This window comes from Lytechinus variegatus, chromosome 1 (genome assembly GCF_018143015.1).
Source record: "Lytechinus variegatus isolate NC3 chromosome 1, Lvar_3.0, whole genome shotgun sequence".
Classification (NCBI taxonomy): domain Eukaryota; kingdom Metazoa; phylum Echinodermata; class Echinoidea; order Temnopleuroida; family Toxopneustidae; genus Lytechinus; species Lytechinus variegatus.
Genome location: NC_054740.1, coordinates 41,786,367 through 41,840,941, shown reverse-complemented (window position 1 = coordinate 41,840,941; position 54,575 = coordinate 41,786,367). Strand labels below are relative to the sequence as shown.

Sequence of the window (54,575 nt, the reverse complement as noted above, 5' to 3'; positions counted from 1 at the left end):
ATTCTATACCTTCATATCTCACTACAAAAATGTATTAGAATTGTGATTAGCGCCAGAATATATACACAGTGAGTTGTGCGACTTTTCAATTTCATTATTCCAAACACCTTGTGGTGAACATGGTGAAGTGAGTGGAAACTATTGCCAGCTGCATTGAGCCCGGTACAAAGGCCTGCAACGTTCGTTGTCATGACGACTCACAGATTTGGAATCAACAGTGTTAATCAAGTATGCACAGAATGAAAGCACGCCTCTATTCATTATGTTCCTGCTGTTACTCTACTAAGTCCCTTTTATTAAAGGGATGCTCTGGGTTGAAAAGATTTATATCTAGATATGTAGAGTAAAATTCACAAAGCAAAATTCCGAAAATTTCATCTAAATCTGATAACAAATAATGAAGTTATTGAATTTTAAAGGTTAGCAATATATTGTGAAAACAGTTACATGAACATCGTCATGAATATTCATTAGATGAGCTGATGATGTCGCATCTCCACATTTCTTATGCTATTACATGAAATCATAATTGTTTCATTATTTCATACAATTATGATTAATATGTCTCCCTTATAATGACATCAGTTGCAGCAATGAATATCTGATGCACTTATCAGTTATTTCAATATTTTTGGTTCTTGAAGGAAAAAAAATTGAATAAACCAAATTTCATATAATAACATACAAAAGTACAAGTGGGGATTATGACATCAGTTTGCTCATTAAATATTCTTGAAGACATGCCCAGAACTGTTTCACTGGAATAACGCAAATCTTTAATATGCCATAACTTTGTTATTCCTGGTCCGATTTTGATCAAATTTTTAGTGTTTTGTCTGCCTGATTTTTATTAATCTGTTTAAATTATATTATTTTCAGCCTGGAGTACCACTTTAACTGGGGACATATTGTTGATAAGTGTTTATTTCAAAGTTGCTTTTGAAAGCGAACTGAATACAACACAGCAATGACAATTTGATCGTAACGTGATTACAATCAATTATAAGAATATAGTACAACCAATTTGCACATTTTTTTTTACCAACGTGAAAATTATGAGCTATTGTAACGGATCATCCCAAATCCAACAATTTGTTTCTTTAGGGAAGGTTCTCTGTAAATAGCAAAAAATTGTAATTTGGTTTTCAAAAAAGCGAACTTGTCTGTCAGGCTCCTTTTGATCAACAAACCCCCCCCCCAAAAAAAAAAACATAGCTAAATCGCCGCCTACGGATATGGTAATTTAAGTCTAAAATGATTAAATTTGAGAATTGAAATAAAAACATAAATGTGTAATGATGTAAAGATTTTCTTCAACAATGCGATATTATCTCTTATCTTTCCCATTTCCTCTTCATGTTTAGGAATAGATGTGAGTTTTTTTTACATGTACCTGGAGCATTGACTTTAATGAAGAAAAAAGTAAAATCTTGTTTTCAGCTACAATTGCATGTTTTTTTATCAAAATAGTGAAGGTATTTTCTGTGATGAATTGGTTTTCCAGTCTCTTTATCAGATTGTTTCTGAAACTTTCCAGATAAAGTACTGACACAGTTAGTTTCACGAAATGTTTACGCCAACCAATCCCCTCTCCCCTACCCAATCCTTTAGGTGATGAAGCCAAAAAATTAACACTCATGTTGAAATATCCAAGTTGAAAGAAATAACGAAATAAGACCTATTTGAAAACCACCTTCTGTTGTGTCTGCAATCTTATTTACTTGCAAATACTTGCAGAGAACCCATACTAACAAGCCTTGCTTTCCAGTGGGTTCCCTTTTTTTCATTTCTGTATATGATATTTTTGTGTTATGCTTTACATTGTAACTTTTGTTAAATTTGGAATGAAAAAAGAATAAAATGCAATCAATAAAAAAAAAACACGCCTGAAGCACTATGTTTTGAACATTATCTTTTTGGCATCATTAAAAAAACACCGTATGGTAAGCACTGATTATTTTCAATCATGCCCTAATTCATTTCAATACGCTTTCTCATGGAATTCGCAGATCTGCAGATGGCACTACAGTTCGTACAAGACATTTCCTTTCTTTTGAAGAACGATATTTGTCGTGACAGGGTGTAACATATACAAGTATATTCTAACCAAATACAATTAAACAGAGAACCGGTCCAGACTCTTGACTAATTATCATTAAAGATTATTATCTGCCACAGAGGCAAGCGCGAAAATCGCGTCCTTCGGCGTTGACATTATTGGATTTTTGCAACCCTAGAAAAAAAAAAATCCAGTTTCATTCTCCTTTACTCAGACGTATTATATATGCAGGTCATTGGGTTACAACCCCTAAAGGCGCCAAGCACATAATTCCTAAAGATGTTGAAAAAAAAATGTCACAAATATAACTCTGTATTACAAATGTCGTGTTTTTTTATTTATTATTTTTGCAGACTCGCTTCTCTTGCTAGCGACCTATTTCACACCTCTGGCTCAAAACGCCACTACCCCCATCACGGCGTTGTCCCTTTTGCGTTCATGAGTATTTATCAATTACTAATGATGAGGATGAAACTCCGAAGCATTTGCTAGCCTAGATGTTCCCTTATAAAAAATAGTTTTGTCCTTCAGATCTGATATCGATACACACTTTACTTGTTCCAACATAATTGTGGCCGTATTTAGAATCGTCTCCGAAAAGATAACTTCTGTGTCCGCAGGTTTCTTCAAGGAAGAACATCATTTGCCTCCAGCCTCGTTCAGGTCCAGATTACCGAGTTCTTATTCGACGACTATACGCAAGTAGCCGAATGAGGGCGATACACCCGAAAGCCGGTAATCCCGAGAACAGTGCGTTCATAAGACGGCGAAAAAAAAATAAGCGAAAGAGGCTCAGGAGTAGCCTACGATTCGTGTCATTATACACCATGAAATGACACGAGGGAGACAACACCCACCCACCCCCCCCCACACACACACACACATACAAGCGAGATACAAGCGATCACGACTCAATTTAGAAGGTAAGAAAGCAGATTTGGATAGAATAATGTATGAAAATGAACATCGAAAAAATTAACTCAATCAACATGATCAATGCATCTTTTTTAAATCGCAGTAGTATATATTTTTTTCATTTGACAGGGTTTTATATTGACGAAAAAGTGGAATAATCTATTATTCTCATTCATTCTGTACCTTTCACGTGATTTGGGGACGTTGTGTCACTTCATAGATTCAGCGTCACAGCAATACCGTGACGATGAAAGTATACGCCTCCTCTCTTAGCTCAGTATCTCTTTCAACATCCAAGTTCTCCCAGCAAGAAAACAATTCGTTTAGCTGAAATTAAATGGACATCTCTTTTAAAGACGTCTGATTACATTCTCTTGTTTGTTTTTCAATTTTATTAAAAAGAAGCAGCTGAATATGGAGTAAAATAGAAACACTAAAACAGTTTAAAATCCTTTTCGACGATCGTGCATGAGCGGAACAACAATAATAGTTCCCCAGAGTATGGTGCCAAGTTTGGCGTACTGGGTATGCCCCTCTACATTACCGTACGCAGACTCGGTGTTAAACCCAAGGGTTTTTTTTTCATTAACGGTAAAATGTACGAAACATACAACATCAACACCGAGCATGCCGAGGGGAATTGGAAAACGAATCATGTATATATGTGTCGATATTTTGCAATTATTATTAATTTATATTCCGAATAATTATTTATTCATCCGATGTATATTTTATCATTGGAATCGCTGGGAGGGGCCCTAACAGTTCATGAAAAAAATTAAGGTTTTACATAAGCATGAAATTCAATATATTTGAATTTCTCTACAGTAAAAACACACTGTGTTTATTAAGTCGATGGTAAAATGTATTATAATAATTAAATTTGAAAAAAAAGATATGCAGAAACAGACAATACAAAATATATGGCTACTACTAACTGTATTTATCGTCTTGCGACCCTATATTGGCATGGATGGACCTGTGTATACTTGATTATATAACTTTATACTTTACAATGTTCTATACAAAGAAAATAAAAAAAATCATGCATATTTGCGAATACAAATCCTTACTCACTATCTATTTAAAAAAGTCACTGCGTATCAATGAACACATAATGGAACAGAAGTCTTACTTCGTTTAATTATAAAGTCAGCTGTCGGTAGTTGGCAATTTCCTAATCTTTCATGAGCTTTCAACCTTTTTTTCGAATGTTCATCTAGATGCGAATATTGCCCAAGGTTGTAGGGGCCTATACTGTGTATATGATCAGTAGATTCTTGCCATGCATCAGCCTTCTCTTCGTTATGCTCATCATGTTCACTACGTGCAGATCGGGTCTGGTCCGCTCCATTTTCCACATGGCAAGCACGCCCTCTGCGGTTGCCCTATGAGACTGTATCCGCCAGTGCACTGGAAGAATGTAGTGCTGCCCACCTCGAATCGTGTAGAGTTAGCCTTTGTGTGCTTGTCTGGCTCGCTGCAGCTCAGCGACCATCCATCTATTGAACATAAAAGGGCAGGAAATTATAAACAGAGTAATAAAGAAAACTGAGCACAGTCTCTCACTTCCGATGAAATCAAAGTAAATTTGACGATCATGCAGAACATGAACATGAAAATCTTAAACAGATAGCTACGAATACAATGGCTATGTAAATGAGTCAGCAAACACAAGGGGGGGGGGTACGATAAAGAAATTTACCCCCCCCCCCGAAATTGTCGTGATTTCTGTCTTAATATTTGGAGAGGTGTAAGACAAAATTTCGATGATAATAAACCTAACTAGCTTTTCAAGTTTAATAATCTAGTTTATCGAGAAACTATATCGGCCTTGCTGGGCCATTTTGTTGGTGATATACTTTTTCGGGGATAAATAGAATTTTTCGAAAACTCTATCTACGCTAAACTTATTTTTCCGGCGATAAGCGATTTTTTTTCCGAATAACTAAATGTTTATAATAAAAAAAAACTATCGGCACAAAAAATGCGTTTCCTTTTATCCGAATTAACAAAAAATGAATGATCTGATCAGTTGGTACCACCACGACCACCACAAGAACAAAATGTAGACAATCAGAAATGATATATTGACGCAGCCAACGAATTGTGTGAGGAATGGCGATGCAACTGATGGCGCTTTAAATATTATTGGGGAGTTTTTGCAATCGCGACGGGGACGGATTCTACAACACAGAAAGCCTATTGACAAAAGCCCTCCATGACAAAGAGGTCTTCGTCGAAAATCGGCGAGTCAAAACAGCAGTTTCGCGATTGCGAAAACGCACTATTGATCAGCACGACCACAGACTTCACCCTACCGGCATTGCCGGGATATCCAGTCTGGGGACCGTTGCAGAAAGAGTTGCGTTTAAACGCAAGTAAAAAAATCAATCGCAAGTCCCAAATGCGCGCTGTTGATTGGTTGAAAATCAAGTTGCGCGTGATTTTTAGAGTTGCGATTGATTGCAACTCTTTCTGCAACGGGCCCCTGGACATGCAGTTACCTTTGACCACGATGACCACCTGTTCACATTGACCCGTCTCGGTCTGGTCTTGATGTGGTCTCAGTACCTGAGTGTTTTCTGGACAGTACGTGGTACCTCCGAGCTCACCAGTCCTGAACTTGGGTTTCTTGGAGCAGGGTGATGACACCCTGACTTGGCCACCCATCTTAAAATGGGTGCAGGTTTGCCCCTCCTTGCTAGTCACGCTGGTTGAGACGAAGGAGAAATCGACACCATGAACCCTTGGAAAGAAGGTAAATCAATAATACTCTATCAATAATCATCATTGCTAGAAAGTGCAATGACCATTATTATCTTCATCGTAATCGCTTTCATCATCACCACCACTACAACCATCATCATAATCATCATGTCATCATCATTATAATCATCATAAATCATCATTATGATCACCAGCACCATCGTCATCGTCATAATAAACACCGTCATCACAAATTCACAAACACCACCACCCAATAAAAAAAAACATCATACATTCGATCATTCAGTGATAAATCATGAGTCATTTACAAGATAAATAAAGTTTGAAAATGTTACTATGAATTTTACTTATTAACTTACTCGACAGGGACGAAACTGGCGGCTCGTTTGCAGTTCTTTTCATAGCACGACTTGATGATAATACACGACGTTTCTGGCCAGGGCTGCATGGCACTCCACCATGTGAAATGACTGGCTTGAAAACTCCAGAACAACTCTCCCGCCTTGTTCCGTTTCACCTTGCCGATGCCATCTTCTTTCCACGTTCCTGCAAAATAAGCGAAATATTAAACAAATTAATCTGAATATTGCAACAGAGTCAGACACCACTTGATGTGCTTTGCTATTCGCACAAAGTATAAGTCTGTTATGATACAGTCAGACCAACGAAACCGACTCCAGACTGATCAAAGATAACCCAATGACAAACTATCGATCGGTTTGCAGACATAATCGTTAGTGTGACTGCCATTAAAAATGTGTTGAACAATGGAAGGAGTAATGCATCTGATTTTTCACATTGCTGACGAGACAAAGGAAATTGCGCAAGTTGCTAAGACATGCAAGAGATCGCGGTTTGGTTTCACTCATACGTGATTAATTTTGTTGATAAGATTGTTAGAGTTCTTGCAATTCTGAAATGCATTCATGTTTGTGAAATATAAAGGAAACCGTCTTTAAAGCCCCGCACCCTTTCCAGATTATTATTTTTTGTTTTTTTTGGGGGGAGTCTATTCTAAAGAAGATCACCAGTACATCCAAGGGGTGACGCAACGGGCCAGGAGCGTTGCTATGCCAGTGATTAGATTATTTTTTGTTAGGCATACTTGAAGCCCCCCCCCCCCCCCGTTCGTAATTACCATCAGAACAAACCCGATTGGTCTATATCTTACTTGTCACCATGATTACCTGTCGCTTTATCGAAATACCAAGCTGGAATACGAGAACCATGACGGACTCCACGAGGCTTCCGATCCAGAGGGAACTCGACTTCAAATGGCAGTACGATGTCGACGAGATCGTTGGTCTCCGAGTTTACCATTGTCACTTCGGCCATCGTAAGGGCCTCTAATCCAATCAGTTTAGTTCCTAAACAACGAGAAAAGTAGTACAATTATCTGAGGAAATATCAAATTCCACCCTAACCATGGTTGCAATGCCACGGGGTGTCCCAACAAAATAATACAATCATGGATCACAAAATCCTTTATTAACCTGCTACTGACTGTAATTTTCTATTAGATTATTGGTCTGTCTTAACAAACCAGACTAGTTTTTTTTCTCGTTATTACATTAATCCAAGTGCGGCATAGACCGATTCGAATTGGCTGCAATGGTTTTTATGGTAATTGACTTCAGGCATTAAGAAATGTAAAAAAAAATGAATAATAATAACTCATACATATGACTTAACAACAGGTATAAAAAGTGCTTGATACATTTTTGAGGTTTTTCTTCTTAGTTTGGACGTTTTTGTTTCAGTGTTTTGACCAATAAATACCTATTATTTTTTGACTTAGTGATTTCACCTTTAAAAAAAATATCCCCCCCCAAAAAAAAAAAATGAGAATAAAAAACAAGCGCACACAAAAATGCGTATAACATGCATAACATGCATAGGATTGAGAACGGGAAGAGGTGCCGTGGCTGGGGTCGAATCCCAGGCTTTCACGTATCTCGTCAGGCGCATTAGACCACTCTTTAAAAAGTGAAGTTATATATCTGATTAGTAATACTTCCCCTTTACAATGATGACCACAAAAAGTCATTATAAAATACTTTTGATTCTTCGGTTGTCTACTTTAAATACCTTGGTTACGGGAAGAAGTGCCGTGGCCAGGGGTCGAATCCCAGACTTTCACGTATCTCGTCAGGCGCCTTAGACCATTCGGCCACGGCACCTCCACCTTCGTCAGGTCAACCTCAGAGTCAAAGCACCGTACATAGTCACACCACCGAAACCGACTCCAAACCGACCGATGGAATATCATTGGTAATAACGTAATATATTTGATCGGTCTGGAGTCGGTTTGCCGGGTATGACTGTAGCATATTTACACTGCCCACCTTCGGATGATTCGACTGAGCCAATCAACTCGGGCACTTCTTTCAATTCAGCTGGAGTCGTGGTATGTACACCGAAGAATAGGACATCAATAGCGCTCCCATCCGTGATGTTGAGACTCCCTACAAAATTGATAAAGAATGGTCATTCCACTGATCTTTCATGATTACAACACAACAAGTAGACACGGTTATCGTCACTACTGTTTTTGTTGTTAATGATGATGATGGTGGTGATGGTAATTGGCTGGTGGTGGTGGAAGTGATGATGATGATGATGATGACGACGAGGACGACGACGACGATGGTGATGATGATGATGGTGTTGACGATGAAATAAATAATGATAATGATTAGTTGACTGTGACGATGACAAGATATTGAATAAATAATCTCCTTGAACCTTTAGCATATTATATTGATCAATCAGCAGTTAAATATAACTCACATCAATCAAACACATCGCACTGATATTAATTATTCTTACCAGCTGGAAATTCAAGCCCGTAAGGAATTTGGTGATCGGGAGTTGTAAATTCTACACGCTGATCTTCGTCAGCCATCCAGACAAACTGTTCCGTAAACGGGTGCTTTTGAATCGAGATTGGTAAGACGTTTTCTGAAAGAAAATACATTCAACATATATAATCTATTTTCAAAAGCATGATATTCTTGTAAGTTATTTGTTGTAATTTCTGCACTACCATACCATACCTTGGTCATGTTGGTATTGGTTCATATTACTATTTGTTATTAAAATTTCAATCTATTCGTAAAGTCATGTTAAATTTCAACGTTCCTTTTAAAGTAGTTATCGGTGTATGTCGTACATCCTTGCATTTTTACTCACCAATAATTGGCATTACCATCCCGTCAAATACTGGGAGAATTTCATGTAACACATTCACTATTCCTACAAGCTACCGGAATCATTTCATCTGAAAGGAAATTAGTCTTTGAAAATCGCTGATTTTTTTAACGAAAATACTTACCTTATTCTATTTTCTGGTTCTTGACCAAGGTGTTAAAATGATGCAAGAAAAGTTTTAAAGAGGAAACGAGAAAGAACTTTTACCGCCAAACATCCCAATCTTATTGCATTATACTTACTCACTCCTGGTTGGAAAGAGTAGGTGAATGATGTCGATAGATAACCCTCCTTGGTTGCAACGACGATTACAGGTTCGTCTTCGGGAACATCCAGCAATGCAATGCCATCTGCGGCGGTCGAAGCCGTGATTAACGAGTCATTCACAGTTGACGAGTTCGTCAATGAAGAATTCACCGTCGATAATGTTATCATCGATGAATTCGTCATCACGGAAGTTGTCATCGAGGAGTTCATCATGGAGGAAGTGGTCATCGGCGATATCGCAGTTGTTGTCGTTTGTGAACTCTTGATTGTTGGTCTGATAATCCGGATCTGGACATCGGAAAGCAGAGCTTGCTGGGCCGAACTGTCCATGGCAAGCACCTGAAGACCTCTAGGAGGGGGAGTCGGTGGCAGAGTCGTGGGGGTGGTCATCGGGATGGTTGTTGCCGGCTCTGTTGTAGTGGTAACCTCTGGCTCTTGAGTAGTCCATGGTTCTGTCCTTCGAGGTGGTTCTGTTGTTTCTGATGGATCTAAAGTTGTTGATGTTTTGTGATGGAATATATTTTCAATGGTGTAAATGTTTCCGATAATTTTGTTTTGGTTTTACCAATTTCACCATATCTATAATTTTCCTTAGAATAGCTTTAAGCACCGATAGTCCTTTCTAATACCAAAACTACGCCAGAAACTAAGCATGTTAAGCGAAATATAATTATTTGAGAAATTATTGTTTCGCCACTTTAAATGAAAATCGCGACAGAAAATTATCTTTATGGTGGCATCGTAGATTGCCATGGGATATGAGTTTTGTGTAAACATCTGATCATGTACGATAATCGCATGATTTAATGTTTTGGACATCGTAGAGAGCAAATACAAAGCCATATGGAGGTCATAATCGTATAAAAGTCTTTTGATATCCCAACGAGGATCATAGGATAATCGTACAATATGTAACGCCCTTGCACTGTTCGTACAATTATACAATGTACGATGACCCTACGCTAATTGTACGATACCTCTTCAATGTATTTGACATATTTGAGGGATGCGTTCATACGATTTAATTTTTCATAACTCTGTGCTAAAAAAACCCCGTAAACCCTACGATTATCATAATTCCTTTCGAAAACCTCACGATCGTCGTACATGTACGCTACCCTAAGGAGATCGTACGATTAGCAGGATACGATCACACTACATGCACCGTAGTGACCAAAAATGAGAATAGTTAGTCGTACTCTTTGATATTCTACATATTCAAGACTAAAACATGTAAATGAATGTACTATTGGTGTTTGAAAACAAGGTTTCATTGCACGATTTTTTATAACTTTTATTCCGATGTTCGTTAGTTTTACCTCTTACCACTACGACGACCTCTTCACATCGTCCCGTCTGGGCCTGACCCGGCGGACTGAGCACCAAGGTATCGTACTCGGGTGGGCACGAAGAACCACTTACGGGATTGCCTTCTACGAGCTTGGGATCACCTGAAAAGGGTGACGAAACCATGACGTTGCCTCCCATTTTGAACTGTGCGCATGCTCGCCCTTCCCCGCTTGACACGGCCGAGGAAGAATAGGAAAAGTCGACGCCATCAAATCTGTATGGAGATGAAAGGGGAATTGTTAGATTGCATCATGCCCTTCCTTGTCACATCGGGGTAGCAGTGACGAGGTCGAGACGAGATGTTTTCTTGATAGACAGCACAGATATATGAATGGTACTTTCCGTCACGGATGCTCATGGGATACAACAAAATTTGTTTAACAATGTTTAACGAAACATAACACGACTAGGACGTTTACATTACATGTTTTTACGCATTTGTTACCCAAATAAAACAACTAACAACAAATTCTTTCTTTTCCAAATACTTTTCTTTATCATTTTTCTGATTTCAAAAAAAGTTTTCTTAAAAGGACCAGCTAAAGTGGCTAAGGTGGTATCAACCGAGTTAGGCAACTTCGCGAAATGATATATCGGAGAACAATACGAAAATATCAACAAAGCATGTCAAAATCTGTTTAAACCTCTGATAATTACTTTGGCACCATACTTACAACATCATTTGTTAAGCATTGAAATAACATAGACGGGAGGGAAGCTACCATTAATAAATGGAAATTTCCTTTCCAATAATACATGCGTATGGCGAGACAGACTCATGAACACGCGGAAAGTTGGTATCACATTAGGGAAAAAAATACAAGAAAAGAATGAATTAAACAGCTTGATATTCTTCTAAATGTTTCAACAATCTAATGAAAAAGAGGTCATTAATGGAAACTTGTCCTACTCGACGGGGATGAAGCTGGCGACACGTTGGCACTTCTTGTCGAAGCAGGTCTTGACAATGACGCAGGAGGTCCCTGCCCAAGGTTGCATGGCACTCCACCAGGTGAAATGTCTTGCTTCAAAGCTCCACATCGGTTCTTGAAATCGATCAAGCCTCACTTTACCGACGCCTCCTTTCCTCCAGACACCTGTAAAATATGCAAATGATTCAGATCGGGATCCCTTCTCACAAACAGTTATGATTGATCCGATCGACCTCAACTTTATGGAAATCCATCCCTTCCTTATTTTCTACAAGACATTTACACAATGCCCCCTTTTAAACAGCACTGAAATTTGAAGAAAACGATGGTGAATGAATATACATCATATCTAGAAAACAATTTGATCAAACATGGATTTTAGATGTTGAGGTTGCTGGTTTTTCATAGTTGTGATTGATCGGATCAATCGCAATTGTCTGTAAGACGGGACCTCGAACTCCTCGATACACAGCTGAATTTATGGGTTGTGATTGGTTGAGTTTTTGCATCAGACGTAAACTTCGACGTCACAATCGTCATGATCGTAAAGACGCAACGAGTGCTCGAACCTCAAAACTCGGCATCAATTCGAAGCTTTGTCTGTGTATTTTACAGGCGCACGACACATCGCCCAGTTTCTTTTTAACCTGACCTCTTCTATAATTATTTTTTTTTGTTAGATTAAGAAGAGAAGAAATAATTTACAATTACAGTATTAGTCCGTAAGCTAGCTTCTCGTTTTTCTCATATTTAATGGGAAAAAATCGTCCTTCTCGATCATAGCCCAAGATAGATTCACATCCCATCGCCAGATTTCAGCACCGGCGTTCACCCTGTTCTCACCCTATAATGCTACAGTGATGAATCGGTTTCTAGAATGGGAAAGTGGTAGTTATAATCATGATGTGATCATCATTTATGGCAATTGGAAAGTGTAAAAAATAAATGTTTTTTTGTCACAAACGGTAAATTTTATGACTTGAATAGTAGGCCTATTCATGTCAGAATCATTCGGGTAATGATGATATATCTCATCCTTCCTCCACTGATTAGTACTGCTGTAGTGATAATAAATTCATCCTTACCTGTGGTTTTATCAAAGTACCAGGCCGATATGCGACTTCCCTGGCGAGTACCCCTAGGTTTCCGGCTGAGAGGGAACTCGGCCTCAACAGGCAACATGAGATCGACCGGCTCCTCGGTGTCCATATTGACAATTGTTAGGTCAGCCATGGCAAAGATTGCGAGGCTTATCAAGGTGGTTCCTGTAGGTTCGATTAAGGAGCAATTTCATCTGGTTACTACAAATATCAAATGTTGGTGCTGTGGTAAGACCAACAAAAGTATAAGATCAAATTAGCTTTAAATTAGTTTAGATTAAGCGCGTTATTAATCAATTAATTATTTTTTGGGGAGGGGGATTCCAGCGAACTAACGGAGAGAGTCCCTGGGGCCTGTTGCATAAAACTTTTTACCTGAGAAAACTCTGGTAAAAACTCAAAACTAAGATTAGTCTTATTTATGCCATTGACTTTAACACAGGGCAGAAACTCCGGTAAAAACAACCTGAGTTTTCTCAGGTAAAAAGTTTTATGCAACGGGCCCCTGATGAAATTGATTATTTTTATTTAGACAATTGATTTTAAAAAAATGATTTTAATGCGTGAAAACTAAGGTATATTTGCAAGATATTACAGTAAATTAGATAAACTTTATGACGGTGGAAATAAAATTCAATGGCTACAAAATTGAGAATGTTGAAAGTTCTCCCCCCCCCTGGATGATTACCAGTGGGTCAAAGGTATACCTTCCGGTGTGTCTACCGCTGCAATGAGCTCAGGGGCCTTTCTCATTTCAACCGGGTCATTCGTGTTGACATCATGGAACTTTAACTCAATATTGCTCTTCTCTGGCGCATCAAGACTGCCTAACAGTATACAAATGAAAAATGGCAACAAAAAACTGATTAATGAATCTGTTAACTAGAAATCTGTTGCTTTCTCATTTCCTTGCAGAGTAATACCGATTGCGCATATTTACTCGTCATCGCATCACTCAACAGTAAGGTAAGCACAATCTGCACGAAAATTCGCGATCTAAAATTTTTATTTTATACAAAAGATATTTAAATATTTTGACGAGTAAGATTAATTCATGACAAAGTATCATCTTTTATCAATGATACTCAGCTCTCGATGGTTATTCTAAAAATAAATAATATCATACTAACTATTCTTATTTAATCAGGGTAGCCAGCACAGCTCTTGTTAACTGTAATTTGTTATCATTACCTTTCTCCGTTCAAATGCATTGAACGTCTGAGAAAAAAAACACAGGCAAAATGATCAATTTTTAGTCTTCGTATGACTTGATCGAGAGCGAACCCATGTCCTCCTGTTCATGAAGCGGGTGCTCTACCACTTAGCCACCATGTCCGATGATATGTAATACCGTAACGTACGAAAAGTATGTAACCTGTAATGGTCTACAGAGCCACGATGGCGCAAATCACCTGCTGGGATCTCAAAACTGTATGGAACGCCTTTGAATCTTGGTCTGAACTCCACAAGACGATCAAGCCCTGACGTCCAAGTAAACTCCTTCCTCAGCGAATGCTTCTGCATCGAAATAGTATGGACATTCCCTGTAACACACCAAATATATATATACATAATAAAAATAAATTGTGATCAATCATATTTTATCTCTATTAAGTGGCTCAGCAGTTGGTCCCCGTTCACTGATGAGTAAACGGTTGAAATGTCTTGAAATTATTTTGTAGAAATGAACATGCTGATTGCTGATTCGTGAACAAAACTGAATGAAATGTAATTGAACCAATCAAATAGTTTCTTATTTCTCATATTGATAGGATCTTCATTCACTTGAAATTAAATCATAGCTAGTGATTTTAATAAATGCCTCAGTACATCTGTAAAGTAAGTTATTTCATTTACAGCGTTCAATAAACTTTTGATCATTTTTTTTCCAACGCATCAAGCACTTCGTAAACTGTTATGTTTTAAATAAGTTTGTACTCACTCTCTCCGTGTTTGTAACGATAGGTTGATGACGTATCCAAGTATCCTGTTTTAGATGCGACTATGATGAAATGCTCGGCTGTGTGAATGTCAAACCACAGGGTACCATTCGCGTCGGTCGACGAGTTGGCGATTGTCACGGACCCATCTCGTATGGTCAACCTTATCACTCGAATGTCGACGTCAGCCAACGGGATTTCGTATGCGTCACCATCCTTGGTCAAGACCGTCAGACCAGGCGGTGGGGTGGTAGAGATCGGTGCCATTGGAGCCTGAGCAGGCAACGAGTTCATCATCGTCAAGGGCCACTCTTGTGGAACTTGGCGGGCATTGCGTACCTTGACGTCAGGCGGTAGAGCCCCTTGGACCATATCACTTATGATCGCCAAATAAGACCATTTTGTTGGTGGTGTCTTTGAAAGACCTTCAGATGTTGCATAAGTACCTGGAGATGATGATGTTGAAGATAACGCTGCCGTGATTTCTCTTGTTGCTATTCCATTAGACGACCCAGATGGAGTTCTTGGGTATGAATTTGATCCAACGCCTGGAATTGTCTCAGTAGTCAGTTCATATTCGTTAGATGATTTCGTGGTCGACGTCGGAATCGTAGAATGCAGCGAAGTTGTTGTCGAAGCAGAGGCTGGTTTTTCTGATGTTGGATACGCTGTTTTGGAAATAAATAACGATGAATTAAAAGGGGACCCAATCCTGTCAACAAAATACTTTGAGTAAAAGGAGAAAAGTAAGAAACTATACGTGATGGTGAAAATTCAAAAGAAATCGGACCAGAAATAAGAAAAAGTGAAGATATGTCCATATATGAAAATGCCAAATAGGAAACTTGGTCACATGGCAAATGGTACGGACTTCTGATTCACTTCGACATTATTAGGAATTTTTACTTCTGAAACTACTTTCCCATTTGAATCGGATTCCCCTTTAAACCACTACGACTGGCTATTTAATCTTATGGAGGTAAACCATTCATAACATTTCTTTATACCTTATAATAGCCAACCCATTAATCATGTAATAACGAAGAGATGCATTTGGAATGTGTTTATTTCTGGATTTACGAAGTTTTGTTTTGAATGAAGAGATATCATGTATTAAATATAATTATTATTCATTTGATCGCATTTTTTTTACATGTATGTTAATGATTCAGAATCCATTTTAAACATTGTCCTGCAATCGCCTTAACTTTTAACTATCTGAACACTCTATCGCGGTGTGCTGAATTGATATATGCAGTACTAATAAAGCTTAGAATTTACTTTTTTTTTACTTATACTGTACTTCGCTTTTCAGATAAGGTCCAAAGCGCTGCGACCACCACCCCTAAAACAAATCTAGCGCTAGCTAGCCGCAGAGTTCACTGTTAATGTATGATGTGATTATCCAAGCTCGAAGGGCACCACTGTAAAAATTATTTTCCGAATAGAGCAAGTCTTCGATTAACATTCGAAGGTGTACTCCGCCTGAACGGAATATGATATGAAGTTGAATCAGACTATCAAAACACTGCAAGTTCCCTGCATGTCCTCTGAATATTAGATGAGCAAACCGATAATGTCATATCCCCACTTATTCTTTTGTACACCTGTTGCATATTCATGACGGCGTGCATATAACTTTGTATCACAAATTATTGGTAAGTTTTACAATTTATTAACTTCGTTTATTGTCACCAGGTTTTGATGATATTTCCAGGGTGTTACTTAGTGATTTTTTACATTATTTATTCAGATATAATTATTTCAACCCTGAGTACCCCTTTAATCCAAAGATGCAACCGTAATTACACACAAAACGTACATGCACAGAATCAAGTCTCCTTTTTCTTCTCTCTCTCTCTCTCTCTGTTTTAATCTTCTTGAAATAAACACACTTTTCATTGACCTTATTTATCTTCACGAAAATATTTATTCGAAAAAAAAAACAATTGAAAAGACATTTGCATAGATTAAAGATACGTTAAAATGACACCGTCATAAATCGTTTACAGTCCAATATAATTATGCCGATAATGATAAAACAGATGTACAGAAAAAAACACGTTACACTCTAAAAAAAATGGTAACCCAATGGTGGGTAAAATGGAACATGCGTGTTGGTTTGGTAAAAAGATACCAAATATTTTGTGAGTTTTAAGCAATGTTGCGTTCAAATTTACCCTTAAAAATAGCTCTATGCTTAAAACATGCATTTAGCCAAATACGGGGTAAAAAAAATACCCAGCAAACACCCATGTTCCCTTCCTACCCAATATTGGGTCAAACTTTACTCAGTGTTTTTAGAGTGCATGCAAAACCAAATAGAAAATGCAATCACATTCCAAAATGTGATGACAATAATATATTTCATAATAAAGTATAGAAATATATAGAGAGAGGCAAGTCCGGTGTATTCAATTATCTGCATTCAATAAAGTTAGAGATAAGATTGAATACTGAAAATCTTCTGATTTGCTTTCACTTTCAATTTTTCGACATTTGTGAGGTGAAATCCATATGGAAGTACAAAGTCAAAAAGCAAATACGAATTGATATACAGTTACAAAGGTTGTACTTCATTTTGACAGAGGACATTGTTATAGGAATTATATCACTTCACTGCTGTTTATTAATATTAACATTCTTAATTGAAAGAAAAAAATGCACGTGTTTGTCTAAGCAATAGAAAAAAATGCTACATCACATACATGAAAGAAAAAAAAACTGTAGCACCTATTTTCATCATAAAACACACATGTACATTTAACATGAACACATACATCCATTGATAAAAAAAATCGAAAATGTAAGATTGATTTATATTATGTTACGCGCTAAAATCAATTCCACGAAGTTTTATTTCATCTGATATTCAATGGTGACCAATCACAGACAAACTACTAATTCGATTGATCCCTACATCGGTAACTTGGGCTATCGTTTATAAAAATTTACCAACATCACATCGTGGCCAAGGGGTACAAATTTTGATAGTGCTACTAATTGAGGGGTAGAACCCCATAATTGAAAAACCCTGGCTATGGGCCATCAGAATCAGATTATTGCCATATCAAAGGTCAAGTCCACTCCAGAAAATTGTTGACTTGAATCGATAGAGAAAACCCAAACGAGCATAACGTTGAAAATTTAATCAAAATCGGATGTAAAATAAGAAAGTTATGATATTTTAAAGTCTGCTTATTTTTCACAAAACAGTTATATGCACAACTTATTGATGTGATAATGAGGAAGTCAATGATGCCCCACTCACTATTTCTTTTATTTTTAGTGCTTGAAATATACAATATATCAATTTTACAAATTTGACCATAAGGACCAACTTGAATTGATATAGCCTGTTAAGAAAATTGCAATTCCACTTGTTCAGGGAGCAATAAAATTTGTTTTTCACATGACATTGAGGAGAAAATTCAAATTTTTCATATTTCATATATTAAAATACAACAGAAATAGTATACAGTGGTTGACGTCATCATTCTGCTCATTTGCATACCGACCAAGATATGAATTTAAAATGTCGTAACTTTCATATTTCACATCCGATTTTGATGAAATTTTCATTGATATGCTTGTTTGATATTTCTCCTCTTATTCAAATCATTTATTTTGTAGTGGACTTGTCTTAAATATTCCAATAATTCAACTGAAATGTTATACTGTAGTAAAACAAAAATCGTAAAATGAAAGAATCCCAAATTTCTGATGTTTGTGTCACATTACCGAAATTGTAGCCAGATGCCACCTTCTAAATATGATTCAATAAAATGAAAAGAACTGACTACCACGTCTACAAATATATAATAAATCAGTTTTATTTTATAATGTCTAACTTATCTTCTTATACACTGTAAAATTCAAATTGCAAGATGAAATATTGACTACAATATAAAAAATTATCTTCAATGCAGCCACTCACACGATGTCTACATTTCAAGCAGGTAATACATTCTTATTATTTTATCGCATGCATATTACGAGTACTCTTATTCACAAGTGTCACACAATACACAACATAACATTCATTATAAACATCTTTTTATATAATATCAGACAATTTAATTTCATTCATCATTTTTATCACATTTTCCTTTAAAAGAAATCACGAATCAGAGCTTGATCTGGACAAACAGGCAAATATACATAAACAGTTAACACCTTGTTTGCCATTCAATATTTACAAATTCAAAAGTAATATTTTTAAATACCATATATTAATACCCCGAACATTAGGGAAATCCGCCGATTAAACTGATATGATTTATAAAAGACGTATATAGCTTCAGCCATGATAAAACTACATATGGGCAGCGTTGACAAGGTTTAGCATAAGTTCACTCATGACATTATATTAAAAATGATCGCATCAATAGATTTATTCGAGGGGAGTTAGTAAACTGATTTATGTTTACCATATATTAATACCCCAGGAAGAAAGACCAATCACGAAGAGAATTAAAGACAATTAAATATATTTTTCTCAAATTTATCCCAGAATCGATCATAAAATAATTATTTTCATCTGAAATTTGACAATCTTTTCGCTCACAACTTTATAGAGTTTTTTTTTTTTGGTCCCGAATGCTATGCCCCCTCAAAATATTTGCTTAATAAGTCACTGCGGGTTATCTCATACTTTAGTCATGTGTTCGTTTTATACCCCAATTAAGCCAAGGCTCCGTCCAGGTAGATCTCGCTGCGATAACCAGTGTAAACTTATAAAGCCTACAGAGAGTGTAGCGATAAGTCTGTGTGATCTCTGAAGACACATTTTCGCTACGTGACTTTGAAGCCGTCCAGGGAGAGCCATCTTAACGGTGTTAGCATGGCGCAGTAAGAACATTCTTAGGTTATACTAACAGCTCCATTAACGTAGCATAGACGTAGCGGACACGGAATGAACGCGGCTCGTGTCTAAAGCGCTGCCACTGCACGACTACCACGCATATTCCATTGCCGTTACTTCCAAATAGCATAGATACAACGAGTCGCAATCTGCTCGGACGTAGGGTGCGCTTAGCAGGAACCATTTTGACGTCACATGGACTGCCTCTGTGCGCACAATAAACTTAGTGAGAACATCGCCAACGTGAAGTAAACTTCGCAATGACGCGGTTGGGACGTAGCATGCACGTTATGTTTCCAAAGTTGCACCCCAAACTAAGTTGAAGCATCGTGCCATGGATTTTTTGTTTCAATCAACTCCAACGACGTAGCCAGAAACCACCACAGTAGCAAAGGGGGCGCCACCGTTGTGAAGGGGTCACAGGTGGGGGGGGTTAACTATATCAAACTTGTTTGTAATATGAATTGGCCTACAATTCGAACTACAAGCCTACATTACTTATTATGAACTTATACACAACTCTAATTAGAACTTGTATTCGTCCCACATCAGTTATAACCTTCACATGTTCTTCAAAGAACAAAAGGTGGCTGAAAACGGATTTGAATCAAGTTGCTCGAAAAAGGATCATAAAGAGACAGAACCATTTCATAAACAGCGAATCTTTTTTATGATTTTTTAGCTAAAAAAGGGAGTCCTTGATATATGTATATAGTTTCCTATATTCCTATAGTATGAGACACAAAGACATAACTTTCACGTTTATAATAGCATCACTAGCGTGTGATGATAATTATATCAAAATAATATATATGTTTGTCTTTTTAAATATTAATTCACATGTAACAATAGTAATACTTCGCATTGTAGTATAAAATGAGCACCATTTAAGTCATGCACAGAACGTCATCCAGCAAAAAACACAATACTTCAAAGACACATAAAGTGTGATAACGTTTTGTCAGAGGTAATATAGTAGATATGTCAAACTGAAAAACAAAAGTTGCAATAATATATTTTTAATGACAAGTGCGCATCATTTCGTTCGTGCTGTCCATTGTTGTATTTTTCAAACTAATGAGTCCAAGGCATTGGCTAGTTTTTCTTTTAATATGCCTTCCGTGGGGTAATCAGTCAGCTGGACACATTTCTTGTGAATCACTAGGTTCTTTGTTCAAATGCTGATGTTCACTGTATCACTTCAAGTAAAACGAAGCCCACCGTTGATATCTATGAAAAAAAAATGAATTGATGCGACACACGTTTTCAAAATGGTATACATCATGGGCAGCGAATCCTTTTAAGCTGGGCCACCCTCCTCGATTCCTGACGAGATTATTGGACTCGGCGCAAAATAGCCGCAAACTATGTTTTCATCACATTGTTGTCCCCAATATCTGAACATCCAGCTTCTCACTGAGTGAGCAGTCTTAAAGCTCTGTCATATTTTCTGTGGAAGTTTGATTCATCCCATAGTTGTTGATTCCGATGTATCTTGCGAAATAGATGTACTTTGAAATAAATAAGACAAGATAAACAATTAGTAAAATCGCTCAAGAGTCAGACATTTAGGAAACTCGGATCAAACCGACGGTCTTGAATAATAAATACTGCTACTGCTACTTCCTCTGTTCCGAATAAACACGCTACTTGCGACTCCCCGCGAAGGGTCATAGTTGGTGCTTAGGACTTCGTACGTGTACTCCGGACTGAACCGTCTGCACACTGGGTTTCTACCGCTCCATTTACCGCAAGGTAAGCACGCCCTCTGCGATTCACCAACAAGATTGTAGCCATTGGTGCACTCGAAGGATACGGTACCACCGATCCTGTAGTCTGAGGAATACGTCTTTGCATGGCGAGGGATCTCTGGCTCGTTGCAGTGTGTCAACCTTACATCTGTTTGGGAGGATAGAAGGAGTGAGAGTCAGAATTGATAATATCCCATCAAAAAGTCTAATGAGTATATTTTATAGCAATCAGATAACGGCAAAAACAATACGTAGCCTAAAGCGAAACCCATGTTTCATTCAAAATCATAGGCGCTTGCATAAGATGTTCAAAGATGTTCAACTTAAGTTTCCCATGATATAAATTACAGAAATTAAAAAAATCTTTAAAAGTGCGATACACGTTTAGAATGCAAGTTGGGTGTTTCATAAAGTTGCTTGTAAAGTTATAAGGATAATCATTTATCATAGGAAACTGTCACAAGTTGCGGTAAAGTCATCCATACATGTAGGTTACGAAAAGCTTGAAGAAACCTCTGGCTAGATTCAAGGAATTACTACGGACGTGAAATCATTAGAGAAATAACTCACTTCTGACTACAATGGTGACCTCTTCGCATTCCTGTGTGACTGTTCCGTCAGCTGGTCTGAGGACCTGAGTATCATACTCGGCTGGGCAGTAAGATGGCCCACCCGGTGTACCTGTCCTAAACTTTGGTTTCTTAGAACAGGGCGAGGATACCCTGACTTGGCCGCCCATCTTGAACTGGGCACACGTCCGTCCTTCTGCGCTGGTTACACTCGAGGACGAATAAGCAAAGTCAATACCGTTTACCCTGCCGGGGAAAAAAGTATGACCGATTCTTGAGATCTTGAAAGATATCTTCAAAGTGGATCACAAATTCTTTATTAAAAAAAAATCATCAAGAAGGCTTAAATTCTCAGTTGTTTGGCTAATCTGCAGGTTGTTGGTTTAGGGAGGTAAACGAAAACGTGATGAAATTAGAATTTGTTATTTTATTTTGACAACAGATTTTCAAAAGATTATGGGCGTCAAAGAAAGGGTTCACATTAGCAGACTTTCCAATCTACAAAGCCTTTCGTATTGCAAGCTTAAGTACAGAGCATGATCTTTGCCAATATTGAATGAAATGCTGTTAATTTGGCAACATAGGAACAACTCGGATCGCTCATTAGCGTTTTATATTGCTCATAAAGTCGTTGATATGTTGGGCAACAATTTTGCAAAACACTAATTCCAGCTAAGAAGCGAGTCAGGTTCCATCTACTAGACATAGTTACGCGCTGTTTATAATATTCATAATGATGGCAAATTCATTAGGATCAATATTAATAAAGGTGATAAAGTTATAATCAACGATGAGGGTAGCTGGTCAAGATGGTCACTATTCATAACAGGGAAATAATGGATCAAGTACTCTGTCAGAATAGTAGGTCCATAGAAGGTGGTCGTTATTCATAACGAGAGACAAGGGTCGCTGTATTTATAACACAGATGGTTGCTATTAATACGAGAAGAGGTTCGCTATTCATAACAGTACTGGAGAATTGACTTACTCGACAGGAACGTAACTTGCGACCCGTTTACATTTTTTGTCGTAACATGTACGGATGATAATACATGACGTTTCCGGCCAGGGTTCCATGGCGCTCCACCATGTAAAATGCCTTGCCTGGAAGCTCCAGACAAGCTCTCCGTGTTGATTTCGTTTCACTTTACCAACTCCGCTCCTTCTCCAAATACCTGGAGAGAGAGAGAAAAAAAAAATAGATTATGCAAATATACTCAATACTTTAATATGAGATGATTTTTAGTCCATAGTAATAGATATTTTTGGTGTTTTTTTTAGAGGATCATCATTTTGATTAAGTAAATTAAATCAACATTAAGATAATTTCATTCTATTAAATACAAAATAAGTAAAAATCGGGTTGGCAAACATTTTCTGTCTTTTTACACGTATTCAGTTAAACAGTAATATATTGTTTAAAATTTTATTTGCATTAAAATGGAAGATTAGGGGAATATGAAAATTGGGAATCAATTAATCTGAGCATTTCTATAAGATTATCTATCTTTGGTTCATGCGACACCCTATTTCTCCACTCTCACAAACTTCACGAACTGTTCGAGAAGTGACTTGGATTTGATTCTGTCCGCTTGCTTGCGGTTATGCGGGCCTATTTTATACCAATATTATTTTACAAGTTCTTACCTGTTGCCTTATCAAAGTACCATGCGGGGATTCTGGTTCCATGACGAGCACCACGCGGTTTTCTATTGAGAGGGAACTCGGCTTCGAATGGGAGCATGACGTCGACTAGATCATTAGTCTCCGTGTTAACCACGGTGACCTCAGCCATCGAAAAGGCCTCTAAACCGGTAAGTTTGACTCCTGTAATAATCGTGGAAAATCGGAGGTAAGACTTTAATTTTCCAGATATTCAGAAATATATTGTCGATTTATTAGCAGGAAGTACTAAACAGTGCGAAAGTTCAACCTCTTTCTCTCGAGATATTTTAGTCATATGACATCTTCTTCACTTCACATACAAGCAATAAGATGCATGTGGTATTGCAAATTGGTTTGCCTATATCGTCTTTGCAATACATATGTCTATGATTCAAACGTTTTAAAAATAATTTTGCCAGATATCAGGTAATGTACATGTAACTAACGTAACAATATGATGCCGAGGTAGCGGCGGATCTGGTGCTCCGCAGATACGGTTCTAGAAACACTATCTGCCGGCGGGTTCAGAACCAATTTCTCTTCGGCAGATATAGTTCTTGCTATCTTTTGTCCATGGGCACGCACACTGTACCCATTTTCTTGTTTATCTATTTTAATGGGAAAATAAATAAAAAGAAAATCAAACAGCGGCAACCCGGCAGGTATGGTTCCGAGTAAAGAACGATACCTGCCGGCGAATACCGTATCAACCGGTGGAACCAGATCTACCGCTACACCAGACAACAATGATAATCCAAAACATTCTGTGGTACAATTACGTCATATAGTATCACGTATTATCAATATTACAAATCGTAACGTTTGTTACAAATCGTCACATGTGCTACAAATCAATGTTTCAAATCATCAATGTTACAAACCGTCATGATTGTATCAAATTGCCACGTTTCCTCCCTCGTCATCAATGATACGAATCGTCACAATTGTAAACAAATCGTCACATATCAAGCGTATCTTCAATGTTACGAAGCGTCACCAATGTAACAAATCGTCACGTATAGCCTCTTATCAATGAAACGAATTGTCACAAATGTCACGTATCATAATTGTTACACAAATGTACACCTACCATCTGAAGATTCCACCGCCCCAATAAGTTCAGGTACCTCCTTCAATTCCAATGGATTGCTTGTGTTCACACCGGAAAATTTCACCTCAAAGATGCTTTCCTCCGGGATATCCAAACTACCTGAAATTTGGAATGAATGCGGCAGTGGGAAAGGGTCAGTGTAAATTTAGTGTTAATATTGAACATCAACATTTGTTAATCCAATTATTTTAAATGTTAGACAAATTAAATCATGGTCATTCAAGAGTACTTTATTACTGATTTCAATCTTGTAGCGAAATGAATTAAGAATATTTTCTATGGACTTGGAGGTGAAATTGATGAGAATTATTCGCAACTATGTAGGAATAATCATGATAGAAATGTAACTGTACACTCTAAAAAATGAAGTGCTAATTTAGCTCTTAAAGAGCGTGTATAGTGACTGCACTCGGAGTGCTGATTTGTCTAGTTCAAATTTGAACTAGACAAATCAGCACTCCGAAGTGCAGTCACTATACACGCTCTTTAAGAGCTAAATCAGCACTTCATTTTTTAGAGTGTATAAGGACATTTTAAGTAATTTATAAAGTAATTAATCAATTAAAAAGATAAGATCAAATAAAAAAATACAAAAATAGCCATCAACATCACAACATTCGACTCTTCTCTTATAAGTGAAAGTCAGTGAGATATGTTACTGGTCAGACTTTTGTTTCACAAAGTGAATTGCCAGTGTTTTTCACCAACAAATTTTCTCTAAGCCAATCACTCGCAATAATTTCAGTGGCTTATAACCGCTGTCGGTGAACGAAAATGTCTGAAAAGACGCTTATTGAAAGACACCCTCTTACCGGCCGGTATCTCCACACTGTACGGTATGCCATCATTGTTAGGTCTGAACTCTACCAGGCGGTCCATCCCCGACATCCACACAAACTCCTTCCTTAGTGGATGTTTGTGAACGTGCATCGGCAAAACATTTTCTGAAACAAAACAAAACCAGGCAGATAATAAAAGTAAAACTATAAAAACATAATGATATTGTTCATGGTGGTAGTTTGTAATTATGCACATGAGCTGCAGTATGATATTGTCAACTACTCAAATATTTTGCTTCATTATTTTCTTTGATTTTGATATTAAACCTTTCTTCTCGTGGGACGTCTCACTATTAGACCCGGTCCTTAGCAAAATGGAATTATGAATGTTGTTATCTAAAGAAAACGGAACAATGATTTCTTACAAACATTTAAACCTTTTAATCTTTATAAGTGTAACGTATTTGTTTTATATCATTTCATTCTTCCTGCCTCAAATTTTTGTATTGTTTCCAACATAGGAATAATATTAGTTGCTTATAACTTACTTTCTCCTGGCTGAAACCGGTATGTTGAAGACGTCTCCATATACCCTTTCTTGGAAGCGACCACGATGATGGGCTCCTCTTCGGGGATCTCCATCCAGACGAGACCGTCATCGGTGGTCGATGAGTTCGCTGTCGTCACGGGCCAGTCTTCGATGGTAGGTCTGATAATCCGAACCTGGACGTCAGGTAGCAGAGCCTGTTGTGCCGAACCGTCCATGGTTAGTACGGTAAGACCAGTAGGCACTGGAGTGGTAGGAGGTGTTGTAGGTATGGTTGTGGTGGGCTGCGGCGTTGTGGTAGGCTCCGGTGTTGTTGTTGGCTCCGGTGTTGTGGTTGGTTCTGGTGTTGTCGTAGGCTCTGGTGTGGTTGTAGGCTCTGGTGTGGTTGTAGGCTCTGGTGTGGTTGTAGGCTCCGGTGTGGTTGTAGGCTCCGGTGTTGTCGTAGGCTCCGGTGTGGTTGTAGGCTCTGGTGTTGTAGTTGGCTCCGGTGTTGTCGTAGGCTCTGGTGTTGTAGTTGGCTCCGGTGTTGAAGTTGGCTCTGGTTTTGTAGTTGGCTCCGGTGTTGTTGTTGGTTCCGGCGTAGTAGTTGGCTCAGGAGTAGTTGCAACTGTCGTTGTTGGGGGTTGAGTTGTTGTTGCTAATGTTGTGGTAGGTGGTGGTGATGTTGGATATGCTGTTGTGAAAATTATACAATGACAATTAACACCGCTTTCAGGAATTCCATTGACTAACATCATGATCAAATAATGAAAGGATCAATAGAGACAATAAAACATCATTATAAGGAGGAAGAAATAAAGAAAACACTGACTTCAACAGGAAATGGAACTGAACAAAAAAAATCGCATTTGAAGGTAGAGAATACATGCTTAAATTCCCACGAATGTGACATTTATTTCTTGTACTTCGTTTATTAAAGTATATGAGCATTCCCAATTACATAGTAACTCTTAACTACAAATTCCTCTGCTACATTAGCATTCATTAGCGCGACTATAACATTTAACGGCGGACTTACGTGTACATGACTTGCCATCGCCGAAATGAGTTGGTGGGCACCGGCCGCATTCATACTTGAAGATAACCCCACTCTCTGGGAAAACCATGAGTTGTGTGCTAGCAAGAATGTTCAGATCAGTACACTCCACCCCTTCAAAACAAGGTCTATTCTCACATGTGTGCGGATCTGCAAATATTGAAGAAAAGCATATACCGTAGTGTCTTGTTGAAAACAACAACAGTGACGGATGCGATGCATATACATGTTCAGGCATACACGTGTAGCAACACATTATTTTCTATATTGAAAAAAAAGATAAGGTTATCCGAAATATGTATTGCTATTAAAAAAATAACAGACCATTCGTTTCGTTCAAGGTTGTATCATCACGTATGTGTTTGCGCACAAGTATTACAAACACGGACATATCGTTAAAAGAACATTTGCGGTGTCGATATGAGTTGTGATTTGGAGTGACTTGAGATGTCCTAAATTCACTTCATAATAAAAAAATAATCTAAAAGCAGAAAGAGTTGAAACTCGGCACACATCTTTGTAAATACTTCTTTTCGTTGTATCAACAATATTGAGATATAACATCAAGGCAAACGTGATCTACAGATGGGGTGACGAAAAGACGTCACAATGAAAATTTCGTCACAGCCAAAAAAAAAGAGTACATGGGCGTATTCTCATTCAGAATCGTACCATCCCTCAGTACAAAGTTGGAACATAATTAATTCGACCTCACAACAAATACATTTTCTACGATTCTACTGTCGACTTCCATGAAAAGAAATGTAAAGTTGTAAATGCTTTTCCGACATAGCAACATGTACTGCATTAAGACAAAATTGTGATTGCACTCCTCTGCGCTCTCATGCTGAAAATGGACATTAATTTTGAAGACAATTCTCCCACACACAAGGGGGGGGGGCGCTAAGATAGGTAACCATGACGACATATCGGTGACGTCATGATTCTCGGAAACTTACGTAATCGGATGCAGTTCTTGCCGTCACCGATGAAACCTACGTTACAATTACATTTGTAGCCACCATCTTCCGAGTTGGTCAGGGAACAGGTAGCGTGCCGATGACACTCGTGATCCCCAGTATTACAAATATCTTCAGCTGTAAAAGAAACAAGTATACAAATAAACATGAAATCGGATAAACCAAGTACTTGTCTAACAATCGCAAAAATGAACTTCATATATCAATAACTCCATTCTCACAGGCGAAACTGAGTCCAGATGGATTAAAAACTATTGCATCGTTACTGATGATAGTTGGTCTGGAATGATTGATTGATAACGAATTTATTTCATTCCAAAATTTCAACAAGGTTACAAAGTAAAGCCAAATATAATATAATGTTATGAAATAAAGTAGAAACCTTCAAAGTTCAATATATATATATATATATATATATAAATATATATACATAATATACAAATCATATCTTTCTTGTTGAAGTTCAAAACTTATATAATACATAAATCATCATATCTTTCTTGAAGAAATTAAATGTAAATCCTTATTAAATATATTTTTAACATATTCTCCCAAGTAAAAGATAAACAAGGCTGGATTATATTACAAGATATGAAGAAAAAGTGAAAAGGGCACACAAAACAAAACGTTACAAAAACAGGACGTGCCAGAACGGTACAAGAACAATCGGTTTCGTTTTAGCCTTACATTCCAATTTTTAAAAGTGTGACCATTATTTACTGAGTACAATGAGGTGAATCGCTTTGTAAAGTCACATTTTAAGCCGTGCAACTGTACATTTTTAATCGAACGGAATGGGCACATCCAGCCGTCCGTTTGCTTGCGTACAACAAGCCAAGTAGGTGCTGTACATTAGATCCTGCTTCGTTTATTATTTATTGTAAAAATATAACGATTTTACCGCAGGGCGAACTAAATATTCTCTCATAGTAACTTTTAATAATGACCCCTTCGAACAAACATCCTATATTTTAGGTTTGGTTATTGAGATTTACTTCAATTTTGCACCCGGTAAGACATGTTTTCTTTACAATTTGCATACATTTGAATGAGACTTTGTTATGAATACATTATGTTACAATCACACCAGTGAAACTGACACCAGGGTACCGTAAAACAAAGGTTAGCGATTGATCGTACGCTTGATTTTTACGATTGGTTGTACATTGTAGTCAATGGAATCAATCGTAGAAAAATGTTCTTCGATCATTGCTAAGTTTTGTGTTACGGGCCCCAGGGCTCTGTAACACAAAGGTTTGCGATGGATTGCAAATATGAAAGAACCACACTGATTGGTCCCTGCTCAGTATTTCAAACCGAATGCACCTGTAACATTTATATTGATTGGTCAGTTCATTTAGCGATTGATCGCTAATCTTAGTGTTACGGAGCCCTGATCGACCAAAGCCATTCCATTATTCTCAATTGCATATCATCTGTCGGTTTGGAATCGGTTTCGTAAGTGTGGCTGTAGCATTGGGGTAAGTGTGATCCATAAAGATAATGATTATCCTGCGAATAATGCACATAATAAAACGTTTTTGTTAAAAACAGTAGCCAAATTAAAATTCGAACACAAGGTACAATTTTTTTTTCATTTTTTTTTGTTTATAAAAGGTATATGATTGAGGTTTTGTAGACCTGGATTTAAAAAAATTGATTTTTTTTTACTATCGATCGACGTCTAACATCACCATCAGAAAGACGTGGCCAAGGCTCGAACCTCGAACCTTTGCATCTATGTAGTGAAGATGTACTTACCGACACATGTTAACTTTCCATTGACATAGTTGAACCGGTAGCCATGGTGACATATACACATAAAATCCCCGTATGTGTTCTTACATCGTCTCTGTCTCCCGCAAGACACGAGGCCCTCTGCGCATTCGTTGATATCTGCAAGAAAATGAAAGCGGTTATTTCGTATGACCTGGGACCCGTTGCACAAAAGTTATCGATTAATCGTAAGTTTGACTTCAACGATTGATTGTACATTGTAGTCAATGAAATCAATCGTTAAAAATGTTCTACGATGATTTCTAAGCTTTGTGTTACGGGTCCCTGGTATTTCCTTTCTACGTGGTGCTATTCGCATCAACATTTTTCCCCTTCAATTTAGATGTAGACTATGTAGAAGTGTTGCAGCATCTGTGGTGCTATTATTATTGTTATTATTAATATTATTAGCAGTAGTAGTTGTAGAAGTAGACAGTGGCAATAGTAGTAATATTAGTAGTAGTAGCAGTAGTCGTAGTAGTAGTAGAAGTAGTAGTAGTAGTAGTAGTATTATAGTAGTAGTAGTAGTAGTAGTAGTAGTAGCAGTAGAAATTGTAGTAGTAGTAGTAGTAGTAGTAGTAGAAGAAATTGTAGTAGTAGTAGTAGTAGTAGTAGTAGTAGTAGTAGTAGTAGTAGTAGTAGTAGTAGTAGTAGTAGTAGTAGTAGTAGTAGTAGTAGTAGTAGTAGTAGTAATAGTAGTAGTAACAGTAGTAGTAGTAGTAGTAGTAGTAGTAGTAGTAGTAGTAGTAGTAGTAGTAGTAGCAGCAGTAGTAGTAGTAGTTGTTGTTGTTGTTGTTGTAATTGTAGTAGTTGTTGTTGTTGTAGTGATTATAGTCATGAACAAAATATTGTGAATTGCTTCATATAGATAAGAGATGCATTACTCTAGATCAATTCAGCTATAGAGTAGATCTTCATGATTACTTGGACTTCTCTTTCAAAATAATATTATAAGTCTGGAAATATACTAATGACCAAGAACGACAATAGTGAATAAATGTTAAATAATGGGACACTGAATATGAAAGTACCAGGAATATAATGACTCAAAAATAGAAATTTCAATCGAAGTTCGTCACATCGCCCCTATCCATGGATGATGACTTGAACGTACTAAACCGTTAGGAAATGACAATTGCATAATACCATATAATTTTCCTTTTGAAATTCATATTTCTTTATTCAAAATGGAATCTATATGAACCTGTGAACCTTACTCTTATTTCATATCAGAAAAATAATATTTCTTGATTTGAATTGAAATCTATATGAACCTGTGAACCTTACACTTATTTTATATCATAATTAATAAGGATTATTTTATCATCCTGGGCATTTTATGAAACAAAAAGTAAATTACATATATTTTCTCACCGACAAATGATCTAAACTACTGATATCCTTGCATCTGATTAGCTCAGATCAGAATGGTCAGCCTGAATCATTGACAAAATGTTCCATGAAACACTAACCCCGAATTCCTCCAAACTCTTACCTTCGCAGTTGTAACCATCGTCTGCAACTCGCATTCCAGCGGGGCAAAGACACCTGGTTTTGTAGTTATCATATCGCTGGCAGCCATAGACACATCTACTTGCACTGCATGAATGATCAGCTGTGACCAAAAATAAGAAGAAAATACATGATAAAAAAATAAAAAAAATAATAATAAAGACCTTAACACCGAGTCGGAACAATGAACACTCACCTACAGATGGGGAAGGGTTGGAGGGGGAACTTGATCCTCCCACAGCTACAACCCCCCCCCCCCCCGAAAAAAGGGGGAGGGGAATGAGAGAACGGAGTAAATCGTTCTTCGAACAATGTGTCAAAATCTATCACGGTATTAGATTTGATTTTAAACCGTTCCCTCTCATTATATTTGTCATTGTTTACTTTTTAAAATGGAAATATTGCCCCATAAGTTATGCCCAATCATTTTTTACTCATTAAGGGGTGTGTTGACTTTTAATAAAAGTCAATATTTATTATTTTATAGGGGGGGGTAACAATCTAGTACAGTCATGTGTTTCAGTTGCTGTGATTAAAAATTCAGAATTTATGGGGCATTCACCTATTTCTCATAAACAGTCAAACACTTTTACTTACCTATACAATACTGAAATATGATTAAATAAAAATTACAAATATAACTAAAAATTATTAAATATGAAGAGTGATAAGGCAAGAAACGGTATATGTCTTATTCATGACATCCTTAATACGACTGCACATCAAGAAATAATCAAATCGAACAATCATGTTATTGTTCATTAATCAATGTTCTGTCAACTTTTATTAAAAAAAATTATATTCTGATAACTATTCAGCTCTAGAGGTTATAAAGGAATTATACTAATCAGCATAACACTTTAATTTCCCTGCATAGGAAAATGGATGATAATTATTGTTTGAAAAAAAAAATCTGCCCCAGGCGAAACAATAACTCTGTTAATCTATATAATACGAATGTATTTGAGTCAAATCCGATTATAGCGTTTCACTAATTATCATTATTTTTTTGGGTGTTCGCTTGTTAAGATTAGAAATCTGATTGGATCAATGTAATTTCATTTTACACATCACAGCACAATATATCCTGTGAATATAATATGATCATTACTTATTAACGCTAAATATAAAACATACCTATACATGTTCTATTGTCAGCGAGTAAGGTATTGCCTGCCTCGCAGTAGCAGCGGTAACTCCCGGGGATATTCATACACCGATGCTGACAAGGTCGACGAGCACACTCGTTTATATCTGGAAGTGAACATGAAAATACAGATAGAAAAAAGGGGAAACGGTTCACATGGCGATAATCGAAATTTATCATCATCATTGATAAAAAATTACATTAATAAAAAAAAGAAAACAATGTAAAAAGCTTACCATATGCACACTTATCTGTGCGGAGCGATCTCGAAGCCGTCGACGCTATACGTCGGTAGAAAGCGGGGCCGTGACCTACCGTGCGTAATTAAACATTGCTAAACAGGAAGATAGATTTTCAACTCCAAATATAAAATTGTTAGATGTATTCATAATAAGTATAAACATATTTTGGTCAGTTTTGTATTCACACTTAATAAATGTGGGATCCTCCATTTTCACAAATGATAAATCACAATTTCTTTACAAATGATTATTTTATATGTAACTGTTTTATAACATGTCTTTCTCAAGTTGATTTTATGACATTGATATATTTTTTATGATGTTGACTCGTTATGATTGTATTTATTTGATTTATATTTTGTTGAAAATGAAATAAATGAAATGAAAATGTTCTATTTCGCCGCCACAACCACTGTTTTGGTTCACTGGATGCCCTATTATTCATCATCTGAATTGCCAATATTTCAGAGACATCAGGCAAGCCTATTGTCTTAATTTTTCCGTATTTAATGAGAATTTGATACGAAATTGTTATTTATTATATCGCTGATCTTCGTGCGATTAGTCTCTTTGTTTGGACAATAACATCTCTTGAACCGTTATTTTGGTAAAATAAACAAAATAATTGTTTTACGATCTCATACTTTTGTTTATTTGTTTGAAACCGTAGGCCTACTATACGACTGACAAATATTTACAAAGCATTTCTCGTGAAACATTGTCATATTTTCAACGGAGTTACGATGGCATTCTACTTTTATGAACATGAATTCATTCCTAGTAAAGTCAATGTAATAAACGAGGAATGTCACATTCTTACTCCATGACCGTACCGCGGAATACCCTTGAAAATGATCATTCGCCCACGTCAAACCTGTCAAAACTAGGAAAGGCATCGACAATAGATTGACGAGCGTTACATGTCAAAGGAACAAACAACAAAGCATAAAATAATCAAAATTACTTCTGGGCATGCAACGTTGCAAGTGCAAAAGAATACTCCGTTACAACTTTCTAAAACCATACATTGGGAGTTGCTGATTATTGTTAATCGTACAATTAATAGATGAAACTTGTAAGAATATACATGAGGCAAGTCAAATTGGACACGTTAAAAACAACTAAAAAAAAGAAAGCCCCGTGTTGGCAAAATATGAACGCTTTCACAAAATTGCTTTGTATGTTTAATGTTCTTTTATTCGCCGACACCTAGCGCAAATTCTCGTCGCACCCCTTACCCCTTCCTCCCCTGCACACAAATAAAAAACATACATCCTCACATACCCCCACCCCTCACTCTTTCTCTCTCTCTGGATCATTGATGATTTATAACGCCTCTTTATAACGCCTTACTATCCCATCACCCCCTTCCGTCTCAATTTATTCCTTTAAAATCACGATAAAGGGATGTTTGTCATTTTAGATGAGATATATACGTAGTTATCTACCGTCTACGTGAAATTATTTATCTGAGGACCTGTTTACAAATGTTGATTTGAGGTATATAGGAAGAATGGATTTCTTGCCAAACCTTCAATGTCAGGGTTGAGTTCGCCCACTGACATCGATAAACTCGTTTTATGATGGTAAACGTTATGTTTATCTATTTTTTCGTAACATACCGAACAAAAGATTGGTTATCTATTAATGGTTTCTTGAGATTTCCCTCATTCTTTTGTGTAATATGTCATTGTCAAGTGTTGGAGGAAATGACAGAAAGATGAAGCCTTTTCTTAACCCCCCCCCCCCATAAATCAATATATATTGTTTCGTTTTTGGAATAACATAGGTCTGTAGGTGGAAATGACGAACGATGGCAATTAATCTAATTTTTTTTATCCACCCCCCCCCCAATAAAAAAAGAAAGACATTGAGGAAAGAATTTCACTTGCTCTGTTTTTTTTTAGATATGTATTGATGGCCAGGTAAAAGATTTTTAATAACATCGAAATTCCGTAGGGGCACTCCTTAATCCCTTCCCCTTATTCTTGATAATCCAGGGAAAAATCTACCCGAACATTTTTTATTTCTAAACAGAAAAAAATAGATGAATACCCATATTAGAGACGGTTTGTTGAATTATTGATAAAAGAGCTTCAATGCTATAGTTTAGCTTGTGACGTCACATGCAAGCTGCTTCAATTTGAGGTGTGTTAATTTCACCTGTATGTTTCTCTCTAGTACGTGGCACATGCTCGAAAATTACAACCTTGTGAAAGAGCGCCAACTAGTGACATCCATTAGAAGAATGTGCAAGGATATTGTGACCAAATGGGTTGCAAGTAGTTGGAACGTTTTAGTATCAATATAATTTGTACATGCCCAAAAAATATTTATTTTTGTTTCAAACATATTTCTAAAAGATGAAAAATATGATTTTCTGACACTTCTTACAACCAACATTAATCAACTTGATCTAAAAACAAAACTTTTACACATCGGGGAGGTCTAGTAACATTTATCTAATTTAAAAAAAATCGATCGAAAAGGGCATTAGATGAACTTTCCGAAAATTTCAGACAAAATAAATGATGCTCTTGGTAACCTCATTTTCTGTTATTCTGATTGTCTCCTTCCCAGGGTATTATCAGACAAGATCTTCTTGTTAGTCCGAGACGTGTTGATAGTTGTTGGGAAGACTAGACAAGACTAAAATCTAATGAAAATGTCAGCCAGTGTCTTAGGCGGAAGATATTGTTACATTGTTACCTACTATATCGACCGAAAAGCACGAATGTTTGAACTCTTAAATGAGTCACGCCACACGACAGACGGGGAGATGGGACGTAAAAACTAAAGAAAGGTCAGCAACGGTAGTGGTGATGACAGAGGCATGTTCTAACTTTTTGGAATAATATGAATATAGATTAAAAATGGACCATTCATATAGCGCAGCTATATATTAATACACTCTACTGCGCTTAACATTTGGTATCATAATACTATTACCCCGGCTGTAGCCGAGCGGCCATAATAGGCGCTCCAGCATTCGAGAAATTTCTCCCAACCGGGTACCCATTCACCTCACCTGGGTTGAGGGCAGCAAAATATGGGCAAATTTCATGCTGAAGGAAAACACGCAATGGTTGGGAATCGATCCCACGTCCCTCAGATAGAAAGATGAGAGTCGTAACCATTAGACCAATGCCCCTTATTGAAAAAGCTTCGATCCCTAAAGTTTATATCATTCTGATGGAACGCTAACAAAATGTGAATGTTATCATGTTAATAAATGCGAAAGAACTGTCAAATCGGGATGCGGTGGTGCCCCCTCCTGTTCCATCTCATTCTCACTATTTTCACTATTTTAAAGATTAATCCTTCTTTTTAGGTCATTCATAGTAGAACCTGGATTGGAGATGCCATCCTTCCCATTATTTTAAATCCCTTGAATTAGAATCCATCAAGTTTTTTTATAGAGAGAGAGAGCGCAATACGTGATGGCTTAAGCTGTAACGTGATGGAAGTATAGGATAATGGAATGAGGAGTGACGAGATTACGGAATAAAAAAGGGGTATAAGGGAACACAATCCCTGGACAATTACCCTCTTTGAAAATTCCAGTTTAAAACAAAATCGAAACACCCCATAACGTCAAGCTTGTTTGGTATGTTATGACAGAAACCTTTATGCAATATGTTAATTGTTTATGTAGTGCACGACTAGTTTCTACTTTTGATCGCACACGGTTTCTTCAAATATTTTTTTAAGCAAATTAAATGTATTTTTTGTGATTTTTTTTTCTTACTGAAATGTCCCTAACTAAATAAGTGGCATTACTTTGTCCATAGAATATGTCTATACCAGTGGCGGATCCATGTTTTTCCAAAAGGGGGCAAATTTTTTGGAGGATATTTCGTCCGCGAAAAAATTGACAAGCCCCCCCCCCAAAAAAAGAAGGTATTCAACCACAAATAAAGGAGATTTCGCACCAGAAAAAAAACAGAAAAATTGACAAGCCAAAAAAAAGGTCTTCATGTTCAAATGAGGGGGCACACGTCTGTTACCATGGCATTTTTACATTATAAATTTTTAATTTTGCTTCTCAAGGGGGGGGGCACGTCCCCTGGATCAGTTTTTGTTTTCCTTTCTCTTAAACTCTTTTTTTTCCCCCCTTCCCTCTTTCCTTTTCCTCTCTTTCCTTTTTCCTCTTTTCTTTTTTCTTTCCTTTTTTTTGCTTGTGACTCGTGGGGGGGGGCAGTCTTCCCCCTGCCTCCCTTAGGTACGCTAGTGGTCTATACTCTGTGAATTTTTTTTTGTTTTTCTCTGACCTCTCACACATCTTACGCCTATTCCGTTTTCAGTGTGATAATCACTGCCTATATCTTGACGGCGGAAAGCCAGCATCATCAATATGACATCCAGACATCCTCGGAAGGCCTTCAAACTAGGATCAGATTTTGACTCAAATTCTTTCTCTTTTAAGAAAAAAAAAGAATGGACCCGCCCAAGAAATCATCATGATTGAAAAGGACGTCTCTGTACTAGATGAGAGTTAAAGGACAGTCACATCAACGAAACTGACTCCAAACCGACCGATCATATTTCAATGGAAATAACGTGCTAGCTTTGACTGGTCTGGAGTCGGCTATGTAGTTGTGACTGGATATCATGGTTGGAACGGTCTAGTCGCGATATCGTGAATATCTTCCTACGGTGATTGCGCTGCTCGGAGAGCGTAATCGTTTCGCATCTTTTGAATTCTGCGTGGACCATACAGAAAATATCATTTCGAATACACACTTTTTCATTATTCTTTTTTTATCTTTATTTTTGGTTGATCAAACCTTTTCGTATCGACGGAACAAGTTAAAAGGCATCTTTCATTGTTGGTCCTTTGTTTGTAAGTAAGAATCGCAGCATTATTGCGTCGGTAGAACAGGCATGTCGAAGGAATCGAATCTTTAAAAGATCACAAAATAATCAAACGGATTTTTTTTTCATTGCCCGTAGTATTATTTTGCAAGACCCTGTTCAAAGAAATGATTGAACAAACGATTAGTTAATGGCAAAATGTTGAAGACTACTAGTTTATTATGGAAATGAAATTTAAATGTTTTTTTATATATATATTCAAATACTATTTGCTGTACTTGATACCTCCTTCACCGTTTTATCCTTCTATATCTCCTTCTCCCTCTCATCCATCTTTCTCTTTATCTTTCTCTCTATCTCCCTTCCCTCTGCTTGTCTGTCTCTCCCCCTCTCTCTGTCTCTCCGTCTCTCTCTCTGCACGTCTCTTTTGTTGATTCTCTCCAACCCTTGAGAGGCATCACTTATGGAAAAGGATATGATAATCTACTCCCAGCTTGAATGGTCGCTCCTCATTTCCTCTTCCTTATGTACAAGAAGACAAAAAAAACTGAGAAAAAAGTCTCAGATTGGCCTAGATCCGAATCTTCGGTCAGATGGTGACGATCCCGAATGCTACTATGCTCATTATTATAGATATCTTCAAATTATCCATTGACGTAATGTTGCGTCAGAAGTTGACAGTGACTGTAAAAATATCGTAAGCCTTACGTGGCGGGCCTGTCGGTGAGGTTTTACCCGTAATTTGCTGCTATCCACCAGTTAGACGCAAGTATTTCAGTAGCTTTTAACATTTATTTGGGACGGTGACGACTCACGTCAATTATTAGCGCACCGACATCATTCCGGTTATCGGAAGTAAAGTATCTTGCTGAATCACTGGCGCATGAACTTGATAGCTTGGTACACTAGATTATCCATAGCAATATAGATTATGCAATCCTGGTATGATAACTTTTGTGCAATATATCACTTTCCCAAATGGTCACACTCAACACACAAGAACGAAATACAATATATCACCATGTCCTTGGCATGGTAAGAGTAACGAAATAGAAAAGCAAAGGATTTCGAGACGCATTGTGCATTTGAACTTATTTAGCTAGCATAATCTCTGAAATATATACCTATATTTTTATAGAAAAATATACCGTTAAACATTTTATTGGCATAATGAACCTGATGAATAAACTATGGATTCATAATACTCATTACATGTTGCTTTCTGGTAAAAAAACCCAAAATAATTGGGGTTCGTCATACGGAACAAAATTGCATGAAAACCGAATGGGGATTTCTTTTAAACCGAGAGTAAGGGTGATGATAATTAGTCTATTAATGAAGTTCGGATCGGAAAAAAATTAAAAATCCGATTTTCACAATCACGTGAGTGATTGGCACCAACAGTCGTGTGTTCATGGGATCACATCGAAAGCGGGATTTAGAAGAATATACTCTTTGAACTTGTCATGCCAGAAACAACTACAAAAATTGTTTACACATTGCAAGGACGAGTAATGAAGAAAAATATAGCTAGAAATTAAACTTAAGATAGGTAGAAAATACATAGAGAGAAGCAAAGACATGGACAGAGAGAGAGAGGGGGGGGGGGGGCTAGTGACAGAGAGGTGGGGAAGGGGGAGATAGGAGAGAGGAAGAGAGAGTACATACAGACAGAAGCAGATAGAAACAGAGATGAGGAAGAGGGACAGAGGTAGAAAATGAGACAAAGAAAGAAAAAAAGAAAGAAAGAAAGAAAGAAAGAAAGAAAGAAAAGGGAGAGATAACATAAAATTCCATCACGTATTGATCCAGATGGGAAGCTCTATTCACATCGTTTTGATAGGAGCACTTGATAATCTCTGAATCTTATCATCTATCCAATGATCACATGACTCTCATCTTTCACTGACTTAAAGAAGGGAAGTTTCCTATTGGCGTTTATGACATGTTCACACTATTTAAATTCAGAGACAGTCGGCATAATAGAAGCGCAAACGCTTGAAAAGAAGGTTCGGCACCTGTTCATCCGATTAAGAATCGGTTTCAATCGGCGTAAGAAGAGTGTAAACGCCTGCAAACGGTCTTGACGCTCATCTACCATTATAAACGCATTGGTACTCGACGTATGGCTGTCGGATTCCAAAGCAATGTCACCAATATTAAAGAAGTGATTTTTTTTCACTTTCAACACGGTTTTGATAGGTTTCGTATAAACACACGAACGAGAGAGAGGGTGTGGGGGGGGGGGGAGAGAAAAGCAACGTGATTTCCCAGAAGGAAAGAACAGTTTATTCACAACCTTGTAATTTGGTGTTCGATGATACCATCCTATGGATGTATATACATCATCTACATCCATCGTCATTTTGGTTAGACCTATTTTAAAACATTCTAGTCCGCCTTTTGTTTTTGTCGATCGTGCACTATGTGCTAGTAAAGTCTAATGGCCACTTGATCTAATGTGAGTTTGGTCCAATAGCGACTGCACATATGTTGGCAAAGTTGGTTTATATTAGACGAACTGGTCATAGGACCAAGTAGAAGTTAGACCAAATGGAAAATTGACGAACTGGTTGTCAACAGATTGGAGTAACACCACATGCAGTTCGACTAAGTATTAAATCCACCAGGATGGCTGACATTGTGTTGCAGTGGCGTACCTAGGATTTTCCACCGGGGCGGGGGCAAATTGCGTCCGCCCAAAAACGGTATTAAACCACAAATAAAGGATTTCGTACCAGAAACAAAAATTGACAAGCAAAAAAAAGGTCTTCAGGTAGAAAGGACCGGGGCCAGGGTACCGTTGTGACCCATCAGGGGGGGCTGTCTGCCCCCTCTGCCCCCCCCGTAGGTACGCTAGTGTTGTGTTGTGAACAATGACTATCAAAAATGTTTTTGACAACACATGTACCTCAGAATAAAGAAGAATTCTATTTATCGTCTCTCTGCATGTCTAACAGAAGGTTGAATCTCATTCGTCATTTTATGTCAACTTGGAAATAAAAATTGAACTTGAACTTGATTATGGATTGTAAATCGAGATAACATGAACATGATTTGGTTGTGCCTCGGGATGAGAACCCAACACCATGGTTCGATTGTCCCATTGCCAGCCATATTCAGGAATCCGTGACGAATTGAACCCATGCTTTATGAGACGTGACAAGCCTCGAGGGAAAATACATTCAAATTCGATGATAAATGCACGTTAGATCTACCGAATTCCCGACTTCCCACAATCATGACTATACTTGTACTTTGTGTATGAAATCAATGATTTTGTTCGTGGGGTTAAGATGATTTGTAAGATGCCTTTTTTCATCCCAAAGACCAAAATAAGAGAGAATGCATAAAGCAGATCAAATGGTAATTTCTCTTTTGACATGTTTGAATAGCCAACAATGAAGTAAGACAGACAGTACACAAATTTGATGCATAATTTGACAAATTGAATACCATTGACGGTTATATGTATACCAGTTTGTATGGCAAATTTGTAGTGACGTAGACGAGAATAGAATTAGACGCCAATGGGAAATTGCCACTATTTTCATCAATAGCAATAAATCGTGAAGTTACATACGCTTGATAAAGGATTTTTTCAGCAAAAACATTTAATTACTGAGTCCATTCAATATACATGTGTTTTACTATTCAAGTTATTCATCTTTCGCTTGGCATATGGGTTTCAATGATCTTTGGTACCCATTATTATTTCATTTCATTTATTTGTCCGTTAAAACGGATAATTGTATTACTTGACAATTCTCGCAACAAAAATAAACTTCACAGAATAACATAACAATGAACATACCGGTAACATAATAACATGAACATTATGGAATGCAACTTAGAAATAATACGTCTTGTTTGCGGTTTAAATACACCCACGATTTTCAAAGTATATCATTTTGATAGGGCGACCCATAGCATACATCGAAAAATTCGCAAGATGAGACAAGGAAGTTATACTATTAAATATAAGAATGTTTGGAATGAATTTGACCTGGTATTCTTGCTAACTAACAGGTCATCTTTGTCATTTCGCATTTGTCATATTACACGTTTACGACTCCCTAAGCAGACAGCGTTCCATATTTCTCGTCTGTCCTCTCTCAGTGATTTACGCTCCTCAATCTCCATTAGTATTGCCGCAGTCACACGCCCCCAAAATGACTCCAAACCGACCGATGGCATGTCATTGAATATTACATAATATATTTCATCGGTCTCACAGGTGACTTCGTTATTGTGACTGACGCATAATGCTAAAGAGAAAGTCATACCAACGAAACTGACAGACCGATCCAACGCCATAACGTTTGTTCTAATGGCGTACAATCGGTCGGCTTGTTGTCCAAGAGGATTAGTGTGACTAGAGCGTAAGTTTCGATGATGCTATCCAGAGAATCATTCTTATCCAAAAACAGTTTGACGTTTCTCGTCAGACTGGGTAAACATTTGTCGTTTCGTACGTGGTGGTATGGCGCTCTGACGACACATTGGCATAACGGACCTTTCTTTCTTTAAATACTATTCTTTTCTTCACTGAGACTCACGAAATAATCTTACTTTCTTTATCTTAAGTCTTATGGTTGTCAATCATGCGTGTTTTTTTTCTTGGATCGAATGTGACGGAAACAGCGTCAGTGTTATTGTTTTCTTCTTTCCCACCGATCTTAGCTGTTGAAAGATTGTTTTTGATAGTCGTAACATTGTCTGTCCGACTGAACTATTGTCATTATGTGCGAATGAACTATTGTCATTATGTGGGTTGCTCAAATAACATAAATTCGTATAACTTTATATATAATGTTTTCGTAAGATTTTCATTTAATAATATTATTTCTTATTAGTAACAATGCTGCTACTATACTGCAGCTTTTATCATCTGCTGCTGCTACTACTACTACTACTACTACTACTACTACTAATGATAATAATAATAATGATAAAGATGATACTACTACTATTAATGATGATAATAATAATAATATAATGATGATGATACTACTACTATTAAAAATAATAATGATATTGCTACTACTACTACTACTACTACTACTACTACTACTACTACGACTACTACGACTACTACTACTATTAACTACTACTTATACTACTACTATTACTTATATACTTCATCTTGTAATACCAAAACTTATTCGGACCAACGTCTGATCTATTCTCGTTGGATATTAAGAATAGCAATAGTCATAAATACATAAACCAATTCTTCTAGTCCTACTCCTTGTCAAGCATAATTCTAATCATTACAAGCTCCCCCTTTCCAGTTTGATTTTTTTGTCAATATCAAGATTTCATGATCTTACCTTTATCACAATGTTCGCCTCTGTATCCCGCGTCACATTGACACTTTCCGGGTGATACACACGTACCATGCTTACAAGTTTGCCTGCAGAGGGCTGCATAAAAAAATAAAAAAAGAATATGTGTTATTCAAATACATGTACATTACATTGATCGGATTGTGAATAGCTAAAACAGAATTCAAAATTGATTTGAATAATCAATTGAGATAATACTTGATACATTAAGTAAATGTGAGGGAATGTGAGGAAATTGTTAATTTTTTAACTGAATCGAAGTCATACAATCAAATAATTAAACTGAAGACAGACAAATATCACCACTGGCGGCGGAAGCCAAATGATTTAGGGGGGGGGGGGTTCCACCTGAAATTTTGGAATGGACACAGGTAAAAAATTGTCAAAAAAGAAGGTTATCAACCAAAATTTTAGTGGGACCACGAAAATTCTAAGGGGGGTCCACCTGAATTTAGGGGGGACGCAGGACACAGGAAACAAAATTGACAAGCAAAAGAAAAAAAAGGTAATCAACATAAATTTTAGGGGGGCCGTCCCCCACCTCACATTTAGGGGGGGGAAGCCCCCCCCCCCCCTTCCGCCGCCGAATTCACACAAATAAACCTACACTGATATTTCAACAAAAAACAATTCTGTTCTAACAATAACAAAAGTTTTTATTTTATTATGACATGCAACCAATTTAACAAATATGTATATCTTTATTCCAAGTGACAATTGGATTTCGAAATGAAATCTTTTTTAACATATGCACTTGGAACAATTCATTTCCAAAGCGACAGAAGCTTTTTGTCACACTACTTCATTTTTGAACGAAAAACATATTTTGTCATGGTTGTGGAATGGGTTGTAAACGATTATTTTTATAACCAATTCATGCAAATTATTATTCCCAGCTCCAAACAACGGAGGTGTAACTTTTTTTTTCTTCCACGATCAAGCTTTTAACATGTGGTAACTAATAATGGTATCACGACTAGTCGTTTTTTAATAAGCATGAATATTAGCAAAAAATACTTTTAGAGTCATCTGAACAATTCGAAAGGGTTTGAAATGTAATTCCAGGACATGATCTAATATTTGAAGGTCCAACATTTTTTGGGACAAGATGACAGTTTCTGCCTTTTTTATTAATTCTTTTAGTCCGTGTAAGTGGGCTAAATGAAATATATTCATATTCAAGATATTCAAGATTAATTTTAAGTGAAATTAGATTATTTATTCCGCGGTATTGTACTAGACCCTCTTAACCATGTTAAGGTTTGGTGGTCGTATGGACAGCGAAGGAAAACAGCTGGGAACGGAAATTAAACGGTTTGGAATCAGCTTTGATTCAAGTCACGGATCTAGGCCTTCTCGAAGGGAGAACTGATGCTTATAGAATCAAGTCACGAGTATTGTTATAAGCTACCGAAATCCTTGCATCTCATTGGCTCAGAGCTAATCTGTTAGTGAAAAGCAGTGACTATTTGCTTATTGAAATGCTCTCTAGAACATCACGTACATTGGCAACATCGCGACCAGCAAATATAGACGGCGGAAATCCTTAAAAAGGCGATACAAGATTCAAATAAAAGTTGGAAATTGGGTATCAGACGGAACAATAGTAGGGGTACGAGGTCCTCTTCACACTATGTAGGATGTCATCTTGTCAATTGTGAAATGGATAATGATGCTCTTCATCCTCCTAGGGGTTTCCTGGCTGACCTACAAACTCGTAACCCCTTCCTCTTCATTTTCCTTCATGCATCCAGGATGGTGGTGCGTTCACACTCGATCTTCCCAGACGAGATTTTTCCCCTATGACTTTTCGTTTTATTATTCTGTACCACGGATAAGCTATTTTTGAGTCTTTTTAACGAGACTTTGACTTGTAGTTTGTTCAAAATCTCGCCTCATTTTTACCACTTCTCGGACATTATGGGCCCCAGATGGAAAACCGAAAAAAACACTTTAACGGAGGAGCTTGATGAGTGAAAGGCCTCCTTAATTACTAGTATATCCAATAAGTTTTCACCACAAATTCTCAACCAAAATAACATTAAACACGTGCATAAGGTGGCAATGCCTATATCTTGTTGATTTATTGAATGATTATGATAAAAAAAGATAAGTGCATACAAATGCGTATTTCGTGGTGTTGGAAATGGCCGGAAATTGAACCCCGGACCTTTCATTGTAGACAGTGGCGTAACTACGGGGGGGGGGGGGCATGGGGGGCACGTGCCCCCCCCCCCCAATCGGCTGGCCAAAAAAAAAAACGGGAAAAGGAGAAAAAGAGGGAAAAAGGAAAAGAAACGTAGTGGGGGAAAGAAGAAATTGTTATTTATTATAGTGTTATATTATGTTATATAACACAAGAAGCATTTTTCATAACTTTATGAAACATTATTTGCTTAATTGTGTCTTCATTGTTCCTGGTGCTCGCATAGACTGTTTAAAGAGATATATAAACCTGCTGTACTAAAGCCTCCCGTTTTCAAATCAATATACAACAAAATAATATATTTCCTCGCAATTAGAGTTATTATTGTTTTAAGTAGTGATATATTCTTTTTCATGACTACTGAAAGTTGTTGCCCTATTTTAAGGTCTTAAAATAAAACATTTCCTGTCCGTGCTAACGTTCGCATTAGTGGATTGGTGAGATTTCTGCTCTTCATGAACTCCTAAAATCAGTCCTTAAAATGTCAATTTTTCTGATCTGAATATCAAAAAAATTTAGCTCGCGCTTCGCGCTCGCATCATTTGGTTAGTGAAATACGTGGGTTCTTAGTGAATTCCTACAAATAACCCTTAGAATGCTCCTCTTCATGTCTGAATTTCCTAGATTTTCAGCTCGCGCTTCGCGCTCGCAGTATTTCATTAGTGAGATGCGTATGATAATCATGATTACAATGACTTCAAAAAGTGCTCCATGTGTTTAGATGTAATTCTAACAAACTCAGCAAGCGCTTGGCACTCGCATTAGATGACTATGGTGAGATATATACTCTGACTTAATGAATTCCTAACTATAGTCCTTAAAATATCCATGTTTGGGGTCAATATATACAAAAATTTCAGCTCGCGCTTCGCGCTCGCATCATTTGGTTAGTCAAATACGTAGGGTCTTAGAGAATTCCTACAAACAACCCTTAGAATGCCCCTCTTCAGGTCTATATTTCCTAAATTTTCAGCTCGCGCTTTTGCGCTTGCAGTATTTGATTAGTAAGATGCGTATGATAATCATGATTACATGACTACAAAAGGTGCTTCATGACTGTATTTAGATGTAATTCTAACAAAATCAGCAAAGGATGGCACTAGCATTAGATGACTACGGTAAGATCTTTATACTCTTAATGGATTCTAAAATATAATCCTTAATATTTCCTTGTTCAGGGTCAGTATATACACAAATTTTAGCTCGCGCTTCGCGCTCGCATTGTTTGTTTAGCGAGACAGTTAAGTATCATGATTACAAAACAATTTGCTTATAATGTCCATTTTTAGCCCTCAATATACAAAAATTTCAGCTCGCGCTTCGCGCTCGCATTATTTAACAAGTGAGATACATATCCGTTTAATGGCACCGCATGTCCTTAAAATATCTTTATTAGGTAAGAATACCTGACAACTGACTAAGTGACCCGAAATTTTTGCTGGTGCCCCCAATGCCGTGACCCAAGGTACGCCACTGTCTGTAGTCAGGCACCTCAGATCGCTCTACAACGGCACCACCAAATTAATACTTTCAATAGATTCGTCATAAACGATCGACACCATTGCAACAATATAAAGTTCTGTGCCTTTGCAAGCCGGGACCATTATACCGCGGCCTCCATTCGAAGATGTATCTGGAGCAACAAGTGGTGGCCTCACAGTAACCTTTTTTGGAATCCTTAGAAGTATACCGGCATTTTCGGCATGCAATCAAGATCTAGATCTATAGTGATATAAAAGCGAGTTTAACTTCGATATCCCGAAATTAAACCCCCTAAAGTTCTGCTAAATATACATGGACATGGTTTGTCCCAAAACTTCTCTTCAGGGCTTGACCGAATTAATGTCATGTCCATGATATTTGACAGGGGAAGCCATCTTTAGGAAGTGATGATCCTGATAACGACCTTGATAAGAAAAGCAAGTGAAACTGATGTATGAAGACATACTGCAGACAAAATGAGAGGCACGTCCTATCCCGTGTATGGCAGGCGCACCGCACCATAATACCAGGGAGTTGGGATTTAGCGATGCGATGACGTCGTCAAAGAAATGCCTTGATACTCATATGTTGATCAGTCAGCAGATGATAACTTCGATATGAAAATATACAGAATTACAATTAATATAAAACAAAACAAACAAAATCATTATCAATTTGGCACCATCTTGTTCTAAAATTCACTTCTATTCCTCCAAGAAGATTGCTATTCACATTAACCGTGGTTTGGTTTTTATCTAAAAGCATTCCTTAAAAAGCGGCGATTTCGTTCTCTTAGGTTATATTGTTTAGTTTGTTTCGTTGTCTTTAGTGGATGGAGGTTCATGGCATCTTATGCCCGCCATATTATAGCTCCTCAGGAACGGTCATGGATCTTGGCCCGTTTTCCAAAGTGTGGGTGTTTGATGCCTCGAGATCGACCAAGATAAGAAATATTGAGTCACAGTATCAGAGGTTCCCCCCGTCTCCATCTCCATCGTTCAGTATCTTCTAAAATGATTGAGGAAATTTATTGTCCTTGATTGTGTTTTAGAAACATAGTACCATGGACCTAGTCCATGATAGTACGAACGCATATATACATTGTGTTCAACAGCTGCTGCACACTGCATTTGGCGCCAGGTCATTATGGCACATAAAGTTATTACTTTGACTCAACGCAAAGTGGCTATGGTCAAAGTATCGGATTCTGGGTGTGGAATTTGGATCGGTTTCAATAATAATAATAATGATAATGTCACACTTTACCCAGGGTAGCCACATCGGTTCCGAAAACGGTTCTCCAAGCGGATCCTGTATAATGTTATTATTAACCCGTCTTTACACTGTTAAAATAATTCAATTTAACAATAGTTGTTTAAAAATATTCAAAAAGTGTCTAAAAACTTAAACAACATACATTGTAGTTCAAATTCAAATATTTAATCATCAATGCTTTGAGCATGGTTGTTTAATATTTTAAACACTTGTTAATACTTTTGTGCGATTCATATAGTATTTTATAGAGTGTAGCACGGCTAATCCTGATCGAGCGCTCAAACATTCGATAAATTTCTTCCTACCAATTTATTGCACCTGAGTGAAGAGTGGAAAATGTAGATAAACGCCTTGCTAAAGGACACGATTGGTGTGGTGGGATTCGAACCCCAGTTATTGTGGTTCATAGTCCAGACACTTATTGACTGGTCCACAACACACTCTTAAAATGTTGGGCAACATATTGTCCACATTACAATTGTTAAAAAATTCATCAATCTCTGTGTGGTTTTCAACCAAAACTGTGTGTAGTTTTAACCCAAATCACACATTATTGGTTTAAAAATACCCAGACTTTGATAAATTTTTAGCCAATTGTTGTGTGGACAGTATGTTGCCCAACATTTATAAGAGTGCACATCTACATGTTTTTACATGGTAGGCCAATGGTTTGAATAACTCATGGATGAGGTTGTTTGATATCCAAGGCCATGAGCCATACAAAGAACTTTGTTAAACATTTTTCTCTCGATATCCTCTGGCATTATGTCGAGCTGGCATTTATCGAATCAAATGTGAAATGACAGTCCAAAAAAACTACAGCATGCCTCTGGGAAATTAGATCAAATCAAAGAAATTGTTTACTGGTAAACTGAGCCCTTTTTCATTCCTTGAAGCAAGATTTAGGGTATGTTAACCCCTGACACACGTTTTCTCTTAGGCCTATTTCCATACTTGCAGATGCACGAGAGGAGCGTCACTCCTAATTTTACAGGAGGCCGTTTTCAGATGGACAAAATACATTTTTCTAAAGTAAATTTTAAACAAGTACGAACTAAATCGATGAAATAATACTTTTTATGTTATCTTCTACTAGTAATATTGAGACACAGGCTTTCGTTTTTTTTTTTTTTTTTTTGCGGGGTTGGTTTTGGTTTGGTTTGCTTTGTTAACTTAAAAAGAATTTCTGACCAATGACCCTTTAGTCAGAACTTGACTAAAATTTTCGATCTAATGATAACGATAAAGGTGAACTTAAAGTGACCTTCTAACTTCGAAGAATCGGAAATGACTATGAACAGGGTATCTTGCAACCACGTGTAAGGAAATAGTTCGACACCAAACGTAATTTAGCTCAAATCCGTTGTCTAATGTAAGGAGAATATCACTCATTATTTCTGCACGATGTACTAAAAATTGTCGTGGATAATGAACAAATCAACGGACAGACTTTACAGTCATTGTACTAATATCAGAATACATATTTGGAAAAACATTAATGATGTAGGGAGTTAGGGATTTGCCAATTTATCAGTTTTATTACGTTTATTTTGACCCCTATTTCTTTATTTATACGTTATGATATCTTGATAACCACATTCTTTCAATGTTTGCTAAAAACGCAATGAAAATCAGATAGGAATGAGACGCACATTAGAACAATGTCGACAATGGCTGCAAGGCCCACAATAAATAACTGGGCAACAAAAATATTCGGAATATTTATCTTTCAGATTTCTATTTCGAATAATAAAATATGTGGGTTTTTTTCTTCATTTAAAAAAAAACAAATTAAAAAATCATGTTTAAAAAAGGTTAAAATCTGATTTCAAGGTTCACTTTGTACTTTTCGTTTACACGGTGTACCAAGCCGATACCATAGCCAGCGATAACGGACGATACTCTATGATCGTCCAGGGATCTAAATAATGTCGTCTGCTAAAAGATGTCTTTTCCATTGGGAATGCGTAGGTGAGAATGCAGACACATGCTGTAATGTGGAAGCGGAGTTGATACTTTTTCATGATTTAATCAGAAATTTGGCCCCATTTGACGACATCCTCATATAATTTGACTCACATGCAACTAAATAGTGATGTTCGGTCAATTTCAGAGACATGATTTCGAACTGAAAAAGGATCGTTGATTTCGATAGACAATTAGGTACCCTAATGCGATATATTACATGGTGAAGACGCCGATATACAAGAATGTATGCAAAGCCTACATGTACATTTCATTTTGTTATCTGCCCTTTAGTGAGCAGCATAGATGATAATTGTGCAAATTCAGTTAACTGAACCAAATGTGCGATGAATTTACATGTAGGTTTAAAAACATGTATTATATTAACCCATGAAGATTGGGATAAGTTTTAATAAAATATTTAAAACACGGCGTCTACTTGTGAAATTGTCACCCACAGGGCACGTTGCATTGATTTTAATAAGGTCCAATACAAAAGATAAAAGTGAAGTTAGGACCACTCACATATGAACATTTCAGGGCTCCCCCCCAAAAAAAAAAATGATGCGAGGGCTCACTTTGATAAAATTGGAGCTTGTACAATGTAAACATATTTTCAGATTTTGTATTCTAATCTAAATGGCGGTGGGTCATCGTTAAAATAATATCACTGCTCATAAACTTCTAATAATCACAGTTCAATATCTAAGATAAAATTGATATTTAGGTAAAACAACATATAAAACAATAACTCACACTAAAATACTTGAGGGGAACCAAAAATATGAACCGAAGTGATCGTTTTCGCTCGCCCTTTGATTAGGTTTACATCAATTGCAGATGCAGGTAATGACGATAATTAGGGGAAGCAGCGCTTTGCTGACAACCTGTAGTGAAAGAGAGGATGAAGGGGAGCGATAGATAGAGCAAGACGGGGGAGGGGGATCTCTCTCCGTAGAGGCTTTATTTAAAGGACAAGTCCACCCCAGCAAAATAAAGAGATAAAATCCAACAAGCATAACACTGAAAATTTCATCAAAATCAGATGTAAAATAGGAAAGTTATGACATTCTAAATGTTTGTTTAATTTCACAAAATATATGCACATCCCGGTCGGTACGGATATGAGGGAACTGATCACATCACCTACTCACTATTTTTTAAATTTTATTATTATTTTTTTCTTGGGGGGGGATTTCATTATATAAGATATTCTTTTTTTTCACCTCATTGTCCTGTGAAACAAGCTTTATTTCTCCCTCCTGAACACGTGGAATTACCATTATGGTTCAGTCAAGTAAATCCTTACTGTCAAATCTCTAAACATTGAAATATTGTATAATTCAAACAATTACAAAGAAATAGTGAGCGAGGGACATCATCGATTCTCTCATTTGCATAATAATAATAATAATAATTGGCATTTATATAGCGCTTTATCAATCTACGACTGTTTTAAAGCGCTTCACAATTAGTATTACCCGGTTACTGGATTCATAGCATTCCAAGCAGCCTGTTAGGCGCAAACTTGCTAAACCAACCACAATGACGGTTGTTTCCTACCGGTACCCAATTAGCACCTGGGTGAGAGTGGCAAAGTGTGGATTGACGCCTTGCCAAAGGGCGCTAGGCCATGGTGGGATTCGAACACACGACCCTCTGATTACAAGGCGAGAGTCAGAACCGCTACACCACGGCGCTTCCACTTGCATGTGACTAAATTGTGCATATAACTTTTTTTGTGATAAATAAGCGAAACTTTAAAATGTCATGACATTCTTATTTTATATCCGATTTTGATGAAATTTTTAGCATTCAATGCTTGTCTGATTTTTTTCTCTATTGGTTTTGAATCAACACTTTTCTGAGGTGGACTTGACCTTTAATATCAACAGAGCTAGATCATTCAAGAAACCATGAATTCAGGGAACATTTTGAGGTAGCAATATGGCTAAATTTGGTGTCTTAAAATTTGTTTAATGAAACCCTAGGCTCTTCCTTTCGGACTCCCGAATAACACATTCTTTCTTTCTCCCCATGCGCTTGTTAATCTATTTTAAAATAATATTCACCCCTCCCTGGACCGCTTGAATCACATCTAATGAGTCGATATTAAAAAAAAATGATTTCAGTAACAAATCACCTTGAGTTATACAATTTTATTTTTACGGTTTGACAAATATTAACCAACACATAAGTTATTCCACCAATCATTATAAAAGAGAGGAGAGCAATATTTCTCCTTAATGCAGCAATGGGAGAAAATTCATTGGACCAAAGGCATGAAGAATAATCCCACGATTTCCCCCTCCAAAAAGGAAACTTTTAGAATATTTTTTTTCTTTTCGGTTCTCACTTTTTTGTTGCCTTTCTATTGAGGTATAATAAAAAAAAATCAAGCCGAAGTCATGTTGCTTTTAACGAACGCAAACCGATATGGCATAGATCACAAACATTTTCGAGGTACCTAGAAACCAGGAGAAACTGTCATGAAAGAGTTTTGTGAATGATTTTTACTGACTAATTCGTTGTCAGCCAATCAGAGGCATACATTTCCAGTAGCTTATAACATCCGTCGGTGAAAATCATCGACAGAAATCTTCATGATGCGCTCCCGAGGAGAAGAAACTATACCCTGAGATGGTCGGGCCATCAATCTACGCTCAAAATATTTAAGATCGAAATCTATAATCTCGTTTCCAGTCAAAGTTCATATTGGAGACGAAGATGATGAAACGTGAACAAGATTGTAAATGTAAGAAATGCAGGCATGGTGAGAGGTCATAGCATGAATGTGGTGATCGTGATGTAGTGCGAACATAATTCGAAATCGCAGTTAGCCCCCCCCCCTTCTCCCCCTCACCCGGACCCATCTTTGTATGCAACGTGGCTCATGTGACATGGTATTTCTTTTCTTTCTGTTGCCTATCGTCATGATCGTTGATCATGTTGATGACGGAGCCATATTGAGCCAAAATAATTGAGGGGTATACAACATGGCATATGTGGGGAAACTTTCTAAAAATCGCGAGCGAGCTGAAATATTTGGCCTTTCAAAATTTAAAAAATTGAATATTTGATAATTTTTGCGATACTATGCAGCAAATAATTTAATAATTTCTCCCTTCGTGTAGGCTCTATTCGTTCCAGATTTTTTTTCTTTATCTTTGAACTTTGTTGAGGGGAGCTTGTACAAAAGAGCCCCTCCCCCTCTTCTTCCCCATATGAACGCCAGTGAATAATTATTAAGATTTTGAAAGATATTTCTTGTCAACAACCCTGTGAACATGATCATTTTCGAGGTGCGACATGAATATAATAATTCCTTTGACATCACAACACAACAATGACGGATAAATAGATTGCCCATTCATCTCGGAGTATTATTATCACTCCCACAACTAGACATTACATCAACATTGTCACAATGTGAATGATGTGAAACGCCGGTTCTACTATCACAACATCAAAGTCATCGAGTCTTCGGAAATATAACATCTGCATTTGTTCCTTATTTTTACAACCCCGAACAAATATCAGCGTATCGTGTATTTCTTCCAATTCATCAATCATGCTTGAAAAGCTTCTATTTTCACATGAGCTCTGGCCTTTGTGATTTCATTTGGAGGAAACATATCGCTTAAAAGAGCGATATTTTGATACAAATACATATTGGCTGTTCAATGATCTGGGTTGGGTCCGAATATTGAACAATTTTCTTCACTCATGTCAATCTGAAATCATGTTTTAAATAACTTATACTCTTCTTTTTTTTTGCTTTTAAAGGACAAGTCCACCCCAACAAGAAGTTGATTTGAATATAAAAAGAGAAAAATCCAACCCGCATAACACTGAAAATTTCATTAAAATCCTATGTAAAATAAGAAAACTATGACATTTTAAAGTTTCGCTTAATTTCACAAAATAGTTATATGCACATCCTGGTCGGTATACAAATGAGGGAACTGATGACATCACTCACTCACTATTTCTTTTGTATTTTATTATATGAAATATTCTAATTTTCTCCTCATTGTCAGTGTGAAACAAAGTTTTATTTCTCCCTGAACATGTTGAATTATCATTGCTTAACATTTTATGGTTCATTCAAGTTGGTCCTCATTGTCAAATCTGCAATAAAAACAAAAGAAATAGTGAGTGAGGGACATCATCGATCCTCTCGTTTGCATGTGACTAAATTGTGCATATAATTACTATGTGAAAAATAAGCAAAACTTCAAAATGTCATAACTTTCTTATTTTACATCCGATTTTAATGAAATTTGCAGCATAATGCTTGTATGACATTCCTCTTTTGATTCAATTAACATTTTTCTGAGGTGGACTTGACCTTTAAATGCCAAATTAACCTTCCCTGGTTTTAGGTGGGTGGTCCCAAATTATCTTCTGACTTGCCCAAACCTGACCTTCAAAACTTCCCTTCATCAAACCATGAACCCTACATTATTCAAACCATCATCTGACCTGAAGTCAAACGGAGTTATAATTATACTCGTATGACTGGTCTAGATATGACCATGATGACCGAAACACCGCTTGAAAATTTGTGTCTAATAATGACTTGGCAGAATTTGTCTTTCCTCTCTCGAGATCATCGCAGTTTACATTAATAATTGACGGAGATGTCATTTCTGTCATAACTCTACAAGTTGATTTAAAGTAAATTTAAAGGCAAACCTTGTCAGCATGTGACTTAGAGGTTTGATTTGATTTAATAAACTAAATCTAGTGAGCGGCGTACAAATTGCCATTACACGATGGCCCGAAAATTTAATCATGGACAGGCGGAGATCTGAACGGCAGCTGTGACCGCTTTTTGCAGCGTCATTTTGGCCCGTTGCGATTATGCACGCAAGTTTGTTTATGAATTATCGGTGAGCAGGGGAATTGGGAGGCGATGTTCACGTTGTGACGTCACGCACCCGAATGCACTTTTCTTGCGCCACCTGATAGTGTAACATGGCACATATGCTATGTCAGG

At 37.1% G+C, this 54,575-nt stretch overlaps 1 protein-coding gene across 1 annotated transcript; it reads right to left on the bottom strand.

Moving 5' to 3' along the window:
• Positions 1-3,333: 3,333 nt before the first annotated feature.
• On the bottom strand, positions 3,334-42,717 carry LOC121414283. Its single transcript, XM_041607410.1, has 14 exons — positions 42,631-42,717; positions 14,506-15,171; positions 13,976-14,107; positions 13,271-13,390; positions 12,549-12,728; positions 11,442-11,628; positions 10,501-10,745; positions 9,157-9,669; positions 8,534-8,665; positions 8,050-8,169; positions 6,892-7,071; positions 6,064-6,250; positions 5,482-5,723; positions 3,334-4,476 (listed from the first exon to the last, which is right to left on the bottom strand). Exons 2-14 carry the CDS (start codon positions 14,873-14,875, stop codon positions 4,298-4,300), a joined length of 2,787 nt encoding a protein of 928 aa, XP_041463344.1. The 5' UTR covers positions 14,876-15,171; positions 42,631-42,717; the 3' UTR covers positions 3,334-4,297.
• Positions 42,718-54,575: the final 11,858 nt, after the last annotated feature.

Coding starts and splice junctions, on each gene's coding strand:
- LOC121414283 (XM_041607410.1), bottom strand. CDS start 14,875: ATGGTCCAAGGGGCTCTACCGCCTGACGTCAAGGTACGCAATGCCCGC. Junction 12,729..13,270: donor AGCGGTAGACACACCGGAAG/GTATACCTTTGA, acceptor TCGAACCTACAG/GAACCACCTTGATAAGCCTC. Junction 5,724..6,063: donor GCCAGTTTCGTCCCTGTCGA/GTAAGTTAATAA, acceptor CTTCTTTCCAAG/GGTTCATGGTGTCGATTTCT.